Source organism: Pteronotus mesoamericanus, unplaced genomic scaffold (assembly GCF_021234165.1).
Source record: "Pteronotus mesoamericanus isolate MK-2021 breed Mesoamerican mustached bat unplaced genomic scaffold, CSHL_Meso_final contig_101, whole genome shotgun sequence".
Classification (NCBI taxonomy): Eukaryota; Metazoa; Chordata; class Mammalia; order Chiroptera; family Mormoopidae; genus Pteronotus; species Pteronotus mesoamericanus.
Genome location: NW_026555001.1, coordinates 9,254,592 through 9,326,680, shown reverse-complemented (window position 1 = coordinate 9,326,680; position 72,089 = coordinate 9,254,592).

Below are 72,089 nucleotides of genomic sequence, written 5' to 3'. Positions count from 1 at the left end.
TAATTCAATATTACTGTTATCAATTTTATTGGTCTGATGAAATATGTTTTTGGTTTTTATCGTCTAATTTTTTCCTTCCTTTTTATGATTAATATTTTCTGTATGCTTGCTAAGAAATCTTTACCTATTCTAAGGTTGTAAAGATATTCTTGGTTTTCTTCTATAAACATTGTTTTAACCTTACATTGGTGTCATTCAACTCTAAAAGATTTTTATGTATGATATGAGGTGAGGATTGAGATTTTTCACCCACCCTACACACCTGCCCCATCCAATTGGCCCAGCCACATCTTCTGAAAAGACTTCTAATCCACCATTAAATTGTTTTGGTACTTTTGTTGACAATCATTTGACCATTCTATAAGTTTATTTTTGAACTCTTAATTTTGCATTTTAATTTATTCGTCTGTGTTTTTACTAATACTACACTGTCTTGATCACATAGCTCTTTTTTCTTTTCTTTCAAGATTATCTAGTTATTTTAAGTCCTTATCCCTGCAACATAGATTTTAGAATCAGCATATATATTTTTAATCAAAAAATTTTTATTATAGTTTTCATTAAAATGTTATAACAGTTTGGGGAGAATTAATATTTTAATAGTATTGAATACTATTGAATACTATAGTATTGAATAGTAAGTTTTTATTTCTCAATTGTACTTTGAAAATTTTGTAAAGATTGATTTTGGTATACTAAATGTATTATGAAATCTTGTAAAACTTCCTTATTAGCTTATAGTGGTTTTATAAGTTCCTTTGGATATTTTATGTATAGTTGAGCTGTCTGGAAAAATAATAACTGTATTTCTTTATTCAAACTTTATTCATTTTATTTCTTTTTCTTGCGTTATTACAATTCTGGGATCTCTACTACAATATTGTGGGGGGTTGGGTGGGGATGAGAGCAGTGCTTGCTTTGTTACTGATCTAAGAGAAAAGAAATTAACTTTTCACCATTAAGTTTGATATTAGGTATAAAGTTTTCATAGGTTTTCTTATCATATTGTAGAAATGTCCTTCCCTTACTGGTTTATTCTTGGGGGTTTTTTAAAAAATCATAAACTGTCATTGAATTTTAAAAATACTTTTCATGTACTATTGAAAAAAACCATGTGATATTCAGTTACTGTTGTGAATTATACTAGTTACTTTTCATATATTAACCCATTTTTAATTCCAGGGAAAAACCTGCTTGGTCATAATGTGTTATCCCTGTTATATACTGCTGTGATTTATTTGCTATGTTTTCTTGGGAACTTTTACATTTATATGCATGAGAGATACTGGTCTATAGTTTCTTTCTCTTTGTTTTACTTATGCTGGCCTCACAAAATGAATCAGAAAATGATCCTTCTTAACTACCTTGTGAATGGTTTGTATGATACAGTTATGATTCTTTTTCCCTTATATATTTAACAGAAATCAGGAGTGAAGACATTTTGACCTGGAGTTTTCTTTCTTGGAAATTCTATTTCTTTAACAGATATAGAACAGTTCAAACAATCTATTTTTCATTGCAAAAGTTATAGCAAGTTGTGTTTTTAAAGGCATATCAATTCATATAAATTGTTGTACTATATGTTATACAATTATTTATGGTATCTTATTTCCTTTAACATCTCTAGTAATGTCCCCTTTTTTATTCTGGACTTTAATAATATGCATTTGAGGTATATTTCTCTTTTCTCCTTGGGCAGTGTTGTTAATAGGTTTATTACATGTATTAATATTTTCAGAAAAGAAGTTCTGACTTTGTTGATTTTCTCTATTAGTTGTTAATTTTCCCATTGCATTAATTTCAATTCTTATATTTCCTTTTACTTACACTGGGTTTTGCTTAGTTATTTTTAGTTTCTTCTTAAGGTAGGAGTCCAGATAATTCATTTCATGTCAGTTTTCCAAAAAATAAGCACTTCAAGCTATATATTTCCTTTTATGAATTATATTAGCAGCATCCTAATAATTTTGACTTTTTTGTGTGTGTTTCATCAGTTCAAATAATTTTAACTATATCTTTAACTGGTAGCTCCTTCTTATATCCATGAGTTACTTGGAAGCGTTGTGTTAATTTTGAAATATTTAGTGGACTTCACTAATTTTTATTGATACTGATTTCTAGTTTATTACATTTATGGTCAAAGAGTTTGCTTTGTAAATTTTGATCCTTTGAAATTTTTCATTTTTTTACATCACTCAGAAATGATCTATTTTCACAAAAATTCCATATGCATATGAAAAGAATGGGTAATCTGGTAACTTTGATAGTAGTGTTTGGAAAATGTAAGTTAGATCACTTTGTTTGATAGTGGTAATTAACCCTTCTATATACTATGTGAATTCATCCTATTGATTTCTGATAAGGAAGTTTTTTAAATCTTTAAATATGATTGCATATTTATCTAATTTTTCTTTAGTTTTGACATTTTTTGAGTCATTAACTTTGGAACTTTAATGTTAAATTTAAATTAATAAGTATTATTGACATTTGACATTTTTATTGGACACTAGCAAAATCATATCAGCTTTCTTATGCTTAGTGTTTTTAGGATATGTACAAGGGAGGATCCCAAAAAATGGAAAATTTATAAAAAATTGTGTATTTAATGTTATATATTTCAACTCCAGTCACTTTTGAAGCACTCTTTATTTGATGCAATACTTGTACTTGTTTTCCACTGCTCAAAGCAGTTTTTAAACTTGTCGATTTTCGTGCCTTTTAGTACTTCTGCCATTTTTTTTGTTTCACTTCTTCCACATCAGCAAAAAGTTTCCCTTTGAGAACTTTTTTCATCTGGGCAAACATAAAAAAGTTGCTCGGAATGAGATCAGGTGAATAGGCGGGAGTGAGGCATGTAGATCATGCCATTTTGGGTCAGAAACTGCTGAATACTCAGTGTGGTGTGGGCAGACGTGCTCATAAATCACCCCTCATGAAATGGGCAAATGCATTGAAAGAGTCTTAAGAACAAATTCACTGAAGTCAAATACAATTTCTCACAACAGTGCTAGCTGGTACAATGATACAGCTGGGTTCCTAGAACACTCACCTGGCAGGGGAAGCCTGTACTACAGTGGCTCACCATTCAGAAGATAATTCTGGTTTTACAGGTGGTTCTCTCTCATATATATTTTTATCCTTTAATTTATGGTTTGTCTATCTCTCTATGTCTGTGTCTTTAAAGTATTTCTTGCAAACATGTAGATCATTTTCTTTTTTTTTCGTTCTGTCTAACAATCTCTGCCTTTAAGTTGGATTCTTTACCCTGTTTACATTTAATGTAATTATGGAGATGTCTATATGTAAGTCTAAGATCTTGCTATTTTCTACGAATCTTATAGCTCTGTTCTTTGGTTCTCCTTCCAAGGCATTTTTTGCAGCAGGGGCTAGGATGTGACAGTAAGAAGCACTGAATTAGCATTTTTTTAATATTTTATTTATGTTCTTTATTGCTATTTTAGCTTTTATTTGTTGCTTTTCTTTTCGTGTTTACCAGAGAGTTACAATGTGCATCTTTAATCTCCAAAAAACATGCATTTGTACACGCATGTCAGCTAGTCTTTGCGCATGGTGTCTCCTTTTCCTGGAGTGCTCTTATCTCAGACATCTTTAAGATTCTCTTTCTCACTTCCTTCAGCTCACCAGCCAAATGTTACTTCACCAGAAGCCTTCCATAACTCCTCTATATAAAATTGTAACCCACCTCTCTGAGTTTACTATTTCTTGTATCTTGCTTTATATTTTCTTTATAATATTTTTACACTTAAGGAAATTTTATTAATTGAAGTAATAAATGGAACTGACAGCTATCACACATCAAAATAGTTGTTAGTATTATAACATATTTCTGAAAATTATTTCAAAATTTATAAATCAAATTTAAAGGCTTAATACTTTTCTAGTAAATTCATTACATATTAAAAAGGCCACTAATTGTAAATAATCTTTTCAATGTTCAAAAGTCCCTCTTTAAAGTTCTTTGACATCTCTCTCTCTTTCAAATTTCCACTTATTATTAATTTCTTTGAAGTGTTTTTTTTTCATTCTTCAAATCTGGGTTAGAAACTCCTCCTATATACTTCTAGAACATCTTTTTCTAAAAATATTTACCCTGCAGTACTGTAATTGCCAATTTGTTCCCCAATGTCTTGCAAAGTCCCTGGCACATGGCAGGCATTCAGTAAATATTTGTGGAAGGAAGGAAAAGGATGGAAAATAACAGAATGATGGGAAAGAGAGAGGGAAGAAGAACGAAACCCTCCTCTGCTGACTCGTGGTAAATGCACCTTCAATATCCTGCATTCTTCTTAACCTCACAAAATATCTAAAATTTTAAAGTGAAGTATATTAAAATAAAAGCACTTTTTCGATTTAGTTAGATTACATATAATTTAAGCTTTGCATTTTAGCCTCAGAAAGAGAGGAAAATCATTCTTCCTGGCTGTCAAATAATGTTTAAGCAAACTCTTATTGGTTTACTAAGGCTACATACACACAAAGTGAATTTTAAGAATATGAGGTTCTGTTACATTTCTATGTTCCATATAGTCCTAAATACAATATGCACTATTATGAAATATTAAATCAAATACCACTTTTTTCTGACTTAATGTGCTCTATCTTGTTGCTTAGTTACTTTGTTCTGCAAAATTTCAAATTCACGCTTGCCAGTTGAAGCAGAAATTTTAAAGAGAAAAAAGCTTTGAGGATAATGACTCAGTTCTGCAGCCTATCAAATCATCCAGAAGATTCTTCAAGATATATTTATATGTGCTAATGCAGAATGGCTTTCCCTGGGTATGACAGTCTACCTTTCTAGCTTTTCACATCAAGCCTCCCCTCTTTCTCTTTTCTTTTGTTTCACTGCCACTAGGTTCATCTTTCATTAAATTCATCACAATCAAAAATGGCTTCCCAACTGTCATGCCTGTGTCCTGGATTTCCCATCTCACTCTTACTTCTGTATCACAAGTTTGCATATGAGAATCAATCATTGCTTTCTTACTCTGTGTCCCCAAAGCCTAGACTATATGACCCATTTCTATCATATATTATTTCATATCAATGTAATGATAATTATACCTAACAAAAAAGAGAACTTTTCCCCCTGTTATATCTTTCCAGAAGTACATTCTGGTTTTTTGGCATAAATCAATACACAAGCTCATTTCAGATACAAAGGGAAACCTCCAGGAGCCTTAGTATGAACAAAACCATTCCACAGTCTTTTAAACAGAAAAAAAAATTTTTCTGATTTTTTCTCTGATATAAGAAAGGGCAGAACAGAAGACAAAGGAAATGGTGATGGATGATGGAAGGGCCTATCATTTAAAATGTGATCCCACCTGTCAGTGCTAAATATCTATAGTAAATTTATAAATTCATGAAATGCTTGTATGATAAAATTTTGTAAGCAACTGGTGAAAGTTGAAGTTTTGCATTCAAGTGGCAGGGATGAAATTATAGCTGAAAAAATAGATGCAGCCCTGGCCAGGTGGCTCAGTTGGTTAGAGCACCATCCTGCACACCAAAAATTTGTGGGTTCAGTTCCTGGTAAGAGCACATACCTAGGTTGTGGGTTCAATATCTGATCGGGACATGCATAGGAGGCAACCAATTGATGTTCTCTCTCACGATATTTCTCTCTTTCTTTCTCTGTCTCTTCCTCTCTCTCTAAAATCAATACACATATCTTCGGTGAGTATAAAAAAATTAGATGCAGTCAGATGTTGGCCAAGAAAAAGATATAAAAGTAAAAGTAATAAAATGTTGGTAATTTGAAGCAAGTTTATAGAAATCTCATATGCCTGTGGTCACGCAGGTTTCATTTCAGACTCTCTGTCTTAGATCCTGCAATCCAGCTTGCCTTAGCCAGCTACATCTTTTATGTAGTCATCTGCTCTCCAACACAATCGAGGTTGTAGATATCCTTGCCTTGACTCAAATCTGTTGGAAAAAAATGAATAAGGATATGTAAAGCACTTGACCAGGCACAAGTTCCGGTTGTTTTTGGAACATACCTCAAAGTCAAATCAAAGTTCTGAAAACTACTATTTATATTATTGAATGTATCAGACAACTAGACATAGAGGAAGTAGGGTGTGAGCTTACTAGACTCAGCGGTTCTAAGAAACTCCCACATGAAGCAGCTGACTGGAGGTTGTTTTTAACACAGCTTAACTGACACACCATGCTTGAAGAAACTGAATAAATGTTTCCTAGACTGGGAAAAAAGTTTGTGGTACATATATTTAAACTAAGATTCTCTCTCTTATTTTACCCACTGAGAGAAGAATCCCAGATTGGTCTGCTAGTATATTCTTGCCCATCAGATAGGTATTGGAATCTCTAAACAAGGCCACAACCTCCTGTAAACAAGGGTCATTTTAAAGGAGCATATATTTAAGGTTTGTGGAGAATAAGCTCCTGAAATGTTGAAGTATGGCCACAGATCAAGATACTGGAAAAGTGACAATTAATAGAAAGTAGAAAGGATTCAGTATATGGTCCCAGAATCACCAGTGAAATTATCTTGCAAGTATAAGAGCTTATGATACTAGAATGGATATTCAGGAAAATTTAGAAATTCCATGATTACAGTGCAAATTTCTGACAACCAACAAGGGAAAGGCAGACATATTTTAAGATATGTTGAGACATTGTAAGTAAACCGTTCAACAATATGCTTGAAAGCCATTTTGGAAAATCAGACCCAGAAAGCAATTTATAGCAATGCTTTACTGGAAAAAAATTTCAATAGCATGTACAGGTTTAGAGTCCCCAAATTCTTAGTATCAGTCGATCTAATTAAAGGGAGTGATGCAACATTAGCTGCCCTCCGAGCTCAATAATAAAAAGGCTGCCAGACTGTGATGAGTAAGGCATTCAAATTGAGAAAAGTGCAGGGGCACTTATATTTTGTAGGCGTATGGTGATCATAACACCATAGATGCACACACTGCATAGCAGAAGGCAATAGTAAACCACTGTTTTCTTTTCTTGTTTTTCTTTTTATCTTTCATTTTTTACCTTGAAAATCCTGGGATGACATAGTCCAAAATGAAATATGAGATAGTGTTAAAAGAGAGTGTATCAGCTCAAAAAGCAGTTACTGGGGGAAAGCAGAGAACAAGTACAAATAGCACAGCTGCCAATGATACAACTACACCAAATCTGGAAGGATGTTTAGTGGCTGATGTGCACAAAGCCAAAAGGAAAGAACGATGCTGCACCACTTATGTGATCTGAAATGAGACATAAAAAGCATGAACCAAAGCAAAATGGAAATTGTAAAGCAAGAAATGAAACAGCTAAATGTTGATTTCAGTGTCTGGTATTAGCAAACTAAAATGGACTGAAATGGGACATTTCCAGCCAGGTAACTACAAAGCATTCTACTTAGGAAATGACATGCTCAGAAACAGTATAGCTTTAATGCTGAGGCAGAGGAAGCACAGTCAGTTAGAGACTAAGATGCATGGTCTGACTGAATAATATCAACAAGACTTCTAGGAAAACCTATTAACATAACCATTATTCAAGTATCCTCCAACTACAGAGGCTAAAAAGGATGAAATTGAAAACTCTTACACAAGGATCCAAGAAGAAATTGATCACATACTAAAACAAGACATGCTGACAATTATAGGTAATTGGAATGCAAAAGTAGAAAGTAAAGCAGATTCAAATATCATTGGGAATTTGGACAAGGGATCAGACAATAAAGCAGGAGATGGGCTCATGGATTTATGAGAAGTCAACAAATGTGTTTTTTCCATCATAAACACATGCTTCCAACAACTGAACAGAAGACAGCATATGTGTACATCATCAGAGAGCCAATATAGAAATCAAATAAGCTATTTAATTGGAAGTAAGATATGGAGAAGCTGTATTCCCTCAGCCAAAACGAGAGCAGGATCAGATTGTGGTGCTGACCACAAACTCTTAATATCAGACATTAAAGCTGAAGAAGAGAAAAGAATCATACTGTCAAAATATAATGTAAACAACATTCCTGATCGATTTCAAGTCCACATAAAAAAAGAAAAAGATTTTCTCTGTTAAACTTAAATGACTAAGGGTGAGAAGAACTGTATATTGAAGCTAGAAATATTATTAGGGAATAATGGGAAATGACAATGTCAGAAGTAAAAAGGAAACAAAAATCAAGATGGAGGACAGATGTCTCTAAAAACTGATAAACAGGGGAGAGGCAAACGAAAGGTGACAAAAACATGATCAGAATCCTGAACACAGTTTTTCAAGGACTATCACATAGAAACAAAGAGAGCTATGATAATAGTCAATGTAAGCAGATGGAAGAGAACAAAAAAGGGAAAACTTCTACCAGAAGATATAAGAAATAAAAGGGAAATTCAAACCTAGATTAGGAATGCTGAACAACCAAGAAGGACCACATTATCAGACCAGAAGAAAATAAAGAGAAGGTGGAAACAGTAAACTGAAAATCTATTGAGGAGACAAAAAGGATGACAGATAACTTTAAGAAACATTCCTCTTAGGAAGAGACTGTAATTCTAGAAAGCAAAGTGAAAGTTGCTTTGAAAGTGTTGGAAAGAAATAAATCACCAGGAGTAGATGGGTGCTATAGAATTATTTCAAGCCATAGAGACTGAATCTGTCAAAATCCTAAGAAGAATATGTCAACAAATATGGAAAATGAAACAATGGCCTACAGACTGGAAGTGTTCAATACATCCTAATTGTCAAAAAAGAGGATGCCTGGGAGTGCAGTCACTCTAAGAACATTGCTCTATTTTCCCATGCAAGTAAAGTGATGCTCAAGGTGATGCAACATTCTACTTTATCTGGAGCAAGAAATGCTGGATGTTCAAGCTGGATTCAGAAATGCAAGAGGCACTTGAGGTCTAATTGAGAGCATCCACTCTATGCTTGTGCTTCAAAGAATTTCAGAAAAATATTCATCTGTGTCTTATAGACTACAATAAAGGCTTTGACTGTGTGGATTATGAAAAGCTAGGAGTTGCTCTGAAATAAACAGGTGTGCCTCAGCACTTGATTGTCCTGATGCATAACCTGCATTGTGGACAGGAAGCCACTGTCAGGACAGAATATGGAGAATCAGGATGGTTTCCTATAGGCAAAAGTGTCAGACAATGGTGCATTTTATCTCCCTATTTCTTTAATCTTACAATGAATAAAACAAATCAAAAACTGGACTAAATTTGAATATTTGTGGAAGAAATAGTAATAACAAGATATGCAGATGATATCATTTACTGGTAGAAAGTAGCAATGATTTGAAATTACTTTTAATGGAAGTCAAAGAAGAAAGTGTCAAGTAGAATTGCATTTGAATATCAAGAATACAAAATTATGTCTACAGAAGAAATACACAACTTTAACACAGACAATGGAGACATTGAAATTAATGATTTTGCTTGGCTGCAGTCACCAATTCAATGTAGACTGCAAACAAGAAATCAAGAGAAGGTTGAGACTCAGAAGGTCAGCAATGCGAGAACTGGGTCAGAACACCAAGAGTTAAATATGTGTCATTAGAGACCAAGGCTAAGATCATCACATCCTTGTGTTCCTAATTACTATGTACAGATGTGAAAGTTAGACAGTGAAGAAGGTTGATAAGAAAAAAAAATTGATTTATTTTAAATATGCTGTTGGAGGAAAGTTCTATGGGTAACATGAATTGCCAGAAGATGAGCAAGTAGGTCCTAGAGCAAATTAAGCCCAGAACATCACTGGAGAAAAGAATGACAAAATTGATCCTATCCTCCATCAAGAACATCATAGAAGTAGAGTGAAAAGGGGAAAACCTGATATGAGATGGATTGACTCCATAAAAGAAGCCATAGACATCAGTCTATGGGAACTGAGCAGGGATGTTTAGGACCAGACATTGTGGACATCACTCATTCATAGGGTCACCAGGAGTCAGAGCTGACTCAACAGCTGGTAACACACAAGTATAATGCAGACTCAGAAGTCAAATGCAAGCGTTAAGAAGTGCGCATTAGCTGGTCCTCTATGGTGGTCATGATTGCTGCCTAACAAGTATTTCCCTGTCTCTTTCTAGCACATGGTGCTATTGTGTTTACCCATCCCCTTTGAAGTTAGACATGGCCACCCAACTTGCCTTGGGCAGTGAAATGTGAATAGAAGTGATAAAGTCACTTTCAAATCAAAGGCATTCAGAGTTAGTCACAAGTTGTCATATCCCTTCCCACTGCTTCAATGATTAAGGAAGTATATGTCAAGATGGGGTCTCTATCAGCCTGGTTCCTGATTGTCACCAAGAAACATGTAGGCTCTTGCATATGGGCACACATGGATATATTTCCATTTTGGTTCCAGACCACAATAATACAATAAAGTCATATGAATTTTTTTGATTTCCCAGTGTATATAAAAGTTAGGTTTACTATACTGTTACCTATCAAGTGTACAATATGTTATGTCTGAAAATGTACATCCTTTAATTTTTTCTTTTTCTTTATACACTTTTTCTTTTTTTAATTAATTTATTTATTTTTCCAAATACATTTGTCTCCGCCTTTCTCCCACCACTTTCCTCTGCCCCCCTCCTCCCTCTCCCTCCTTCAATCCTTTCCCACTTTAGCTTTGCTATATGTTCCTTGACTTGCCCCTTCCCTTCCTTTTCCCCCACCCACCCCTCCCTCCTTCCCTCTTGTCTCTGTTGGTTTCTTTTTCTTTCAGTGTTGCTGGCCTTATTTTCCTTGCATCTTTGTTTTGTTGGTTAGGTTCCGCTTATAGGTGAGATCATATGGTATTTGTCTTTCACCATCTCGCTTATTTCGCTTAGCATAATGCTCTCTAGTTCCATCGATGCTGTCGCAAAGTGTAGTAGTTCTTTTTTTCTTTCTGCTGCGTAGTATTCCACTGTGTAAATGTACCATAATTTTTTGATCCAATCATCTACTATGGGACCTCATCAAAATAAGAAGCTTCTGCACGGCTAAAGAAAACATCAGCAAAATGAAAAGGGAGCCAACTGTATGGGAAAATATATTTGCTAATGATACATCAGATAGAGGTTTGATCTCCAAAATGTATAAAGAACTCACATGACTCCACTTCAAGAAGACAAATGATCCAATCAAAAAATGGGCAAAGGACCTGGGCAGATGCTTTTCCAAGGAGGAGATACAGAGGGCCCAGAGGCATTTGAAAGGACGCTCAGCACCACTAGCCATCAGAGACATGCAGATCAAAACCACAATGAGATACCACATCACACCGGTCAGAATGGCCATCATAAACAGATCAACAAACAACAGGTGCTGGCGAGGCTGTGGAGAAAAGGGAACCCTAGTACACTGTTGGTGGGAATGCCATTGTGGAAAGCAGTGTGGAATTTCCTCAAAAAGCTGAAAATGGAACTGCCTTTTGATCCAGTGATTCCCCTGCTGGGACTATACCCTAAGAATCCCAAAACGCCAATTCAAAAGAACCTATGCACCCCAATGTTCATAGCAGCACAATTTACAATAGCCAAGTGTTGGAAGCAACCCAAATGTCCGTCAGTACATATTTTAACTTAAAAAAATACTTAAATGCTAAAAAATGCTAACCATTATCCAAGCCTTCAGTGAGTAGCAATCTTTTAGCTGGTATAAGCTATAGCATCTATGTTAATGGTTGCTGACTGATCAGATTGGCAGTTGCTGAGGTTTGGAGTGGCTGTGGCAAATTCTTAAATAAGATGGCAATGAAATTTGCTCCCATCAACTGACTCTTCTTTTCATGAACAATTTCTCTGTAGCATGTGATACTATTTGATAACATTTTCCCCACAGGACTTCTTTCAAATTTGTAGTCCATCCGCTAAACTGCAGCTACTGCTTTCTCAAGTTTGCATAATATTCTAAGTCTTTTGTTGTCATTTCAACAGCCTTCAAAGCATCTTCACTAGGAGTGGGTTCCATCTACAGAAACCACATTCTTTGTTTATTCATAAGAAGCAACTAACGCATGCATTAAAGTTTTGTCATGAAACTGTAGCAATTCAGTCACATCTTCAGGCTCCACTTCTAATTCTCCATTTTTGTTTTTGTTTTGACAATTTCCACAATATCTGCAGTTACTTCTTTCACTGAAGTCTTGAAAGCCTCAAAGTCATCCATGAGGGTTGGAATCAACTTCTTCCAAAATTCAGCTAATTTTGACATTTTGATGTTTTCCAATGAAATCATGAATGTTCTCAATGGCATCTAGAATGATGAATCCTTTCCAGAAGATTTTCAATTTACTTTGCTCAGATCCACCAGAGAAATCACTATGGCAGTTATAGTCTAATAAAATATTAGGCTACATATTTCTCAAATAATAAGACTTAAAAGTCAAAATTACTCCTTGATCCATGGGCTGCAGAATGAATGTTATATTAGCAGGCTAGGGACTAAAATATAAAGTAAAACACTTTGGAAATTATAAATAGTAAGGCTGCATTTATCACCTTCACTAGAAAGTAGTTGTGTTATAGCAAGACATGCATTCTTAATCTTGGGTCCATAACTTCCTAAAAGGGCAATGGGTAGAATTCAAGAAGTCCATGACCTTAGATGGGAAGAAAAGCTCTCCTTCGCTTTAACAGCCTCTTACTGAAATTGAAGTTTTCTTCAATTATGAATGTAGGAAAATAAACAGGAATATAAAATAACTGTAACTTTGTCATCAACAGAAATCAGAAATGTCCATATCCCACTATAGTTGTCCCATAAATCTTTACAAACTGTATAAGTTAATTACAATTTCAAAATGATGGTAGTTATTAGACTCATCACCAGATAGTTTTATTTAAAGCATTAATAAAGAAATACAGAATTACTATATCACAAATTTGTTTTTAATACTTTGCTAATTACATTTCAATATAATTGGTTTTCTTTGTAATTCTATATATCTTATTACATAAATTTTAAAACATTCTGAAAAAGATACAGAGACTTCTCCAGAATTCCATATTGGTTTGGGGAATATATAAAGGCTAAGAATCTCTACTTAGGAGAATAAAAAAGGGGAGAATTAAGCAATTTGATTATCAGTGACTAAAAAAATAACTTAAATCTATGGAAACCAGGGAAGAACCAAACAGAACCAGACCCTTATGCCTCTAAGAATTACTGTATTTCTTACCGTTAGTGTGGACTTTTTACACCTAGTGTGTTAAATATTTGACTATATCTTCAAATGACCTTAGTGAAAAATACAAAAAACAAAAAATTTTGCTTCTGCTTTGGCTGAAGTCTTTATATGTTACGTCTAATGAAACATTAAGTGATATTATCATGTGGAGTCAAAACACTTAAGTTGCTACCTGTGGGGGAACATAAGTATAGCTTGTGCTGTATTTAGGAGTAATGAAAAATATAAACCCCATCATTTGCATCACAATTTTTTTCTCATAAAGAAATGTTCCAATCCTCCTTCAGCACCTTAAGATTATACATTTGTGTATATTCTGCTGGTGATTTTGAATAAGCATTCTGTCAGCCTTCAGTTATTACTTAAACTAATTTGAGAAAGAATATATGGCTAAAATTACAAATGAGTGAGTTTATAAAGTATGACACTTAGGAAATGAAGGACTATTGAGAGTAATTACTTCTTTTCCCCTTGAGGGCCCCCAGAAAGTATAGCATTTTCATCCTGAGGGAATTCAGTGTTCAACATACCATCCACAATTATAAAATTAGCCAATTGATAATTTATTAACATTAGAAGCATACAAGTTCATCAGTAGGTGTTTTTAAATATATTTTCACTCCAAGAGCTGAGGGAGGGAAGGTGGGAGGGGGCTAGGGAAAGAGGTGGGGGGAAGGCAGAGACAAATGTATTTAAAAAGTAAATAAATTAATTTAAAAAAATAAATAAATAAATAAATATATTTTCACTCCACTTTCAAATGAGACTTAGCCAGAAAGTTTATTTCATATTCATTCATTTGCATTTAAGTCTGCTATCTCTGATTCACTCTAGAATCTTCTAGAACTTTAGGTTTAAGTAGAGGAGGAAACTACTTAGTGAGAAGTCTCTGAAGTTTCCTACAATTGCAAATTAATCTGTGGCATTATTTTAAAATTCTTAAAAATCAACATTTACAACAGAACCTAGCACAGATAAAGAAAGTCCACCTTCGGCTGCTTTCTTAATATAGGAAAACGCACACACTCTTGATTCTTGATTGTGAGGTTAATAAACACTGTATAAAAGACGACTAGCTGATGGGTGCATAAAGCATTCTCAATATTCCTGGAGACCCATTTTGTAAAAAGACAGGTAGAGCCATTCTGCTTGATCTAGAAAATTGATCTGTAGTAAATTTTAGTCTCTTAAAAAATAAAAATAGAGGAAAAAATATCTTATGAAGAAAATAGCTCTCTAGTATAATGTTTAAACAAAGGTAAAACAAACAATGAAAAATCTTGATTCTAACAATCTCTTAACAGCATCATTAATATAGGTCTCTGAAAGCTGCTTAGGGGCAGAGTAAAGCTTGAACTCAAATTCCAACTCTGCTGTTTCCCATGTGCATGTCCCAGAAGAGCCTCAAATGACCCAAGTATAAAACGTGTAAAGGGAAGACTATAACAACTCTCCCCATAAAACAATAAAAGTGCCTACTAATGTGCCTGACATATAGCAAGTGCTCAATAAATTTTAGTATGCTGCCTGCCTTTGCCTGTTTTATAACCCAGCTGATCTGAACAGCACATACAAGAGCAAATTTCAAATGCATGTTGATTTTGGGTGAGATAGAATCAGAGAAAGAAGAAAACAAGAATTTGAAGTTATTGAATTTGAAGAAGAATTAGACCTGAAGAGAGATAGGATAACAAAGCAATCCATCTCAAATGGGCAATAAAATAGCTCAAGTTTAGATGTCTTCAACTCTTGTTTGAATCTTTGAGAGCCTTTCTTAGCTCCACCTGCCTTAGTAGCCTCTTCAGCATTCTCCCTGCTTTCCAGAAAGTTGTTGCCTTTTATTTTCATTATTTATTTTGATGCTATGTATTTAAATCAGGCTTATTATATTTTCAATAAATTAAAAGTGGACTTATAGTGGTAGTATATAATAGTTATTTTTATTGATAAATGTGTTACATTGAAATTTAGGTAATAAATCACTAGTGAATGGACTGTCGCATTCCACAACCCCATAGCACAAATGACAGGCTTGTTAGAGCAACGATAAGCGAGAAAGGAGAATGAGAAAGAAAGAGAGATGAAAGGAGAGAGAAAGGGCAAGAGGGAAGGAAAGAGAGAGAAAGAGAAAAAAACAGAAAGAATAAATACAACACTTTTTTAAAAATCTCATTTCAGTTAGGTGAGTCGTGGGTGGCTTCCTGAAAATACAGATCTAGGTACTTCTGTAGCTCAGAAGTCCAATCAGGCATGGATTGTTTGCAAAAATATAAGAAAGTACATTGCCTTTACCTTCTGCTTCTTCCTCTATAATTATATAAATTTCTTTGTTATGGCACTTCCAGAAATGCAAAATGGTCCTGGTAAATTTTCAGAAAAAGAACTCTAAAGCAATTACAAAGATTTAGATTCGGAGCAAAGACAGCCAAAAGTTCAAGAACACTTCAACCTCTAAAGGCAAAATTAGAGGTGCTAACCAGATTAAAATCTTAAAAACATTAAAATATGGTGATTTATGTGACTAGAACAAGCATGGACAACTTTCAAAATCTGAAAAACCAGGGCAAGTCTCTTTTAAAGGAAATCCTTTTTAAAACTGAACAAGGTAATTTAGGACTTAAAAAAAGGAACTATTTCTTTATAGAGAGAACACTAATCTTTTTTTTTTTTTTTTAACCCTTTTTTTTATTTTATTTTTTTTTTTATTAATTTATTTACTTTTTAAATACATTTGTCTCTGCCTTCCCCCCCCCCTTTCCCTTGCCCCCTCCCACCTTCCCTCCCTCAGCTCTTCCCCTTTGGTTTTGTCCATGAGTCCTTGCTATATGTTCCTTGACTTTCCTCTTCCCTTCCCTTTCCCTGCCCCCCCTTCCCTCTTGTCTCTGTTGATTTCTTTTCCTTTCAGTGTTGCTGGCCATATTTGCCTTGCTTCTTTGCATTGTTGGTTAGGTTCCGCTTATAGGTGAGATCATATGGTATTTGTCTTTCGCCCCCTGGCTTATTTCGCTTAGCATGATGCTCTCCAGTTCCATCCATGCTGTTGCGAAGTTTAGTACTTCTTTTTTTCTTTCTGCTACGTAGTATTCCATTGTGTATATGTACCATAATTTTTTGATCCAATCATCTACTGATGGGCATTTAGGTTGCTTCCAACACTTGGCTATTGTAAATTGTGCTGCTATGAACATTGGGGTGCATAGGTTCTTTTGTATTGGCGTTTTGGTGTTCTCAGGGTATAGTCCCAGCAGGGGAATCGCTGGATCAAAAGGCAGTTCCATTTTCAGCTTTCTGAGGAAATTCCACACTGCTTTCCATAGTGGCTGCACCAGTCTGCATTCCCACCAACAGTGGACTAGAGTTCCCTTTTCTCCACAGCCTCGCCAGCACCTGTTGTTTGTGGATCTGTTTATGATGGCCATTCTGACCGGTGTGAGGTGGTACCTCATGGTGGTTTTGATCTGCATTTCTCTAATGGCTAGTGATGCAGAGCATCCTTTCAAATGCCTCTGGGCCGAGAGAACACTAATCTTATGAAACAACCCTCAAGAGGTAAGTACCAACAGCAAATGTGAGTTAAAGGGGATTGGCTGGATTTACACACCACAGTGCCATCAGTGGATATTGCAAGGAGCTAATACATGCTCTACTGCTAAGGTTGATGTCAGTATGAAAAATTACAACCACTCATGTTCATTCCCTAGGAGCATTGTTTGCACAGATTTGGGGGCTGGATGAAACATTAATCTAGACAACTCATGGTTATTTTTAAGTGTCTAAATTTCCTTCTTCTAATTTAAGCTTATAAAGTCATGGAATAGGCTGAAAGAAAACTTTGAGCCTATCTAGTTTAACTTCTTCACATTAGTCATAGAAAACTTGAATCTCAGAGCCATATTGACTAAACTTCAGATCACCCAAATGGTGGATAGAGGGATTCGAAATAAAATCAGTTCTTCTTATTCCTAGTCAGGGGATTCTCCAGAGTTCACAGATAACAACATTGACTTTTCTTCTCATGGCAAACCAAGAGTAGAACTATAGAGCATAATAAAACTGCTCTAATAGAACTACATCAGGATGCACACCCAGAGCAGGGACCACTGGGGTTCTCCCTCCTCTATCACGAGATAAATTTCTTAATAATAGATTAGGACATTCTATCTGCCTCTTCCATCTACTTCCTCCATCATTTACCTCAAAATCCACATAAATTTAGTTTCTTTACTAACTTTTTCAGTTCTCAGTTTTGAAGCCCAAACTAAGCCAAAACCTTCAGAGACAGTTTTACTGCTAAATGAACTTTAAATTATGGAAATCAATATCATCATGTCTTACTGGACTTTGAAACTAGTCCCAGTAAGCAACTATACAGAAAGTAAATGACGTGAGTACCAAAGTTTTACACATGTAGATGTCTCCCAAAACCACTGAGTTTGCAGTAAAAAGAATATATATAGCTCCTGCACTAACCTGAGAAAGTGGAACCACTCAGTCATAGCTGGTGAGTATGCTCCCTCTTCACTAACGTGCACATAGTTTTAGCCATTGTACAGAGAAATATGCTATTTGACATTGCATTTGCAGACTCCATTGAAGTAGACAATCTCAAATATTTACTGAAAACAAGTAAGGACTATTATATACCATGTAAAATGTAAGATGTATGCAGCAGTACCTCATTGCAAGGACATTGTGATTCTATTTGACTGATATTGAAAGAAGTCAAACCACACCTGAAATTAACCAGTCAGAACCCAGTAAAGCTCAGGTTACCAAAAAATCACTCATGGAATCCTATGTTAATGCCAATTATCATAATTTAATAACCAAAAGGATATGCAAAATATGAGAAATATATAACTAATTAAAAACATAAAATATACATAATTATACCCAGCATATAAAAGCCCATGACTAGAAAATATGAGAAGAATATTCAAAAAGAGAAGATCCTGTTATTCTGGGTTACTGTAATTCATCTAGGGTATGAGCTTTGCTTAAGGCTTCCCTTGTGCTCAGGTACTTCTGTGTGAGCCATTAGTTGGTTGTAGCACGGAAATGTAAAGTGATTTGTCCATAGGACAACTTTTTCATTAGTAAAAACCTGAGAACTCCCACAATGTCTATCAAGAGTATAGTGGAAAAGCAGTTTACAGGATACTCTCCAGCAATAAAACAAACAAACAAAACCCCTGAGACAACAATGTGGATGAATCTAAAAACAACATCTTGAGTGAAAGAAACCAGACATAAAAATGCAAATTGTAGATTCCATTTCTATGAAATTCTAGAAGAGAAATCTTATATATAATGACAAATCATATCAGTGACTACCTGGACCCAAGTTGGGGTAATGGGTTCTGTATATTGATTTTAGTAGTGGTTACCCAGATACGTGCGTTTATCAAATTATATAAAACTTCACATTTCAAATCACATCCTTTCTGCTCCCTTTGGCTACCACAGTGAAAGACTCTTGTCCAGGGAGACTTGTGATGCTTGCTTTGACTTGCACATTTATTACACATAATAACAATGCAAATGATGTCATCATAGAAGCAGACATGCACAGAGTCTATGTAAATATTTGTTAATAAGCAATGTTTCCTTGGAAAGGTATATGTATTTTCTAAATGTTGACCTCGGGGTTCTGTACATGTCTATCATTTCAGGTTGTCTATTAGATTGTTTGTCATATCAGTGTATAAAAATGTCCTGTCAAAATTCTGTTTTGGCAATATCTCTAGGTAATTTTGTCAATGTTTATCTTATGTTTGAGGCTACATTGGTGGGTGTATTCCAGATTCAGAATTGTTGTGTCTTTATGGTGAATTGTCCCTTTTATTAATAAGTGATAATCCTCATTAGCCCTAGCAAATACATTCGTCTTTGAAATCTATCCATTTTGATAATATTGTTATATCAACTTTCTTCTGATTGGAATATTTTAATATATATTTTTGTTTTCTTACCTTTTAGCCATTTTTATATCTATACTTTATATCATAGGGACATCTCTTAAAATTAGCTTATAGCTGGATTTAGTTTTTGCTTTCGTAGCAAGTGTCTGTCTTTTTCTCTCTCTCCATCTCTCTCTCTCTCTCTCTCGCTGTCCCACACACCCCAGTTACAGCATCTCATCAATAAGTTTTTTTTAATATTTAGAATTACTGTGATTACTGATATGGTTTAACACATTTTAATTTTTCATGTCTAATTTTTATTAATATATAGCCTTTAATATCCAGTTTATAACATTTATCTCTAATTATATTTGTTACATTACTGTAATTTTTTTATTTGAACTTTCTGAGAACTTTTTCCTAAATATGATTATCAAGAGAAGGAAGAAGAGGTACCAGTCGATGTCTGTTTTTTAATTGAAATGATCTATCCTTCCCCCAATAGGATGATGATGTATTTGTGAGAATTTTGGAATTGGAAAGAGTCTTACAGAGGTTGCTTAATTCATTTTGCCATAGAAAATTGAAGCCAGGAGGGTTTGGATATGTTGTTCAAAGTCACAAAGTTAGTAATTATGGTGTGACTGAATTGAAGTCTCCTAACTCTTTGTCAAGTGTCCTTTTTTTTTTTTTTTTGCTGTCCTTTCAGATTTATTTTGTACAGACTGTTGAATACCATCATTTCTACAATACAATAGCAGCACATGTCTTCTTGAAGGGGCTTGTCAGTTGAATCAATTATGAGATATGCATATTAAGAATCATGCAAAGCAAATGCTAAAACGCAAATGGAATAAGAGCTCCAAGGTTATACAGATTTAAATCTATTTTAAAAAGTAATAGTCTGTTTTAAATCTCATCAGTGGCTTTGAAAACAATAGACTGAAACATAAATGGGAAATATGAAACATTTTCTAACCTGTAGTTGCCCTTTGTAAAAAAAAAAGTTTTCTTTCAATATCTAATTTATTATTTCTCAATTATGTATATCTGCAGCATTATTTCTCTACAGCCTTACCTTCCCATTGGGTATTTGAATTTTTTTATCATTTACTTTCCCTCAAAGGCATAACCTGTTTTTCTAAGTCATATTTCATTCCTTGTTACTTTTCCATATACCTAAATTTTAAAATATTATTTCCAACAATCCTATATGGCACACAAAATGAAGAGCCAGCATGGAGAATAATTATCCTATATTTCAAAATGCAGAAATACTGGGGTAAGTTAGAAGATGGAAAACTATGGGTTCAGAATGTATAGTATTGACAATGGAAAAGTGGCTGTCATGTTCAGAAAAAAACTTATATTTCCTCTACATGAGAAAGAAAAGGGAAACACTGAAATCCAATTTCAAGTTGTGTTTCAATTTCTAGTTCAGCATTCTCCTCTTAAAGTATATGTTGCCAACCCCCAGTGCAGCGGATCTTTCAAAACTAGTCTTTGAAATTTCAGTCTAGTACTGCATTCTGAGCATATTTTTTAGCAGATAGACCAATTAGGCTTTTTTATTTTTTCCTGACAGCAGCCAATGTCATGGGGCCTATGTTGAATTTCTGTCACATCTTGTGTTTGTGGAAATGAACTGTGTTCTTGGGAAATTCAAAAGGTAATGACACCCAAGGAGAGCACCAGGGGGAGGCAGAGCTCGGGGTGAATCCCTGTGAAATTTGGATGGGGTTACTTGGTTTCTAATGATAGTGAGGGTTATTTACATATGTAGGTCCAAAGAATCAGAATAAAAATAAAACCCCATGAATTCTAGCATTTAGAAAAAAATCTAATTTTTTTATTAAACTCATGTGTACCACAAATTAATTCTGAGAGAAGGTAGATTGGAAAATCTGTATATTTTATTTTTTCCAGATGTCTAGTTAACCCTGAGAAAGGGCAGACATGTGCTGCACACAGTCGCTTGTATGTACAGCATATTAAGTCTGCCTCACACCTGCTCTGAGGTCAGTCTTTCAACCCTTTGGTTGAAGGGCTCCCTTATAGGTAGGCTCTGCTCAAACTCTAGCTAAACCCATTCTGTTGTTATTCTTCCTCTATTCTGCTTTCCACCCCAGTCTCAGTCCTACATTTATCTGTTCATCTTCAGATTCCCTGGAACTTCAATTTGGGTGACTAAATCATCCTAATTTGCCTGTGACTGTCCCAATTTTACCCCTGAAAGTCTCACATCCCAGGGAAGCCGTCCTTCTCCTTTCTAAGGTGCTCTGGGAATTTACATTTTTCTCCAGGCTTAACCAATTGACTAACCTTGTTTCATATTCAAAAGTTCTCTCATCTAACAAAACATCACACACACACACACACACACACACACACACACACAGAGTTTAGAAAAATACTGAGAATAAACCCAGGCTTTCCTTCATTAAGGTTTGGCCTAAATACCACCTTCCTCTTTGCCCCTTCAATATTAGCTAATACCTCACTTAAAATACTTGCTTCAATCTGCTTAGTGTCTACTTCTTGGGTCTCTGCATTCCCAGGGCACCCTTGTTCTTAGTAGGAGTTGCTCTCCCTTTGGCTCACCCCCCCAAGCTTTTTACTCTCCCTGATGACTTTTACTTGCTGCTTTGGGCTTGGCCTGGATACTGAGTCAACCTAGGACAGAAAGTTCATAGTTAAACAATGCCTCCAAACCTCATTTCCATGAAATGGAATGTGGAATAAGTCATAACTTCACAATGTGGGATTTTTCTAGCCCAGTTAGAATTGCTCAGGTTTTGTATGTGACCTGCTTTTTCCTCCCTCTTTGGATGATTTTAAGATCTTCCCTTTGACCCTACATTTCTGAAATTTCACAGCTATATCCTTTGTATGGGTATTTTTCCATTCATTGTGCTGTACACTCAGTGGGCCCTTTCATTTTGAAAAAGCATGTTTGTTGATACCTTTTTACCACCTTCCTATTAATTTATACATTCTATAATTTCTCTGTTCTTTCTAACAGACATTGTTATTGCTGTACTCCTTTTATTATTTTTGACATCCCCTTCTTTTTAGTGGATGCAATGTTTTCTCATGTTTAGGTGACCATAAAGTGACACATGACATGTTTTTTTAACCTTCATTTTCAGTTTTAGAGAGATCAAATAATTTTATTAGAATATGCCTCAGAGTGCTTTTAATTGTTTTAGTTACAAATAAAATTGTTTAAGTTAAAAAGTAAAAGTTTTATTTTATAAATGTTGAGGCTATGGCAACATATAATTAAGTGAAATTTATTGAAGTTGTTCAAAAAACTGTGGAAAATCCTGTTTCTGGCCTCTCATTTCACAGCTTTTGAAGTGTTGGTGAAAACTAAGAGCAAACCTCATATATTATATGTTCTGTATCTGCCAAAAGATAGATCATCCTAAAAGAGCCATCCCTATATTTTTCTGTCTATGGAGGTCTGCTGAAGAACTGACATGCTTTAGTCCTAATCAATGTTTTGAATGAAAATTAAAACACAAGACTTAACTACCCATAGGGACAGCTATTTAAAATAAGAAAAGAAAAGAGAGAGAGTGATTTTAATCAATTAGGAATAAGCCAAAGGCCAAAATAATTTTCAATAAAATAAGACCAAAACAACTTATACCATACTACTACTGAAGGACAGTGAAGTGACTTCTATGTCAATGTTAAAGCTGAAAGGAATAATACAGAACAATTAACCCAATTCTTATTTTTATAGAGAAGCAACTGAGGTCCCTGTCCCTGAGTCCTGAAGATATGTTTAGCAGCTGAATTCTTCAGTTACTTCAACGTCACATTTCCCAATATTGCCCTGAAGGCATTTTGTGTTTCTGTTTCCTTTACCTTCCCTGGTTTTCTTCTGGTAAACTAGCATTTTCAAGCACTCTTTTTTCAATCCACTTTAAACTTCTGACTCTACTCCGAATTTTCCTGCTTCTCTTTAAACTTGAGCCAGGCTGTCAACACCACTTACTGAATGCCTGCTGTGGAAAGATACAAAAAGAATCGAGGCAACGTTTTCTTTCCTTAAAGAATGTAAAATCTCTTTAGTGAGACACAACATACATTCCCATTAAAAGCATCTAAAATACCCCCAAAATAGCCTGAAATAAGCATGTATAAATTTAGCATAACCCTTACATGAATTCTGAAAGATTGCAATGTCTTTTAGTACTAAACAAAATTAAGACATTTCTTCTAGATTAGTCTTGAGCCTGTCAGACATCATGCTTCCTTTTATAACAATTATTTATAACTCTTCTACCACACTGAAATGAAATTAATAGATGATAAATATTACAATACATGTAATTTCAGAAGAATAAATTCAAAGTGAATCAAAGACTTAAATGTTAGACTGAAAACTATAAAAATAACAGAAGAAAAGATAGGAAGCAAAATCTTGGACATTGCTTGTAGCAATTTTCTATTGGCGATACCTCCCCAGGCAAGGAAAACAAAAGAAGAAAATAAACAAATAGGACTATATCAAACTAAAAGTTTTTGCACAGCAAAGGCAGTTGTCAACAAAATAAAAAGACAATCCACAGAATGGGTGAATGTTTTTGCCAGTACATCTGATAAGGGGTTAATATCCATAATTTATGAAGTACTTAAAAACCTCAACACCAAAAAAACAAACAACCCAATTAAAAGGACACTTCTCTAAAGAGGACATACAGATGGCCAAAAGACATATGTAAAGATGCTCAACATCATTAATCATCAAAGACATGCAAATTGCAACCACAATGAGATGCCATCTTACACCTATCAGAGTGGCTGTCATCAATAAATGAACAAACAACAAGAGCTGGCAAGGATACGGAGAAAGGGAAACCCTTATGCATTGTTATTGGGAATGCAGACTGGTGCAGCTGCTATGGAAAACAGTATGGAGACAACTCAAAAAATTCAAAATGGGTTTGCCTTTTGACCCAGCAATCCCTCTTCTGGGAATATATCTGAACCAACTGAAAACACTAATTCAAAAGAACATAAGCACCCCTATATTCATTGCAGCCTTATTTATAATCACCAAGATATGGAAGCAACCCAAGTGTCCATCAACAGATGAATGGATGAAACAACTATGGGACATTTTACAGTGGTATATTACTTGACCTTAAAAAGAAAAGAAAATTTTATCCTTTGCAACAATATAGACCTGAAGAACATTATGCTAAATGAAGTTAGCCAGTCAGAGAAAGACAAATACCAAATGATTTCACTCATACATGGAATCTAATAAACACAACTGAACTAACAAGCAAAACAGAGACAGGCTCCAGATGGAGAACAGATAACAGCTAGTTGGGAGGTAGGTTGGGGTAGAAGGGCTGGACAAAAAGAAAAAGGACTCATGGACATGGACAACAGAGTGGTGATTGCTGGTGGTAGGGGATATAAGGGGACTGAATGGTAAAGGAAAAAAAATACAATAAAGATTAAATTTTAAAAAGAGGAAAAATGTAAAAAATATTACAATACACATAATTTCAAAAAATTAATATAATGCCTTATCTGCAACATAAAGGAAAATAAAACAAAAATAATTTTAATTAAATAATATGCATGTCAAAATATAACTGATCAGGCACATGTACACCAAAAGACAAAACAAGGTAGGGTCAAATGCTAGTTCTATCTGTGACAGCTACAAATGTGTTGATGACTCGAAAATCAGGAGAGTCGTGGCTGTCACAAGTGTGCCATAGAAGTTATTAACTCTTGGTCAAGTTCCAAATACAAAAGCATTCTTTCCCTCTGTGTAAAAGGGTTAAAATATGGTCTCAAATAATTAGAAACAGGCTTTCTGTTAGATAAAGGAACAGTGGCTGTTCAAACATGGTGAGGATTTGGAACACTTCTTTATGGTGAAACATTGTCCCCACACGGTAAAATATCTAGTGTCTTCCTGTCCACCACCTGTCCAATCGTGTGACAACTAAAGGTGTCTCTACATATTTGCCAAACAATCCCCTGGGGATGGCACTACCTCTGTTGAAAATAACTGGAAGCAGAGGAGAGAACAGGTCTTCAATGAGAAATGGGCCTAACATTTCAGCTCCCTTCTCTTTCCATCTCCTTGGTTCTAACCTTGTCTGTGTCAAAACCACTTGGAGAAACTTCGGATTTATCTCATTAACACAGAGTTGAAATGACTTACACAGTGCTTACTGTGCCTGAAATTATTATAAACACTCTACAAACATTGCCTCATTTAATTTACTTACCAGCCCTTCAAGGTAGACACTATTATTGCGGATTACAGTTTAAGAAATTGGGACATAAAAAGGTTAAATGATTTACCCAAGTCACATGGCTAGTAAAGATAGAAACCAAGATTCAAATATAGGAGTTTTGGTTTCAGGATAAATGGTGAGCACCATGTTATGCAGTGGACATATAGATCCCATCCTCAGTCATTTTGATTCAGCAAACCTGGGATAAGGACAGATATGTCCATATGTCTTTGAATTAGGCCTTCACATACGGAGAGAAGAGCACTGACTGGTGTTTGGGAACCACTGCACTACACCACAGCTCAATTGGGAGTAACAGGAAGGAAACAAATGTTTAGTTTAGATTCAAATCTCTGTATTAGGATATAATGAGAAAGCTCGGAAGAACAGTAGGTGGGAGACTAGTCATGCATAACCTTGAAAGCTAGGCAAATACACATGACTTTTATAAAACGGTCAATAGGGAACTATGTGTTGTTCAGTAGAATAAAATATATTGAAAGCACAGCATTCGAGGAAGAGTATAAATAGCAATAATAAACATAAAAATGTCAAAAGTATAATGCACTCAGCAAACAAATAAAGAAAGTAAATTTGAAGCTGGAGGAAGCACATTAGGTTATACAGGGGTGGCAAAAATACATTTACAGTTGTGAATACACAAAACAGAGTTTATTCTTGTATTAGTATTTATTAATTACTGTATTATTTATTGTGTTATTATTTGTGTTGTCTTATTATTGCTATTATTTTGTATTCTTACTTATGATTTATATTTTAGGTAATGATGACAGGTAATTTATACTTTTGCCTGCCCCTGTATTCATGATGTAAAAAGAAAAAAAGCAATAGTGTCATCTAACTAGCTGTTGAATAGCTTTCAATTATGAGGCTCACAAACCAATCAGATAATTATGAGATTGTGAATGCATTGGCAATGGGAGATTGAAAGTACTTTTAAGAGACTTAAATCTGGAGACCACAAACCCAAACATCTAGGGCAGGCAGATAATTAAGCAGAATACTGTCTCAATAGGGACTAGTCAGGTGGGTGACAAACTGGAATGCATGTAGGGAGCAATTGTCACCCTTTGCCAGGCCCTTGCTCATGTAATAGTGCTGGCCCACTATTCGCAAATGCTCTGACTTTTAAAGGAAGGCCAAACATTCAGATGTTTAAATAAAATAATCGACATTTTACCATGTTCGTTTCCAAGCATATTTTGGAAGTTTTCTCAAGCAATTTTTTTGAAATCAACTTTTCTAGTTTTTTTAATGTCAAAATTGACTGATAGTGACTATAAAAAATAAAGGACTTTAAAACATTACTGGATGCTCTTTTACTAACACCTCACCTATGAAAGACTGCAATAAAAAAAATGACTGTTCTACCTGCAGTGATTCTTACACTCATAATGACTTGCAGGTAAAAACTACATGTGCTAGGAGTCATGAAAGGTTAGGTCCAGATCCATATCTTTCATTTATTAGGCACACTACCTTCACCAATTCACTTAACCTTCTGTGCCTATATGTATGTAAATTGGAGGTGATAATTCCTAAGCCATATTTCTCACAGGTTGCTATAAAATCAAATGACATAATGTATATCAAATGTATAACCCCTGTGGGACAGTGGGAATATCACTGGACTGGATTTAGAGATCTAGTCAATTAGTAGCTGGTTTTCTAACATACAAACAAGAAGTTTGATCTCGAGCAATAATTCACTAAGAGAAATATAATGTGAACCACGTTATATTACATTATCTAGAGTCCACATTGAGAAAGGAAAAAGAAACAGGTAAAATTAATTTTAATAATATAATTTACTTAATCCAATGTATCCAAAATATTACTGTTGACATACAATCAGTATAAAATTATTATTGAGACACTTTATATATTTTATGCTAAATAATTGATATATGATATGTTACTTCACACAGTACATTTCAATTTGGATTAGTCACATGTCAGGTGCTTGATAGTCACAGGTGGCAGTGGCTATTATTCTGGACAGTACATATCTAGATAATGACTAAGGTCCCATTCAACTATAAGCTTTGATACCTGTCTCATTATCACATATTTCATCATGCCTCAATCTTTTTAAGTGATGAAAGCATAATCTACATCATAATGATTTAAAAAAGGTCTTTAACATTTTTTAAGATTAGGAGTTGAAAAAGTCTAGCAAAATCATTTTTTTAGTCCCAAAGTAAGAGAATATCCCAAGAATTACAATATATAAACAGTATCTTTTGAAATCTATTTAAAACTAACACAGTCAAAATTAAAATTTTATTTAACAGAAAACTAACTCAGCCCTTTCATTGTTTAGAAGGGGTATATATAATTTCACTCATATAAGTTGCTTATTGTATTTGTTGTCAAGTCAACTGAATGTCAGATATATCATTGAATTTTGGAATCATCAGTCTTCTCTAGGGGATATCCACCACCACACAAGCATAAGAATTTGTTTAGGGCAAATAAATCTATCAATATGGTGATAAAGAAAAAAGATGCACAGAAAAACTTGCCAAAATTTTTTTCAGGTACACTGAAATATTGTCTTCCTTTTTGAAGACATTATGGGAATTTCTTAAAGGACACAGTAGGGTCTCATCATATTTCTTAGCTAATTTAACCTTAACCCAAAGTGCATGCAATGAGTTAGTCATTAATTCTACACTTCAGTTTTCAGCTGGGAAAATAAGATGAAACTTTCTCATATCTGAAAGGAATGATTCCAAAGATTTCCCCTTGGCTCTCTTTAGGGGAATTTCTTGAATTTATAAGCATTATATTTGTGTTATTAGCAATACTCTGAATTCAACTTATGCTTAGAATGCTGCAGGACCACAGCCTTGTGCCCATCCAGAGGGCACTTTTTACATTTTAGTCAAAGGGGCCCACTGCCAAGAAGGGTATAGCTGAGTGTTTGCAACTTGGCAGACAATGGGCTGTGTTTCTCTCAAGAGCATTTAACCAGGTCTCAACTTATGATTTTTCAATGCAAGTTTTTCAGTTTAGCCATGACCTACACACATTTTCTTCCTGCAAATCTCTAAGTACATATAAAACCACTTGTTTCACATTTCATAATTCTCCATCTGACAGTCCTAACTTTTATTATTTAGCAAAGAAAATCCCACTGATCATTTTCTACAGCTGATTAAAATGACAATGAGGCATCCTCTTTCTTTTTTTTGCAGATGCTATTTGAAATACAAATATTAGTAAAAAATATCTGGTGGTAAATTATCCATAACATGTCACTTACTTGCTAATCACATATTTGCAAATTTTCTTATATTGTTTCTATAACAAGTAAATAAAGCAATCTTGAAGAAATTTATTATGTGTGTTCTACCAAAGAAAATATTAACTTACTTTAATTATCACCATTATTAGCATTAGTGAAATAAAAATATTATTTGACAATATAAATTACGTATGTTTTCCTTGCGAATCTACCATAGAACATGATTCAAAGCAAGTATGTGTGTGTTTGGGACATAGTTGATCATTAGTCTAAAAAATATATAATTTAAAGTTGAAAATCTCATCCAAAATTATACAAGGAAACAATAGCGAAGTCAAATATCTAGATTAGAACTAAAATATCCATTAAGAAAGCCTCACTTCTTAGAATGTGAAAATTCTTTAATAAAGGCTATGCATGTATATAAGAATACAAGGAAAGAAAACAAAATAAAAAAGAAAAGAGATAGATGACATTTAAGCAAGAAATTTCAGGGTAGTATATATTAAGCATTGTATTTCTGCCAAGCTTCATTCTTAAATATTATTGCTCCCGAAGAGCAAAAACTGGGCAGCATATGCACATCCAGGTTCTTGACTCCTTCTTTGCATAGTATTGGCATTGCACTAATAAAGTTAAAAGAAATATACCCACTGCATAATAACAATTAAGAGACAACACTTAAAAAGTGAAACATGTCTGACACTTGCTTAAAAATAAATGATGCTCCCAGTAATCAGAATAGAGGGGAACTTAACTTGAAAGAACCTCTACAAATACCTATAGCTAATATCATATTTAATGGTGAGAAACTTGAAGCTCTCCTGCTAAGATCAGGGGAAAAAACAAGTATGTACCCTCCAATGACTATTTTTCAACATCATACTGGAAATCCTAGCTAATGAAATAAAACAAGAAAAGGAAATATGAGGTATACAGATTGGGATGGGTAGAAAAACTATTTTATTTGTAAATGTCATGACCATCTAAATAGAAAATCTAAAACATTAACAAAAAGTTTACTGGAACTAATAAGTGATGATAAAAGTCTGCAGGACACAAGGTTAATATACAGAATACAAGGCCAATCACCTCTTAAATACCAGCAATAAACAAGTGAAACTTGAAATTAAAAACACATTATCATTCACATTATTGCCCAAAACAAATAAAATACTTAAGTATAAATATGTATTGCAAATGAGGAAACTCACAACACTGTAATGAAAGAAAACAAAGAATAAACAAATAAATGGATAGATATTCCATATTCATGGATAGAAAGAATCATAACTGTTGAGATGTCAGCTCTTCCTAACTTGATATAGACTCAATGCAATGCCAATCAAAATACTAGCAAGTTATTTTGTGGATATCAACAAACTGATACTAAGTTTATATGAAGAAGCAAACACAATGTTGAAGAGAAAGAACAAATCCAGAGGACTGACACTACCAACTTTAAGACTCAGTATAAATCTATGGTAACCAGGATTATGTGGAATTGGTGGAAGAATTTTCTATAATAGCCATTCTAAAAGGTATAAAGTACTATCTCATGGTAGTAACATCTCTATCAAGCATATTTAAATACTTATGGTCGATACTCTCTTACCATCTAAGAGAATAAGACCAAATCCTTTTATTCAAATATTCCCTTCAGCCACTATGTTAACTTTTTCTCTTTTTAGGGGTACCTAATTTCACTCTGTCCGTTTCCTTAGCTCCCATTCACACCACTCTACTTTGTTCACAATATCAACACCACTTTCATCACATTAACTGTCAAATTGCTCAATTCAGTGAAATTTTTTATTCAAATAACTCTTGATCTCTACCCAGCATTTGATATTTTAAAACATTTCTTTCTTATTCTCTCAATGATTTTTTCATTTGGCTTTTAAGATATCTCATTCTTTAGGTTTGCCTCTTATCCCTCTAGATATTATGGTTCACACTTCTTTGTCAATTTATCATTCTCTAACTCTAGATATGGGAGCTCCTAGTTTAGGTCAATGGCTTCCAAATTTATATCTGAGCCAAGATCCTTCCATTGAGACTGACCACTCAAGCAATTTACTCATCTTTTGCTCTTGGGTGTCTTAGTAATACCTTAAACTCAACATCTTTGAGAACAAATTTTAAATCTTCCATATAAAATAAAATTTGCTTGTCTTTTAGTGTTCCATAATTCACTATATCAAACTATAGTTCATTTGATTGAGCAAGTCTGAAGTGTAGGAGTTATCTTTTTATCTTCCCTAAAGGTATCTTGAATTCAACTATTCACTCATCTCCACACTCACTCTACATGTTCTAATCCCACCTAAATTACCACATTAGCTCCCTTACTGAAGTCCCTCCCTTTACTGAACCCAAGCCACCATGTCTCAGAGATCATTTTACCATGAAACTAAAGCAAACCTAGTAACTTCAGTGTAACCTGATTATACTCATGTTTAAAATCCTTTAGTCATTCCCCATTGGACCTAAATTAATGAACAGGATCTTCACTGCAGACTGTAGTTCCTGGTCATGCTGGGAGGGCAATGCTCTCTGCCCTTCACATCCTATTCTTCAATAATCATGGCCTCTTGATTCATATAATTCACCATGCAACCACCAGCCATAGAGCCTTTACACATACTGTTTCCAATGTCTGGAGTTACATGCCTTCATCACTCCCACCCTACATATTGGTTACTTAACTCCAATTAAGTAACCAATTAACTCTAAGGTGTCATCCTTGACACCTTAGCTTGAGACTCTCTCCCTTAGAAAAATTTTTCTGACCGTCAAGTCTATGTGAGGTTCCTTGGTTATACATGCTCATAGGGCTGTTTCTTTAAAAATATATCAAAGTTTCTTATTAGGTAGTATTTGTTTTATGGCCATGTTTTTAATGGCTGACTTCCTCAATGTACTATAAGTACCAGAAGAGAACTTCTATTTTTACTCACCATCATATGTCCAATACTTAGCTCTTGCTAAGAATCTTATTTGCTTTTAGATGGTAAAACATTAATTTGTAGAACATCAGTAAATTTTTTTAAGAACACAAGTTGATACCATACAAAATTATATACCAACACACCATTTTATGCAACTCTTTTATGTAATGTTTTATTGTTTAGAACCTATTACTAAGGAAAAACAAATATAGAAAGGCAAATGTAAACCTATAATTCATAAGGCTGAAACTAATAACAGCTTTGGAGCCAATCCTTTTCCTTTACTACTATGAGCTCTAGTTATTTCTATTACACCTATAACCCAAATTATAAAAATTTTAAAATCACATGAAGATTGAATTAAAGCCCAGGCAACAAAAATTTTGCCTAATTTAAATCTAGTAGGGAGCTTAACTCTCAGAGTTTTCCTTCACCACTCTGAATTTATGAGTCATTCCACCAAAATTTACTTTTTCCAGAAAACTTTTAAAAGGAGCTCTCATGTATAAAATACCTATTCTGATTAAGTTTTTCTCTCACGCTCTGTTAATAGAAAAGAACTTTCCAGAATAGAAGGGGCAGGTAAGCTCTAAGCTTAGTGCTCAGTGGTAAAAATAGTTCCCACAGTTTCATAGCAATGGATGCAGAATAAAAATTAATGCTGCTGGTTAACTTGATTGTTAAACAATGACCTGATACATATTTATTGAACATTGTCTGGAGTTTGCACAATGGTGGCCGGCCAATAAAGTGGTTAGTGTACAGGCGAGAGTTACTCCAGACACGGGGAATTTTACCTGTGGTCATATAGCAGAAATAGAGTCAGAAAGAGAGGCGGAATATAAATTTTTAAATAGAGACAAATGTCAACAGCTAATAAAAATAGTCAATAAGAACATTGAGTTAGATGAGAAATGAGGATCAACACTAAGGGAATCCTGAGACAGCCAGAGAATGAACAGCACCGTAAATCCTAAGTGAGGTAGACTCTCCAGCGGCCCTGCTCCCCAGTAAGTGCCTTTTACATCCCCACAGATTGCTGTGAGCTTTCGGTTTCTCTCTGTGAGCAGCACCCGCTTCCTCACCTCACTATCCGGCACTGCTTGGTTCGCCCTGGCCAATGAAATATAAGCAGTGGAGACAGCTGTTAGTTTTAAGCACAGCTTTACAAATTACAAACTGTTGCATGTTTCTGCTGGCCCCCTCACTCTTTTAACTCTGCCCTGAGATGGGTAGGTCAACATTAGAGGCTGCTTCCTCACCTTGGATTTTGGAAGGAAGACACAAAGCTTACACCGATCCATAACACTGCAGCCACCGCACTGGAATGAAAATTGTAGGGCTACAAACACACCTCAGCAACATCTGGAGATGGTCCCTGCAGGCTTACCTAGTGAGGGCAAGCTGGGGCGTTAAGCGTCCACCAAGATTGCTTTTTGTGCGTAGTCCAGAGGACTTCACCAAGTCACAACTGGAATATTAAAGAACTCAGGTCAAGATGGAAAGGTATTTGCTATGAGCAAGGGCTTGTGTGGAAGGCCAAATTTTGCTTTTAAGGACTTTACATCCCATCTGGGAGAACATTTACAACATCTCTAGGCCACAAGTGAAGGCTGTTAAGTAAAGGCAGGAAATGACAGTGGACTTTAAGATTCGCTCTTTCCAGAGATAAATTATCAGAAGATATTTCATAAGGAAATCACAATGGAATTTGAGCTGTGAGGAGAGGAGATCACCTCCTATGGATGAACAGGAGGGAGGGTCATATTCCTCTAAGTGGAAACACATTAGCAAATGTACAATGTTTAGAAGGGAAACATGCATGAGTGAAGGCTTCAAATAACAGAGGACATGAACACTGGAAACAAAGGTCAAGGCAAATTGCATGCAGCCTTGAATGCCAACTGATAGAACACCAACATTGGATTTTACAAAATAATGCTTACGAGCACCTGGAAATGACATCTAAATGGGATGAGTGTAGCTGCTACAATACTTCTGGACAGATGTCTAAACAGTGGGAGTCAGATTTCACTTTCCTTACTTTGAACCACAACCCAGAATGAAGAAACGTAGCTCAGAAAAATCATACATGGCGTATTACATGAAACCTATTGTGTATTATGTTTCTTCAGGCAATCAGCTAGCACCCCTCAAGAATCACAAACCGCTCTCTGGTATAGTTCACTTTGGAAACCTGCTGTTTTAAATGCTGAAGTAGGAAAGGTAGCAATATGAAGCCATTACATGCAGCACCTAGACTAGATGTTACTATATATATTTTTAATGGAGAATTTTAAGCAATACTAGGCAAAAAATATACTCTTTTTATAGGTTACTTTATATTGCCCATAATTCTATAAAACAATTATTTAATTTAACAAGCCTTCCTTTTCCTTCCATTGTTACAATTATCTTACCTTCTTTCTGGAAAGTATATTAGAAGGGGAAAAAACATATTGTAATGTTGCAACTTTACAGATGAGCTTTCAAACACAAAAACTACGCTTATTAAATATTATGGCTACAATTTCTTATGCTAAGTGTATTTTGCTACATGTAATATTCAATGAGTATTAGGACAATTTTGCAATGCTATTTCAGTTTAGTACTTCTTGTGTTATTTTCATTCCAGGTCACAGCTGTAATATTTCATTAATATTCTAGTCATATTTAATGTATTTGTACATTATAAACATTACTGTAAGAGCTTCAATTACTATGCATTTTTGTTCATCTCTGATTTAGAAAATCATAAGACTGGTGCTAAAATGTCAGCTTGAAAACAACTGATTTGAAGCCATTTCCCAGATGAGAGTACTTGGAGGACTAAGAACCACTTTAAAATCAATCAAACCTGCATCTACATATGCAGAATTAAATGAAAAATAAAAGCAATTTTCTAGATAATTCTAGGAAAAGTTCATTTAAGGTACTTTATTTTGTTTGTTTTGTTTTTCTTGTTGGTTGATTGGTTGTTTATTTTTTGTGCTAAAATAACATTTAGTGTAAATTCCAGCAAAGGTACAAATCTGTAGTCATTGCTTTGCATTAGATATGTAGATGCAATATCTATGCTAATCATATACGTGTGTAGAACAGGAAATCTTACAAATATTATGCAAGTAATTTTCAGAATCCTCCTATTATTATGCCTACATTACAATGTCAAAGAAAAATGTTTTTTTCAAATTAATTCAATATTTACAGAAGGCCAATTTCTTAGTAAATCCAATTCACAAACAGCTATTGAAGCTGCACCACAGGTGAAGCCTACACTGGGGGCTGTAACCAGAATCTGGAAGCATTTAATATCCAGTTAAAGGGCAAAGCCTTAGCACCTCAAGCCAAGTTAAAATTAGGGCTACAAGTGAAATCCATGTCTGATCAAGTCACGCATATATCTAAATTCTTTCTAATGAAATTCCACTGATCTTGACATGGCCAGAATCTGGAACCCCTGAGTGCTCCTTCTGGATCATAATGTCATTTTACTATCTAACTGTCCAACTTGAAACAATGAGGCTTAATCCATTGCCTGTTTTTGAGATCTATATAAATGAAATCATACCAACAGATATTATTTTAGATCTGATTTCTTTCACTCAGCACTATGAAGATTTATTCATTTTTTGCATGTATCTGTAAATATTGAGGTCTAATTTTTTTAATAAAGATATAATAACATATTTACCCACTCTGATGTTGATGATCAGAATTCTAGTCCTATCCTCATTCTTGAGTGTAGCCTTTTGGGGATCCTACCCAGAATAGGAACCATCTAACACAAGCTTTCAGCCTTTGGAGAGGACTAAAATCTGACTTTGTTCCTTCAGTTCTAGGAGTTTACCTCCAAGTTTTAATTGCCTCTTAACAACTTTCCTAGAATTGGCAGAAGAGATGGAAAACAGGTGATTATTCAGGGGATTTGCTCCTAATGGACAGGTGGCTTTGACTTCTGTAATTCTCACAAAGCCCTAGTTCTCACCTACTTTGGAAAAAAATATCCCTGGATTGAAGCAGTTCTGGTTTAATTCATTGGCAATTATCTTCCCCTTTTTCTTGGTCTGATAATATTTTACTATGCTATAGATTTTGGCTGGGTTTATTTTATTTCATGTATTTATTTATTTAGTTAGTTATCATTACTCAAAGGTCAGTCTAAATCATCTTCTTAGCCATTTCTGGAAGTAGAAGCCTTTCAGGCCACTTTTCTTTTACTGCCTTTTAAGTAGTCATCTTTCCCTAGGGTCTTTGAAAATATTTCCTCAGCATATAAATTTTGCACCCATATTTGTATATTTTTGAATCTCAAATTGGGACCTCAGATATATACACAGACTCCTTAAATTTTCTCTTAAATATTAAACACAAGATTGTTATAATAAAAACTAGTTGTATAATTATTTAAGGTCATTCACACTTACTAGAATGTAATATCAATAACCATAATAGTAATGTACTGATAATTAACATTTATTTATTGTTCAAAGACTTTAGGTAACTTGCCCCAGGTAATGTAGTTACTAAGCAATGGAAACTGTTTACAAACATAAACAACCCTGGCTCCAGATTTCTGTCAATAAACAATTATACAAAAATAACTTGGAAGCTGTGATGGTTGTATCTCATTTACCACCTATCTCTACCATCTAAGGCAATGATTTAAACACAGCAAGTGCTCAATACATATTTGTTAGATGACTGCATGAATTAATTCAAAATTTTTCATATGTATTATAAACATGATACATTCCATAAAATTTAAAAGAGAAAGATTACATCAGGTTAGACTGTCAGAGTCTACTTTACAAAGTAGTTAGATTTGGAATTAATTTTAGAAGCTTCACCTGGAATGCTACTTATGATTTAAATAGGAGAAAAGAAATAATGAAAGCAAAAGCAGACACAGAAAAATACACACATATATAAGATCTGTTTCAAAAATATTTGAACAGAGTAAAATATTTTAGAGTCACATAAGTCTCAATATTAATAGTAATTAAGATTTTGGGCAAAGGTTCTGGACTAGATAGTTTATACAATTATGCCATTAATAATATAAAGTATATGTCATTTATTCTCATTTTACAGATAAGAAAACTGAGGTTCCAAGAGAAATAATTACCTCAAAATCATAGGTCTAGCAAATAGTGATGTTTTTAAGTACAGAATGACTAGTAGAAGCAAATGGGGCAGGAAAATTAGGGGCTCAACTTCAGATTTTTCTATGCCTACATTAGGCATTTGTTTGTTATCCAGTAGACGAAGACCAGAGAAATTCTGGTTTTGAGGGAAAAAGTAACCAAAGTTCACGTGTATTAACATGAGGTCACAGGTATTAACATGAGGTGTATTAATGTGAGGAAGAGAGGTCTCATGGTAGTAGGCACAATAGAATTTTTATTTACACCTAAGTTGAAATGAGTTTTCAATTCTTGCATAGTTTCTGATTAGACTAACCTTTATCTACTTGTGGCTGTGGTTCCATCTGTGTGTTGTTTTGTTCCTGATGCTGCAGCAAATGCATATCTAAAAGTCCTCTGTGTCATTTAATGGGCTGGCTTCCAGAAACACAAAAGAGAAACAGAAACAAAATGTCCAAACAAAGAACTCACAAACAATAAGGTACATGCTATTCATTTAAGAAGTAAACACCAAATGTCTGGGTAAGCTGTCTTGGAAGGCCCTACCTTAGCTTATTTGGTGGTTGTAAACAGTTTAGCCTGGAAAATATGAGCAGATACATCCATACCCAGGTAAAGAGAGCGGGAAATATGAAACAACCTGGGAAGTAGTTCTCAAAGATGGTGACAAAAGATATCTATAGCTGACCATAGCAGCTCTTGCACATCGTGACAGGAAGATTTGCCTTTATTCTATAAGATGTCTGCATCCACTAAAAGATTGTACCCAAAGCCTTTGCATGGATAGCTTTCAATGTTTTATTACATGACTTGAAATTTGTCCCCAATGGGTTCTTATTAAGAACTTTCCACCTGCTCTGTGTGTGGCCTCATCACTTTCATTAACCACCTAGGGTTTTAATTTTGGAGTCCAGATATTTTTAAATTTAGAGTTGCTTCTCCCTCCACCAGATGCTGCTCAGAGATGACTTAATTTACAGTAATCCAAAGAAGAATCCAAAGTAGAGAAAGCCCCATGGATTTTAAAGTTCAGAAATCCCAGTTCTTAATTAACCTTATAGAATAAATTCAAAAGGAACCAAACCCTTTTGAAAAATAGTAGCAAATTTAAAAAATATTTTCCTTATTTGGCCATAGAACTTCAAGGCCAATTCAATGCACATATGATTAGGAAAAAAAAAGTTCTATTCCATATGCTACCACATTAAGTGAACTGAGGGCTTCTCACACTAAGGACATGATCTTGGTTGATAGTCTTAGACTCACTAGCTTCTGTCTTTTGAAGTTCTCTGTCTTTGCTTCAAGAATTGCATGAGGCTTTTGTCAAAAATAAACAGCCACATCTCTCTTTACTGCTATGGACAATAGCTGTCTGCATCAATATTGCATGACTAAAATTGTCCTTAGTGCCTATTACTCAAGCATTTCTGCTTCCTATCTTTGTACGCAACCAATTCCCATTAACCACGAAGGTGCTATTTGATGTCTTTCCATCAGAAATGCTTTCAACATCACCAGTGCAATGGAGTGGAGTTGGCACAGAATTAAAGATAGATGTAGCAACTTATTGGAAGTACAAGTCATTATAAAGTAAAACCAAACAAAACAGGGAGATGATCAAATCAAAACAGAAATACTGGAAGTGTTTGACACTACCATGCTATAATGTATTCCTCCTGGTCAATTTAAGAAAACAATGCAAGGTAACAGAATCTAAAAAGAAGCCTTACTCCCTGTAAGTGTTTTGGCTGATTCACAGATGTTAAAAAAAAAAAAAAAGAAGGGTTATTTCAAGGTGCAATTTCAAAAGATGAAATAGGTTGTAACTGCAAAATCTAACACGAAACAGACTGGATTTAGTCCCTAGAGAGATTGAATTTGAAGAGAGTCACAGTGTAAACCGCAAATGAAGAATGTAGAAAATTGTCACCATCAATTTCAGTGGCTTTGGAAGGCATTTGGCAGCCTGTGCGGGAAGACCAAGAAAAACCGAATGATGGATTTAGCCCTGTTGTCATTGCTGAGCTGATGGATACAAATCACTTGCCTTTTAAACTCCAAGTTGAAGAAATAGGATGCACTGAGCTGTAAGAGGATCAAATAGATGAAAGTGAGACACCAACAGATCGGAAGGTGTACACCCCAAAGAAGTCTGGATCAATTTTCTTAAACTGGTTACAGGAAAACGAATTAATATTCACACCGAATTCTAAGAACTGGGTTCTCTGATCCAATAGTTTCATAATAATGGTAGAAGAGAAGGTGATATGACTGATGCTTTAGGTAAGGGGCATTTTTAATCACACCAGGTGAGTGGACCTGTTCCATTTTGCAAAAATCTGAATGGAGGACAGAGTGTGAGACATGTAAACCAAGACCGTAGCCAGTCATGTGACCCTAAGACAGACCCTTTATCTCTCTGAAGCTTGTTTTCTTTATAAACAATGTAAAGATTAAAAAAGGCTTTTTATTTCACAAGGTTGTCTGAGAGTTAAAAGAATTAACTCTGTGTAAATGCACTGAGGTACGTATGTTTAAAGATAGCTACTTAAGGAAACTTAACTACTAATTCTCTTCCCGAAATTCTTCAAAAAGTCCAAAATGAAACTTATATGTAAAAACTTTACCAGTGCTAAAAAACAGGGAAGATATTTGTCGTTAAAACAAAAAGTTTAAAGGATTTCTTTAAGGTACAATAAAGGTAAGATCAAGTTATGGAAAGCAATAACCAGCTGGCAGACAAAGCAGCAGAAATGAAGGATGTGAAGAAGAGACCCACATGGGTAATAAGTGAGCAGGACTTTCCACCAGGGCCCCAGGAACTACTAACCTAAAACTGGCAGGAGCCAAGACAGAGGGAGAGCCACTGGGACACTTGGAAAGCTAACAAATTGAAGAATTTCAGAAACTATATCAATACCCAGATATATACAACAGGCTCTGGTGTTCATCACCATTCTTCCAACTAATGTGGCCAGCCCGCAAGGTGAACCATGGGATTTGTTACTGTCGTCTCATAAAAATACAGCCAGGTCAGGTAGAGAATGTTTGAACTGACACCTCCCCCACCTTGGTAGGGGAGTAAGGGAAAATAGCCTCTTTGATAGCTCTTCCCATTCCTAGCCTTGAACAGAAATTTTTGATGGACCCCAGACATCACAATTTTCCATGTGCAGTTAGTGGGTGAGGCTGAGCCCATAGGTCAGCTGGCAGAAAAGAAAATGACTTGAACATCTTTAGGAAGTGCAAGCATAAATATGGACATATATTGCAAACTTTGCAACAAAGTAAATTTTCCTGCCAAAAAAAGTACCTTTCTTGTAGCTAACCTCTTAATTCCCACTTTCTAGCACTAGGGATAATACAAGGAAAAAAATAGACGTAAATCCTCACCCTCATATGCTCATATTCTAAAACAAGTTTTCTTTTCTACTTGAAATCTGTTCCCCATTTATATTACTAGGGAAATAAGGGATGCGTTTAGAAAAATAAAATTGTTGAATTCATAAGAAGATAAAACAGAGACCAGGAAAGAAATTTTTTCAGATGAAAAAAAGAAAAGAACAACTAAGTTTAAAAACTGAATTGAGGTGGTAAAGAATGGATTGTATACTATAGTAAAATGAGTATTTGATTTAGAAATAGGAATCATCAAACATTGTCTATGAAGAATGAAATAGTAAATAGTTTAGCCTATGGATTCCACATTCAATCTCTGTTGCTTCTTCTTGTCAGCTTCATCATCATCATCACCACCATCACCATCACCATCTCTTAGCAGCACTTTAAAAATGTAAAAGCCATATTTAGCTCATGGGTCATACAAAAACAGGTCATAGGCCATAGTTTGTCACCCCCTGATTTAGAAGATCAGTTTATTTCTTTAACGACGTGTTAGAAAATATAAGATTAAGACAACATTACTGGAGAAGAGACCCAGGAAATCTACCAAAAGTGAGAGGGCAAATAGAAGAAAAGCAAAACCATAATTAGATAAATAACAAGGAGCAGTTTTCTAAGCTAAAGGCTTAACTCTTCAGATAAAATTAGTCCAAATGATGGACCCCCCCAAAAAAAAGAATGAAAAGAGAACTATCCAGAAATGTATTTTAGTGCAGATATTGAATTCCAAGAAAGAAAGTATTTAATCCTTCAAGAATTCGGGCAAAGGAAAATTGTTTACATACAAAATAGAAATTATGTTCATGTTAGACTTCTTTTCTGTTTTATTAATCACCCTGAGGAGAGTGAAGAAATGTCTACAGTTTGACAAGTTGGGAGTCTAGCCAAGTCATGCATTCAGGTGCCACAGCAACAGAAAATTTCCATTGTCCAGTGACACAATAGTACACTAGCCATTAATACATTGGATAATAGTATGCTAGCTATTACTCCACCTAGTAAAAAACATCTGAAAATGGACTGTAGGTGATTTAGAAGTAACATCACCAAAAGCAGTTCAAGAGGAAAAGTAAGGTATAAAATCCAGTGACAAAAACTTCTAAGACACCAAGAAATGTAAGTTTTAGGAGAAAATGAGACTCTGAAGTACAAAAGCCATCAGAAATAAAGAGAAAATAAAATAGAAAATAGAAATAAATAGAAAATGTTTAAAAATGGGAGACATAAAGGTAAAAAATTAGGAGACTTCAGATTCACAGTTCACACTCAGATAATGTGGCTCAAAGACAAAACAATTTCTATAAATGTAAAGAGAATTTTGGACTTCCAACTTCTCAGTATAGTGAAGGATTGGCTCAAGTTATTTCCTCTGTACCTCTAGACACACCAGTCTGACACTTCTGCAGTTATACTTTCACCTGTAGTTGCAATGTTTAAGAGGGAAATATCTCAGAAATAGTCCCCAGTTTATAGGGATCTGCTTCAGCAGGGACACACAATACCCACCTTCATTCATTTACTCACATAAGAAACAGTGTGCCAGGCACTTTCTAATGGAATAAACAGGGAACAACATAGAGAAAAATTCTTGTCCTTATGGGTACCAATATTCTAAAATGAGCTTATTTTCCCTTGCATTTGAAATCTCTTCCCCATTTTATATTGTCAGGGAAAGAAAGACTGCATGAAAAGTTGTTATACAAGCAAGCTGTAATACATTTTACCTTTTTTTCTTTTATTTTATTATTCCTAACTTTGTTTTTTAAAATGTGAAGTCTGTGAGCAACCCTGCTTCGCAGCTGGGCATCAGAAGTGACTGTGGAAGGGGGCAGCCCGTCAACGCTGAGTGAGGTGTGGAGTCGGGGCACGGGCATTGAACCCTGGGCTTCCTCACTTAGAGGCTCTAGTTGTGAGACTCAGGCAAATTCCTAAAGTTCTTTGCACTTCAGTTTTTCCATCTATATAATAAAGCTAACCGTAGGATTTGCCTTAGGAAGTTGTGGTGAGGATTAAATAATGTGATTAAAGGGTTGAGAATACTGCCAGGAGGGTAAAAAGTGCCCAATAATCCCACGCTCACATTTAACCATTAGCGCTTACCCCAAATAAATGATGTGCCCTTTAAAGTATTACTGTAATAATACTACTAATAGTGATGATGACTGCTCATTGACACTTTACTTCCTCATCTTTTAAATGGACATCACAGTAAAAGCACACATACACACAAAGTTGTAAACGATATACGGATGAAAAGAAAAATCACATATAAAGTATCACAAGCCAATCCATAATTTGAACTCAGGTAACTCTGACCCCAACACTTCTGCTTGTGCCACCTCCTTAGAAAAAGCATCTGAATCTCCATTCATCCAAATAACCCAATCCAGCTTAATTCCCTTAGGACAATGCAATGGCTTTGAGCACATTGAGCTCAGTGTCACTTACCCTGGCACTTTTCTTAGGACAAAAGGCTTTTATAAAAAGGAAAGAGCAGTTTATGACACTATCGAACATAAAAATAAGACAGTCTGAGACCCTTGGAGAGAACCCAGTGCCCTCAGAGAAGCACTTAATATGTCACCCTCGGAGAAAAGCAACACTTATAAAAATGGCAAGAATAATCGTCCGAGAGAAACCTCACACTTGCTAGGATGTTCATTAACCAATGCAATGGCAGAGAGAGAGCAAGAGATGCATGGATGGGTCATGAAGATGAGGGATGCTATCTGAAAGGTCACTGGCCTGAAACCACCCCTTGCTCCTGTTTTAACACAACTGCAGCAATAGTAACCACTGTAAAATGCTTTCTCTGCAAAGGGCACTGTGCTGATTGCTTCACATGCTTTATTACATTGAGTTCTCACTTAAATAAGGTAGGTTCTGTTATGTTCTTCTGATTCTCTAGATGAGGATAGTGAAACTCAGGTAGATTAGGCAATTTGCTCAAGATTATAAAACTAGTAAGTAGAGCTGCTAAGACCTGGATAATAAATTCCTGAGAAACAAGTGACTGAATTGAATTAAACTAAATTAATTATATTCTTATTCAATTAACATAATCATTTTTTGAAGAAGAAAATATATTTTGCCACTGATTTTAACACAAATAATTTTTTGATTTGATTATTCCCTTATAATCATGCATCAATGCGTTTAGCCAATGTTATAAAGGAGCCTATTAAGTACAAAGCACTTTGCTTGACATTGTAGGAGACTGGGTTTTATAATCCCCCAAAAATACATATTCATAGTAGAAGATACTCCTAACAATCCCAGAAGCTTCATTGTCTATTCCAGGAGTGAGCATCAGCCATCATGATAAAATGTAGAAGCTCTTGGTATAACCTGAAGCTAGATTCATCCCCATTCTGATCCTACATTATTGCACAGCCTAACATTGATGGCCTCAACCAGCCCTCTTGCAAGAGAAAATACCCCCATGTTCTCTCTCAGATTTTACTGAGTGATACTAACATATCAGTTTTCTGACTTTCATGCCATGATATTTGAGAACATGCTGAGAATTTTGAGAAAATACTGAGAAGTTTAAGAAAATGTTGCTATCTACTAACTAATGAATGATTTTGCAGAAGGTAAAGATTAAGGGAGGGAAAGAGAACTGGACTGGGATTGGGTAAAGGGAAAGTGGATCTGCAATGCAATCACAACAGAATCTGAGCCATCCCCTTGCAAATTCTAGTGCTGGGATGGTCCATTAGAGTTATCTTGAGTTGGGGCAAGTAAGTCAAGCTATTCTATCTCCCCAGATGCAGATTGTCCTTGGAAAGACCTTGGGTGAAAGTTTTCTTTCTCCTTCAGTCTTCCAAAGGAAGTGCTCGAAGAGGGATGCTAGTTAATGTCCATCTTTCTGTAGTTCTAGGGGCTGGTGGGATAAATTCTTAATTCCTAAAGAGGGACAAAGACAATGCACCCTGCCTACCACAACAGTTCATATCTTGTGCCCTCTGGACATCTCTCTTTGTATATGTTCTAGGAGGACATACACAATGTTTAAAATGTCAATGGGCTTCTCTTTCTGGGAGAAATGTAGAAGGGAAAAGAGGTGGGATAAACTTCAGCATCTGTCACTGTAGATGGACTTGGGGCCACAACTAACATTGTCTCCCTTTGTCCGACATTTTATTATCAACATCAATAATATATTATCATCATTTTTTTCTAAAAATAAAAGTCTTTTATTTTTGTGCAAACATGTCCTAAGAATAATCACTTGAGTAGCTTAAATTCTGCTCTACTTTTCTTCCAAATGTTACTACGCTCACCAAGAAAGAATAATTTCAGTTTACCCATTAGAGATCAAGATATATGCTCATCTTCTTTGTAAGCAAATACCAATGTCCCATATGGTTTTACTTTCCCATTTTCACTAATTGTGATTTATTTGAAGAATAAAAAGCCATTGTTTCTTCTTAGGTTTGCTTACTTATCATCAACAAAATAGTTCATTTCTTATTTAATTATTCTGATGTATGAAGTAAGAAAAAAACAGAGATTTCAATGGATGCCCTTTAAAGACTTGCTTTTAAAATGAATATATACAATTTCAATCTAAAGAAATCAACAGGATAGGGATTGATTGTGGAAGGGGGTTGGGTGGGACAGGAGAGAGCAAGAGGGGGAAATTGGGACAACTGTAATAGAATAACAAGAAAACAAAAAAAGAGAAATCTTCTATGGATTAATGCATGACTACAACTTATGATATAGTGAAAGGTAAACATTAATATATACATGCTGCAGATTTGTAGATTTCTACTAACCACTGTTCGCAATAAGAAAGGGTAGTTCTTATTCCATTTTGAATAATGATATCAAATTCTTATTAAAATCCTTGACCCTATAGGCCATGGATATCCTTTTTTGAAATTGAAGTAAATGCATATACAATTTATTTTCAAACACAAAGCTTTATTTTTCTTTTTTTAGGTTTTATTCTCAAGATTTTTAAAAATCAAACTAAGATAAGTGGTTAGCTACTATTTGTTTTCAGCATCCATCTAGTCCCCCTTGGGAAAAGTGATTAGTTCAAGAATGAGTAGATAAGCCAATCAGAGCCAATGAGCTGCATGGGCATGTTTTCTGGAACTTCCAGCAATCTTGCCCTGTCTCTCCCTCTCTCTCTCTCTCTTTCTTTGCCTTTGCAGCTGGGATTTATTGAGGTAAGGCTTGACCTGACCACATTCATCTTTGCGATATCAAATGGATCCAACTTAATACCAACAACTCACTGAGAGAAGCAGAGAAAATAGATTCAAAATCTGACCCTATTAGCTTTACACATTTGAATTAAACCACATCAGAAAGTTGTCTTAATTTTAGACTGTCAGTTGTGTAAGCCAACAAGTCACCTTTTCTGTTTAGGCCAGCTCAGATTTTCTGGCAAACAGCCTAATGAATATAAACTGAAACGTAAGGGAAATCTGCCCTCAATCCAATCAGCAGTTGTAAAATTGGCTCTTCATTACAAAATAGGCAAATAGGAAATTCCAAACACTATGTTATTCTTTTTATTTCTTTGGGATTGTTTGTGTATCACCAGTATCTCTTCACAAGGAATGAAGTAAATAAAAATATGTATAAGGTAACTTAAATGAGGAGTCATTAAAGAAAATATAATGTCTTCAAAAGCAATATTACCTTGTTAAATTCACCAAACTCCAGATTGTGGCTCTCTCTTGAATATCTAGAAAATGAAATAGGATGTATCAGTATATCCCATAATAATCAGTCTTTCAGTGGGCACCAATTTCAAACAAATTCACATAAGGTTAACTCTAATACCAATTTTTTAATGGATAAATCTATTCATTTAATTTCCAGATGATCAAATTCTCTGTTCAGGATATTTCTTCCCCAATATTAATACAATTGCAACACCAAAACAGTACTCATACTATACATATATACATTTTTTTGGTAAGCATGGAAATGAAACCAAGAGAGGGCATATTCTTTGGTGGTTCTCAACCAAAGATGGTAACTCCTGAAAGTATTTAAACTAAACAGTGACTGGTAATGTTTGTGGGGTATTACTGGGGCTTAGTAACCAAAACTAGGATGCTGTTTACTAGAAACAGACTTGACCAAAATGCCAGTAAGTGTTGAGTCTGCAGTGAGGACTGCCAGAATGCACAAATCCCAAAATCAGTATCTTTTTTTCCTTCATAATGTTCTGGCCCCAGCAGCAATGGCAATCTACAGCATTGAGGACCCCTAGCATACACCTCGTGGTCTCTGAATACCATTTCATATTCAGAGAAACTAGAGGCCCTAAGAGACATGGCTGACTCCCTGTCGGGTGCAGGAAATGTACAAGATGAACTCTGGCCATGTGTGCCAGAATGTAAGCAAGTTACGATAACTAGTGAACTTGAGCCACAGGGAAAGAGGAGCTAAACTAAAGGGCCTCTGACTGGCTTAGATAGGAGAAGAAAAGAGAAAGAGAGAAAGAAAGGAAGTGAGGAGGGAAGAAAAGAAGGAAGGAAGGAAGGAGGGAAGGAAGGGAGGAAGAGAGAGAAAAAGAATATGAATTATAATACATCAAATATTAAGAACCTAGGAGTTCATGACAATTTTTAAAAAGTAAAAGTCTACAATGTGCAACTGTATATTCTGAAAATTAACAAATAAATAAAAAAATTAAATATTTATCCTGCTTTTCCTCTAAAACTTTATTTCAAGGAAATCGAATATTTGGTAAGGAAAAGTTCCTTTTTATAGGATGTCTAATAAAAGGACAAGAGGAATGATAACATTAGAAAATCACCATTTTACAATCCCAATTTTATTAATCCGATTATTATAATTTTAATATTATTACATTATATCATTATATTGTTTATAACTATATTGATTATATAATTTATAATAGTAATATATAAAATATTAATACATTTGATTAATTACACTAATATACCATAATATTCATATTATTATATTAATAGAAATATTCATCATGGAATGAAAAAGCTAATGGCACATTAGGAATAATCAGCACCACCTATGTGTATTCTTATAAAAAATACTGAACTTAAATCAAATTAAATCTTACAGAAAAAATTATCACTTTAAAAATAATAGGAAAATAGAGAGCCATTATAAAAAGTCCTCTCAGGAAGGAATTATCATCCAAGTTTTAATACAGGGCATTCTACAGGGCAAATGACTCAGTTCCTGCAGAAAATATAAATAATCAAAAACATGGAAAAGAAATGGACTATAATTTAATAAAAGACACTTCAAAAGCATGACAATTAAATGTGCTATGAGGTTCCTGTTTGAATCTTGATTTGAACAAACCAACTGTTAGTAGAAAATTTGGAGAATTAGGGCTATTTGGGGAAATTTAAATACGGCTTGGGATCAGATGTATTAAGAGTTGCTGAATTTTCAGGTATAATAATGTCATGATGGGCACATAAAAAACTCATTGACCATTAGTGAAGCATAGTGAACAATTTAAGAGGGAGAGAACTGTGGGGCCTCAAGCTGGGGAACTTCCCAGGTGAAATATGGAAATGGCCTTTACACACGAAGGGCAAGGAGAGTCTGGGCAAAGCGGCCGACTGCCCTGGCTGGGTTGGTAGGTGTTAGGTTTAAAAAGATAAAGGACCTTACGAGCCTTGTCTCAAGCAGCCACAAGCCTAGTAACTCTTCGCTCCTCCTGTCAGAAGTTTAAATGTTTATATAGAAGCTTTAACTGAAATCAGTCATGTATACCATTCAGATGGTCTCAAAAGCACCTCATTCTCTCCAGTCTGCTTCCTTCCAAATGGTTCCCACTGTGGGAAGAGCAACGGGAAGGTACATTCCACGCTGAGGGAAGGAGAAGGGACTACCAAAGGTCAGCAGGCAGCCACACCCTCTCGTTGACCTCCTCGGACATTAACACAGTTAGTACACTTTAACATGTCCCAGAAAAATGTTTTTTAAATATGTGGACAGGAAAGAGAAGATACAAAACTGACAAAAGGATCATCATTTTTGAAGTTGGTCTATTATATTAATTTCTATACTTTTTTGTATGTCATCCTTTGTAAAATACTTTTTTAAAAGAAAGCACTAGAGACACATAGCCAAAGTTATTTCTCTGAGTTCCATTTTGATAAATAATTTCATTATATAGGTTTATACTGATTAAGCTAAAGGCAGTCTTCATGGCAGCTTAATTTTTTCAGTTGATCAGGACAAGAACTTGGATACTATCCTTGACTCTTTTTTTCGTTTTTTCTATCATGTCTCACATTGACTCCGTCAGAAAATCTTGGCTCTGCCCTTGGACATACATCCTGACTCTGACTCCTCCTCGTCACCTGCATAGCATCTATCTTTTTCCAAGTTACCACTATCTTTATCTGAATCATTGCAAGTGCCTCTTATCTGGTATGCCTGCTTCAGGCTTTTTGCTGTTTGGTTCATTCTTAACAGGGTAGCCTATTATTCTTAACAGATAGGAGCTGTTAAAGGCTAGGTGATATTGCGCCTTTGCTCATCACCTCTTTCTGCAACAGCATCTATCTCATTCAGGTGGAAAGGATAAGCTCTTAATGCAGCCTGTGGGGTTCTCTGAGATCTAGACCACAACTCTCCTGTTATTCTCCTCTTCACTCACTTCCAGACAGCCCTCCAGAGCACCTCCTGAACATAACAGCATACTCCACTCTCAGGTCCTTGCACATGCTGCTTTCTCTATCAGGCATAACCTTTCCCCCGTATCTGTAGGACTTGCTCCCTCACTTCTTTTAGGTCTTTATTCAAACATCACCTTCCCAGAGTTCCTTTTTTAAAATTAAGTTCTCTAGCCCACTCCATTGCTCTTTGATGCCTTATATTTTCTTTTATACCTCTCACAAACATCGTACCCATATGTCAAACTTATTTATATTGGTTATTTCTATATCCTCTATATTTTATTGCTCTTGTGTTTACTACTAGATCCCTAGTATGAAGAAGAGTGCCTAGTACACAATAAAAATTTACTAATTACTTGTTGAATAAATAAATTAAGCTACAATTTCAGTAGTGTTGTCCATAGCCCTGGAGGCTCATTATCCTCCCAAGTGTATTATCTTGACTCGTATTAACCATCAGGGAGCAAACTCACTTCTTGCATTATTCATTCATTCTTTCAAATGTATTTGTTGAGCTCCTTCTGTGCATTAAGAACTGACGACGCCATCATTAATTAGATGAATATGTTATGGAGTCTCAAACAATCACCCCCCCGTTTTTAGAGAAGGAGGGGTACTTCACTATCATGCTATGATTAGTCTACATAGATATTCAATCAGTTATTCCAGACCTTCATAAAAAAGTTATGACTGCTGTAAAAGCAGTACAGAGGCATTGCACGATGTGGATCCTTTCTGGACTTGGGCAGCCTTTGCAGGGTGCAAGATTGGATCGAGTTCCAAAGCCAATTGCCTCTAGTTATCAGATTCCTCATATGGAGCTCCTCCAAAAGCAGCCCAAGAGGACTGGGGAATGAGAATATTGCCCATGGTCTCCTCAGGTGGTAAGCTCTCCTAGCTAAAACAAGCTCTCCCTGCTACAACAAGCTCTCCCTGCTGTGCCCTGATACTCATGCGTGAAGCAAAAGAGTATCTCTGCCACCTGGAAACAGGGCAGTGTTCCTGCTGGAGGCACCCGAGGAGAGCCATGGCAGCACAACCCACTGCCAACTGGAGGAGAGAAGTAGCTCTCTGTGGGTGCAGTTCCACGCAGTGGCTAAAAATTGAAGTCTTTATATAATCCAGATACTCTGGCATTTTTGTCTTTTTAGTGATGTCCAGGCTAACATAGGGTGTCCGCACTAACAACGCATGCATGTTTTGTCAGTCAGAACTTCATCGCTATTATTAAATACCTAGATTCAAGATCTTTTTTCATCATCATCAGAAATTTCAGCATTGCACTTGTCAACAAAAGAAAATACTGGTTATATGTTTTTAATCAAATTTCAACTGTTTTAAATTGTTTAACTGCTGTAACAATGTTTTTTAATTTTTTATCACCTATTTGTGGAAACAAAGTTTCTTGTTGATAACGACTCTCAAAAATTTTAAGACATCATTATTTTAAAAGTCTTCATCAGAAATTGCTTGTGTTATTTTCACATTTAAAAGCCTAATAAAAGTTATAGTTATGTTCACTGAAACAAGCTTAAATTTCTCATTTGAAATTTCAAGATTTTACTTGGATATATACTCTTCCAATTAAAGATCAAGTAATTTTTCTAACATTTTGTTTTATAAAGAGATGTGATTAATTTCATTATCATGGCTTATGTAGCTATTCACAAATTTTCTGATTTACAGCAGGAAATACTCTCATTTTCCACATGTGCTTTGATACATAAGAAAGTGGATGAGCACTCTACTTAGGAAACTTGTATGCCATGGGCAAACCTCCCAGCCTCTTACGTGCAGACATTTTCAGACAGCCAAGATTTCCCAATGGCATTTCAAATCCCTTTCTCTTATGGTTTGATTTCTCTGCAGATAGAGACAAGCACCAATGACATGAATAGCATCCCTGTGCTATCATTCAATTCCTTCAGTTGCCGAGAATGAGATTAATACAGTTTCACTCTGAAGGAAAAATTATACCACTGTCTTGAAAAGTCCCTAAAGACAGTTTGTGAGTTCAATAAGAGGTTATGTTGAAGGTGCAGATTTCTAATCCAAGTTAGAATGACTGCTTCAAGTTCAAAGAAGTGAGCCAAAATTGATCCAAAATATACCAGAATGCCATTTATTATAGTACATAAGCTTAATCCATAGAAATAGTGTTATGGTGACAATTATTGCTGTCTTTGATATCTTGAATATTTGTTAGGCTCATTTACATTTAAAAAAAGAATTTAGAACTTTAGCAACTAAGAGCTTCCCTTATTAATAATAGGTTTGACTGCCTGATTATCAAACCATGTATAATCAAAGCTAAGTTGCCTCAGCATGATGAGGCTGCTTTGTAATTTAGTGACTCCGTGGTAGCAGATGTTTTCTTAGCCATGTGTTTCTTTTCTGTTCAGAAATGGAAGGACTTTGTGTAATCATTGATGAGGCTTTAACTTCTGCATATCCATCATCCCTGTGGCTTACTCTCAAGACGAATCCATGAATGGCACTAAAGGACATTTCTCTAACCATTAAGACAAATGTCAACACTTGGAAAATAATAATTATATTTGGAACAAGAAGAATCATGCAAATGCTGACGGTGAGGGGTGTGGCAAGTAGGGGCCAGGACTCTGTTCCCATTTCCTTTGTAGCTCCACTAATGCGAGGCAGCTGCTTTATCCGTAAGAAAAATCAAATAACTATCTATTGATTTGAATACATAAAATAAAAAATGTAAAGATATCTTTAATTTTCATAGCATTCATCACTGGCACATTAAGAATACAAGTTTTCATGATATTTAATCTTTGGTCAGGCATGAAGAATAGCTGTGAATGGTGGTTCTACTGTAGTTCTGTGATACAGTAGAGCCTTAGCTAAAAGCCAGTTCTCCCAAGGCTATATTTCCCTTGAAAAGCTACATGTGCTGTGGTGTCATGTTTGAACAAGACATTCTTTCTTGCTGCAGAAATTCATTGAGAAGTTGAGTTTATAAGGAGAATGTGTAGCTAACTGTTGAGTGTTCAGTGAGGAGGCAGAACTGTAGATGGGAAACAAGTACATTTACAATGATTCTGTTGTGTCTGGATAGAGTTAAACTCTCTGTTAAATGCCTCACACACATTCTCCTTTAATCCCCTGCTTTCACACAAGAGGGCCTATTGGTAGTCCCATCTTCGTGATGAGGAAAATAAGGCTTAGCATCGGAATCCAAGTGTGTCTGACTTAAAATTCCATGTTCCAACCCTTGGCTCATCACTTCTTAAAAAATGCATGTTAAAGTCCCTACATTTTACACATCAGGCATAACAAAGCTGTTCTATTCTATGACAGCCATTTATATTCTTTCAACATTTTTAGAAAAAAAAAATGTAATAATATTCACTGCTTTACATGCCTGTATTAATTGCTCGTTAAACTTGCAAAATCAATTTTTACTTTTTGGAAGCCCTTATATTAATATTTAGAGTCAATCTGAAGTAAATGAGGATTTGGGTATTTTAACATATACATTCAACGCTGACCGCTGTGATTGTAACCACTAGGCAACATGAGGATACCCACAGCCAGGAAGGTCAAGAGTGAGTTTTCAGGTCATTGGGTCTGCCCAAAACTGCTTTGGTAAACCACATTGCATACAGCCTCTCAGTGCCAAGCTAGCATCTATGTAGATAAAAGCTTGGCCAGAATGGCTAATTTATGCACTAAACATCAAGAATTGTTAAACACATATTTCTTTAGAAAAACTACCTAACTGAACCCACTAAAAGAAAAGTGGTAGAACAAATTATTTGTCTAGATTTAGATTTAGGTGTTTTAATTTACTGCTGTGAGGAGCAGCCAAACAATGAAATCAATGGCACAGGAATAGCCTACCTGGGTAAAGAGTGAGGGGATATATTGCTGAAAGTCTTCAGGGAGGAGCATGTAAAGAAATTAGTAAGATGGATGAAGTGTGTATTGCATATGATACAGATATGATGGAGAGCCCCCCAGTCCAGTCTTCCCTGACCACATGGAACATGAATGCATTATTGAATGAATGAATCAGCAGCCAATCATATAAAGGCTTTCAATGCATCATCCCAGCTTTTCATTCTTAATCTCTCCCTCTCTGCGCCTTTTCCCTACCCTTCTCTCCTTCTCTTCACTTATTGAGGAATGCCTTTTGACCACCAAAGTGTAACCCCCACTACTACCACCACGACATATACACCTTCTTCCTTCTTAGGGCAGAAACATTAGCTAAGGAGCTTAATGGATCCGAAGGCAAAAATCTGCCTCTCTCCCTCTTTGTCTCTTTTCTCACCTTCAATTCCACCTAACCAAGTTCCAGAGAGCGGAGAGTACACACTGACCGCTCACAGTTACTTACATTTATTTTAGCAACATCATTCTGTGTTTGGACATTGATAGCAGGACATTAATTATACTATCTCTCCAAGCTTTTACTCCATAAAGAAATGAGAGGAAAAAGTGAAAAACATTAACTAAAACATGTTTATAATATGATAGACATAGTACCAATTATATATACCATGACATATCACCAAGGTTAACATAAGACTCTCAGATAAAATAGGTGGTGTTTTGATTCCTTGCCTTCCACATTCTTTCCACAATCATCTGGCTCGTATGCACTCTGAACTGATAAAACCAACAGAATTATATGTGAAGTGTTCATAAACACAAAACAATTCCTGATTTTCTGAGGACATAGTAGCTCAAAGAGGAACACTTGAATCCTACACCCTTCAATGAAGCTAAAGCCTTATACAGACATGTCTGAATGAATGGGATCGGTGTGCAAGCTCCTGACAGAAAAGAACACAACGTCCAAGATAAAATCATCACAAATGGTAAATGAGTTTAGGAAGACGGGATCCACAGGGGTCCCTAGGCAGTGAAAGAGCTGGTTAATGTTACATGTAAGGCTGCATGTAAACCTCTCCCCCATCTTTGCTATTACCTATGCCAGCTGTGAGGTAAAATTAAAGGGATTAAGAAAGTAGGGGCTTTAACTCCTCTGCTATGGGATCCCTTAATGAACAGAGTGGTGAACAACTCAGCTCTAAAAAAGGATGTGATGACGATCTTCTAAGGAAGCCGTAGCATTGTGCAAGCTAGTATTATGTCAGATCCAGCCCTGCAGGACCAAATCTATTGTATCCAGTCCTTACCGTACATCCCTTACAAACCAAGGCTCTACAAGGACTAGCAAATATCTGAGGCCAACCATGCCCTCTGGGCCCACACATTTCTGATTTTCAACTTTCTTTGTAATTTTGGCCCCTGTCCATTTCCCTTATGCTTTTATGAGCACAGATATGTATTAGGGATGTTTGTTATATTTTATACAGCACTTCTGGCTGTTTCATTACGGAAGAATTTTCAGATCCCAATTTTAATGTTCTTGAAAATGTAAGTATATTCATCTTTTTATAGAATTATTTCTAAAATAGATTTGTATAAAAGTGCTCTTTGAAACAATAAATTCACTGATGTTTGGCTGAGATTCAGGTGCTCTGATGTATTTTGCCTGATGCTTTTGTCCTCTGAGAACCTAGCAGGCCTCTTCTGAACTTTAGTGCTCGTAATTCTTCCCTTTACTTAGTGCCAATACATGACCATGCATTGATTAATCAATTGATTGATTTCTAATTTCCATAGGTGTTGGAGGAGTTACTTAACTAATCAGTCTCTTATTCTGTTTATCCACTGACTCAGCCTATCTTTAAGAGGATAAAATGAAATGACCTATGTGGTTATTTTTGAAACTCCTTCCTGTGGATACAATCTGAAGACACATTGTACAAAACAAGTAGTGCATTGAGAACATTGTAAACACATGAAAGCAGGGTACAAAAGTGCTGGTTGGATTATTATTAATATTAGTCTAGCACTGAGTCAATTTTCTAAATTCCTGTTAGATCTTGACAGAGTTTCTCCTGGCCTGTAAACTATTCCCTGGGTGCGAATTAAACATTTTCAAAGCTACATTCACTTTCTTAGATTCTGTGAAAGTAAATTCATTAAATTGAACTTTCCCAGTAGACTCAAAGACTGAGCGCAGTTTCTTTAAGCACTCTGTAAGTAGAGGAAAGATGACTTTTTAAAAGTATATTGATTTGGCAACCATTCTGACTCCATTTACAGAAAGAATAAGCAGAGGATCCTTTGTCTGAAGACTATCCCTCTCTGGCTCCAGATTTCTAACTGCCAGTCCTATAGCTCTACAGAAGGCAAGCCTGGGCAAAGAGTTTTAAGAATCTGATGGCGTGGACTGTGATGATGTTGGCCTCTCTCAATTTCTCTTTTCCTATGTAAAACATCAACAGCAGAATGATGCCTGAACAGAGCAGAGAGGAGTTGGAAAACAGGAACCCAGAGAAGTTACATAGAAGTTAGTAAAATACATAGAAACAAGACTTTTGTGGGCATCCAGGTTGGTTGCAAATCGACCAATGAATAGGTAGGTCTGGTGAAAATATTAAACCCAATTTAGGAGAGTGAAGACAAAGTCTTGCCCTAATGACAAATACATCTCTTTCGCAAGCAGATTTAAAGAAGAGAAAGGAAATGGGCACACAAGACCTTGAAAAGAAGGCAAAGACAATAATAAAGAGGGCGGCGAGCAGAGCTTCAGTGTACCTGAGGAAGGTGCCCGGAGGCCACTGGGTGTTGAAGTAAGACCGTGAACCTTTCAACATGAACATGGATATAAAACGATGGGGGAGAAAAGGGGAAATGTGAACGTCATTGAAGGGAGGCTAGACAAAAACATCTGAGGACTTTAAACCTGATAGTAATTACACATAAAAGCTACTAAGTCCTGTCCTTGCACCCAGCTTTTTCCCATAGTGCCCTTTGCAGACCAGCAATGGGAATGATGCAGGCAGCACCAGAAATTAGAATAAGATTGAGTTTAGGACAAAATTTGGGAAGATTTGCTTTAAACTTTAGTAGAGATACAGACTGATTACAAAAAAAAAAAAAAAAAGCACTGAAGATTGACATGGGACTGCCTCCTGAGCTACAGCGCAATGCCTCCTAAACAAGTGGGTGTTGGGAGCCAAGACACTGTTCAGAATCTGACCGATAAATATCTTACAATATAATCATCTGCATTGACCCGGGAAGTCTACTTACAAGACCCTCTACCAAGGACACATTTAAAACTGTGCAAAATGGTTTATACACACATATATTTACCAGAGGGTTATCTATAATTGTGAAACATAAACCTCTAAGCATAAACGGATGGTTAAATGAATAAGGTTTCTTTAAGATCTGAAAATCAGATTTACTGATCCACGCAATAACATGGAAAGTTGTTACATTTAAAATGAATGTTCTGATATATAGACATTTTTCATTAATAGTTTGAAAAAAATGTCTAAGTATTGAACAACCAATACTTTAATGAAAAGTCATGAAAAAGTCAAAATTCTAGCATTTGAGTTGGGGAGATGATATCCATATCCTCCTCCTCTTCCCCTTCTTCTTCCCCTTCCTTCTCTGCTACGTTGTCTTTTATTTTATAATGTTCAAGTTTTATTTTTAAAAATTTGTATTATTTTTAAATGATTAAAAAACAGTAGAGTAAAGCCCATCTGAGGCTATTCATACAGGGAATAAACAATCTAAAAGGGTGGTTTTCGACATGAGCATACATAAGAAACACCTAAAGACCATAAGTTCATTATTCTGTAGGTCTAGGAAGGGACAAGAAATTTTGTTTTTATCACACGTTCCCAGATGATACTGATTTTGCTGATATACAGACCATGCTCTGAGAACCACTGCTCTAGAAGAAATAGTAACTTTTATTCCTCATGAATCTCAAGATTTTACCATCTCTCCAATTATTTCACCAGAAGGTTCTACTCACATACAATAGTCTAGGGAAATTGACTCTACAACAGTATGACTTAATATTTTGCCCTTGGCTTTAATCCAAAGTCAAAGCAAACACGACACTTTTCTTCTTCTTGGTAAGAACTACTGAATACTGTTTTATGTGTTTTAGGCTGCCTTTTAAAAGACTCATGTTGAAAGCTTTCACAGAACAAATAGGAAAGAATTTAATCTTACTGTGTTAATTACTTTTCTTTATTAGACAATAGGAACTGATTTTTAACTATTCATTTACACCTCTTATTTTTCTTGGATTTAAGATGGTTTTCTAAAATACAAGATGTGATACCGAAAAAAAAAAAGTTGCAAATAAGTAGGTGAGGAAATCAGGACACACAATTTACATAACCCAGACACATGGCTCCACCCTGTCCTCCTTACTTCTCGAAGGTATGTGTTTACCATTGCGCTACCTTCCTTCAGCTGGGTTTTTGGTATTCTTTTCTGTATTTAATCTCCCCTTACTCCTTCCAAAGCAGCTTTGTAGACTTTCTTACAGATATATCTTTCTTTCTACTTCATCTCCCCAAATAGCTATGCCAAATTGTCGGAAGATGGCTTATATTCCTATTACTCATATAATTCATCTTTCACTAAATATCAACAAATAAAGGTTATGTTCAACTAGCTACATAGCTGAAATTAGTATTTAAGACAAGAACATTTAACTCTACTGTCTCAAATACAGTTTTAAATATTTGTTTGAATATCTCAAAAAAGTCTTGAGAAACGAAAGCTTTGAGAATATGAAAGCCTCTTCAATTCAAGATCAAATAAAATTGCTACAGGCACTGTAATGAACTTCACTCAACATCTCAAATTTAACCAGCTGAAAATGTTTGGTTTTCATTTGAAAGCAACATTCTATTCAACTTTTTGAGATGAAGATCCTGCCTTAACATGGAAAAGCAGGGTCTTGTCCTGTAAGTGGAACCAAATGTCCTTGACTCAGTCATCCTCCAGGGGAACACTGCCTTTGGTACCAGCTACTCAGCATATATTAAAGGAGCAGATTCCAGTGATTTCACGTCAGGACTTCAAAATCCAGGGAGTTCCTTTTGTTCAACATGAATAAAAACATCACTATCACTTCCAACGTACTGGCTTTTTTGCTTAAATAAACCCTGGCAATACTTAGTCTCCTGATGCATCAAGACACCCTAAGAGCACAAAAGAAAATAGCAACTTTAGAATAAGTGATTGAAGTAATTAAACATTAGAAAAGGACACTATTGTGATCCAAGAGCAAGTAGGCCGGCGGCAAGTGACACTCAGTGTATCGCAAATACCTGCCTTCTTCTTGCTGATTTGGGGAATATATGATTATAACCCAAATAACACACTGACCTGCAATTGGCAAAAGCAGTGAGATAATAGAAGCCTCTTTAAGGGAGAAGTTTTTATACTTTGCTTTTTAAATAGCAAACCACGTGATTGGCATTCATTCACTTAGGAAGGCTGCTAGGGATAATATTTGCAGGGTTGACACATTATCAATTCAAATCAGTAATTCGGGGTCCAATTGAAACTTGTCAGTGATATTGATATGTTTCAGATTTGTTTGGAATCAAAGTACGCTCAGAATGTAGTGTTGATGGAAATTATTTTTAAAGAAGTACTTATTAGGTTCCTCCTGGGTACAGAGTCTTGAATAAGATCGCAGAGAGACAGAGAAATTATAAACATCCCTGAGAAATATTGTACACAAGGATAAACTGACAGGACTGCAACATGGAAAGAATTCAGTGTGTTTGTATTCCATTTTTTAAGGGAAACGTCATGACCTAGCCGATTCCAAGTTTGCGCACCAGGGGGTACTGAGCACTCACTGGGGGCCAGATGCTCCGTATAAACATTACTTCATTTAATCCTCACCATGCTCTGGAGAGGCAGGAGCAATTGTGCCATTTTACAAAGTAGGAAAAAATGAACCTCAAAGTGTTTAAGCACTGCGACAAAATAGCATTGTTTGTGGGAATCAGCACCAAGACTGGAAGTGAGGACTGATTTTTTTCAAAAAAACAAACAAAAAAAAACCCCTGTTTTCTGCAACAGATCAGGTGGCCATCCAGTAGCCTCCATATTCTGGAGATGCCCTCAGCCTATTCCTCAGCAATTTCTCATTTCTAAATCAAAAACCACTCTGTTCTCTGGAAACACCTCAAATCTGTTTTCTGAAATGCAAAATATACTCAGGCACCATTCAGAAAAAGAAGCACCGTCACCTTGTCCAGGACACCTTTAGGAAGCCATCAAATGGAAATGAAAACCTACTCACACATTCCCTACAAACAAATCCAAGGAATTATGAGACAATACTGGACAGATACACAAAACCAGCTGAATCTCAAACGTCTTAGTAAATTATTTCAAGAGACCACACAGTAGATAGAAAAACTATGATGGACTATCATTACTTATATCTAAACAAGCCGAATCTTGGCGTCATGGTATGATCCTAGTATACATTTGTGTATTTATTCAGCAAACATTAATTGCATACTCACGTTGCATGTGTACTCGCCCACTTATACCTTACACAACCGTATATTTTCTGAATCATTCCACTGGCCATCAGGCACTGTGCATTCTTGCATTCTATCTTCATGGGCAATGTTCCCACCTCACTTTAGCATCCTTCCCTGTTTTAGACCTACTGATTTTTCAAGACTCTATTCAAGCGGTGTTTCTTCCATTGAAGCCCTTTCTTTTGTCCACAGCCAGGTATAATTTTCCTGTCCTCTGTTTGTAGTCTCGAGAGAACTTTGATTATGGCTCTACATATTAATGCAGTATATTTATTTATGCATATTTATTGACTTGACAAACATTTATTTATTGAATGACTCCTAAGTGTTACCCTGTCAAAGCTAGTTGCTGGGTCTACAGAAATTAAAATTATGCAAAGACACTCCAGCTGGAGTTCACAGCCTGGTGGAAGATGCTTGCTTCATGCTTTGTATAAGGCTGAAAACTCTTTGATGTTTGAACTTTTGTTCATTTCTAAAAACGTAAACCAACATAAAACATAAATCATGTGCTGCATAAACCAACACATGTTTTTTTTCCCATAGCAGCTTTCAAAAGTAGTTGTTTAATTAGATTAAAATTAAACTAACATGCAACACTTGCAGTGGAAAATAATTAATGTAGAGTTACGCATAAAGAGAACACAGCATTTGTATCACTATCTTATTATTTTAGGGTATGTAAAAGCAAGTTTTTCTTTTCTGGAGGATCAAACTAGGAATTGACTAAGTACAAGGAGTTCCATGTTTATAACCATATGCCAGGACTCACTAGAGTCCTAAAGGAACACAATCTGACATTAAATGGATTTTGAATGTATTACTGGTCAATATAAATCCAAAAAAAATTACATAAACTACATAATAAAAATGTCTTAGCCCTTGCTGGTGTGGCTCAGTGGATTGAGCGCTGGCCTGCAAACCAAAGGGTTGCTGGTTTGATTCCCAGTGTAGGACACATGCCTGGGTTGCAGGCCACATCCCCAGCAGGGGGCACATGAGATGCAACCACACACTGATGTTTCTCTCCCTCTCTTTCTCCCTCCTTTCCCTTCGCTAAAAGTAAATAAATAAAATCTTTTTAAAAAATGTCTTAGCATGCTCACACAGGAAATACCCACATGCAACTAACAATAGAAAGCACACAAAAATGATGTCTATTATTCTTTTCAGTATTACAAATGTATTCTCCTGTATTTTTGACTCCTAAGTCAAATTGTTTTAAAGTACCAAAGTGGGTAATTTCATTTTTTTCCACTTTTTTAATCCTTTTAAGTCCTTACTTCTTATAACTGATTTTAAGATCCAAATGACCTGCTGTCTTTGGAATCTTCTTTCATTAGTTGCTTAAGAGAGGACAGTATGTGTATATTACACTTGGAAAGAGTTTTGCTCCATCAACATAACTTAGGGCAATGTAGAGGGTTTAAAACAATGGATATGTGTAATACTTTTTAAAAATTTCAATTACTACATTGAGGGTTACCAATGGTGACTTTCTAATTTCATTTTTCCATCTACATTCATTAACTGACATTTTTCTAAAAAGAAGTGCTTTAATTTATACCTCTCTCCATACACACACACTACCTCACAGTTTCACTACCAATCCATAGACATTTGTATCAATATGTTATAATCCGTTACTGTAAACCTTTGAAGCTCAAATTGTCCAACACATAGCTTGTGAGAGCCCCTTCAAGCTGTCTTCCATACCATTTTGAAATGAACTTATTGTTTCTGAGCACCTCTGTGCTTTCTGCAAAAGATATTCCAGGCTTACCTGGCATGTTTCCTGGCTCAGACCAGAAGTCAGCCATGTTTCAAATGAACGGCAATTTATTTTCAATGGGAAATGGAATTTAGAAACCAACTCAGAGCTGGATGTGCTCCTTAATCATGGAGTATCATTGCTTTGAGATCCTTTCAGCAGGCGGAGTCTCTCTCTCTCTCTCTCTCTCTCTCTTTCTCTCTCTCTCTCTTGCTTTGTTGGGCAATTTTCTTATATATTGATATGACTCCACTGGGGTATTAACTTTTGCTATTGTTTTAGCATAGACATAAGTTTACAAAAATAATTTTTTTCTTTCTTTATATTCTGGAGTGAGTGAAAGGAACAAATAAAATAATATATACCATGCCCTTTTAAAGCTATAAACCGCTATGAAAACTTAGGCATTACAAATGTTATTACTCACATATGTATTTTAGTAAGTGACCTGACATTTTGGCTTTCGAAACATGTCCCAGAAGTTTCTTAATATTTTCTATTGTTACATGTTTAAGCCCTTTGCTCTCAGTTAAAAATATCATTTAAGAATTTAACAGTATAATATGTTCAATTTTGCATGCTTCTTATAAACTTAGAAACTCAAAAATCAGAGGGCCCCCATCAGCCTAAGGATAAACTGGCATTGGCAGATTAAGAGTACAGAGGTTTTCCCCTTAATGTTGGCCCTCGCTCTCGTCAGCGAACTAAATTTCTTATCACATTTCTTACTCTCAGTGAATTCCAATGTGGCAGGGTGCTCTCTAAAAGCATTTAATCATAGTGCAAGTCATAAGACAGGTTATTAATAAGTGATTAATTCTCATCACAAAGAAGCATGTTATAATCAAAGCTAGTGTTTATACTTACAAAAAATGTTCTTCTGCTTAAAATGAAGTCTGTTCTCATTTTTAACAAAGTTTAAGTAAGTGTGGGTAGTCAGGATGTAATAGCGGATGAAGAGACAAAGGCAGAGCACCGGGTAAGTTTCAAATATCGACCCATGCCCTGCCTGGTGCAGCTCAGTTGGTTGGGGGTCACCCTGCAAAGCAAAAGATCGCTGTTTCCATACCCAGTCAGGGTGCATGCTTTGGTTGCAGGTTCAGTCTCTGGGGCACATGCGAGAAGCAACTTAATGTTTCTCTCTCGCATCAATGTTTCTCTCCCTCTCTCTCTCCTCCTTCCCCCTCTCTAAAAATAAATAAATAAAACCTTCAAATATCAACCCGCACCTTTTAAACTTTCTCAGTCTCAGATGCTGCTATAGACACACACACACACACACACACACACACACACACACACACACACACACCTGCTATGAAAAATCACATTCAAAGGGACTTGAAAGGAAAATAGAGACTCGTGGAACTATTTAGAAGAGATCTTAGAGACATATATAAGTAATTTGATTTACAAAAGGTAAAATCCACACAGCAAGAACTTGTTTGCCCGAAATTCACAGTGGAAGTCAATGGGAGAACAGAGGTAGCATCCAGGTTTCCAGACCTTGGGTCAAATGCTGTTCTACTAATGTGAATCTGTCTGCAGAGCCAGGTGTACCTACTGTATTGGTTACCCGTTTGGGGATCACATTAAACAATGAGAGTGGTGAACAGAAAATAACCTGGTTGGGTGTGGGTAAAAGCAAAAAGGCAAATGAAAACAACATGAAAACAAGACAATAGGGATTTATTCTGGATTCTTATTCACCAGAAATTATGCCCCTAACATTTGGCTCTATAAAGGGTAGTGAGTCTGTGATTCCAGCCAATGTTGCAGACATAGAAAGAAATGTTCTCTAGATACTTCCATGTAAATAACCTTATATTCATGGGTGTCAGCGAGACTACCAGAGTCCTTATCCTATTGTGCTTATGTGCTTGGACAAGGGTGGGGCCATGACCAGACCCTAGAATCTAAGCCCAAGTGACGTTGTCCCTTGAATGGCTTTCTCAGCAAACACTGTTGTTCCTGAGAAAATGTGGCCATCTAAAACTTCTAGGAAAAGTCAGTAAGAATTGTCTCTCTTCCTTTTAGGATTATTAAGGGTCATAGTGCAGGAAAAGAAGAGTATTCTTGTAGAATAAGAACACAAAAAAAATCTATAGATAAAATTAAAAATTATATTGAATGTACATATGCCCCAAATAAAGAAGGTTTGTGCAAGGACACATATAAACAAAACAATACATATTGAATGAATTCAAAATGTTCTTATAGTCAGAAAGGGGACTAGAATTAAAGGAAACAAATAGGTTTTAAAAAGTGTTTGGTGGAGTGGTAATGACAGGTAGTATTTCACTGAAAGAAATATCAATTCATCATACACTTCATCCCTTGACCTGACTTCACAAAGAACTCAGATGTCAAAGACCACATTCAACCAGAAGAGAGCTGGGAGTAAAAGAAAAAAATGCTAACTGACAGAAAATATTGGGCCCCTTGCATTTAGTTTCATTCAAAAGGTAGCCCAGGTGGTTATAAATTACCACTTTGATTTTCTTTTCATAATCCGCTACTGAGAATACTGGCATAATGATAATTTGTATGTTCTGGGTGAGTGGGGAATGTGGCAGAGAAGAGATGAAAGAAATCCAGGGAAAAGGAGGAAGTACTACAAATTAAGCCTAAAAACTATGTGAAAAGAACAAAGATTGAGCAAGAAGAACCAGGAAGCCAGCCAACAGAGACCAGGGACTTTCTGGCAACAAGGAGTTTTTCTTTGCACAGTGAACTTATACAATTAAGAAATTCAGCAACAAGTTTAATTTTTTAGGTGACTGGTAAAAAATAAAACCTAAGAAATAGTTATAGCCTTCAAAATACATGGCCCTTGGAATCTAAAGGAGGTTGTTGTCATAACATTTAAAGCTTAAGGCAACTTTCAACAGAAGTTTTTACTTTATACTCTTCCACCTTCTCCCACACTCCACCAACAGCCTGTCTTCAGCAGCTTTCATTTCTGTCCATGCATACGGTATTAGCTCACTCACCTTCCCCCCTTGGCTTTGAGGGGGAGTCTAAGTAATAACGCAGGAGGAGAGCAATGCAGGAAAACCCTTCAGTCTTTCCATTTCCCTTTAGATGTCACACCAGCTCACTCAGCAACGCTTCCTTCAAGGGCCCTGGTGCAGAAACCAGAGGGTCATGGGCCAAGAGGTGAGCCAGAAGATTGGCTAACTTCAACCATTCCTAGAAGATAATGGCAGCCACCTTCTCAGAGTGATGCTAGAGAAAATCAAGCTCACTCCAAGAGGCTTTTTGACAGTGTGGAATAGTCCAGAATTGTCCCTCTGTCCATGGCTGGCCAATACAATCACCTGAGGGAGCTCTAAAAAATGCCCATGCCCTGGGTCACACGAAGCTAATTAAGTCTAAAGAGCCAGGCAATGTTTAAAGTGAATATCACTTTAAGGGGCACCAAATTATTAGCCAGCACCACACGCCCACATGTCTATCCAGCCTCTTTTGGAGGTGCTTACTGAAGGGAAGTGGCTTTTCAGGAGGAAAACCCTCTATAGTATCTAGATCCATTGGATAAACCCAGGCAAAAATAAAGTTTATTCTGACAATTCAGTCACATGTAGTATTTACAGTGAACCCACTCTGTGCAGACATTTGCTTTGTTAGGTGATGGAATTCAAAGAAAAACAAAACACAATCCCTGCTCTTAGAAACTGGGGTACTTGCATTTTGCCAGCTTTGACCTACCTTCCCGAACACCTTACTCTGTTTCAGTTTTTTCATCATGTACAATCTGTCACTTTATAAATTAGTACCCAGCTATGATCTCAAAAGATGCAGTAAGACAAAACTTGGGGATAATTCTCCATAATAGCTGCCTAGATTGCCCATGAATTAAATGGTTTGTTAGAAAACCACCCTTAATAAGCAACTAGATTATATTAATTATCTGTTCACTGGATCTTCTAGAACACTAGTTCTCACCCTCAACTGCCTAATACAATTACCTGAGGGATTTTAATAATATTCAGATCAGCCCCCATCCTCAGAGATTGTAACTTAATTAGCTTGGGGTGACCCAGGGCATGGGCATTTTTTAGAGCTCCCTCAGGTGATTGTATTGGCCAGCCATGGACAGAGGGACAATTCTGGACTATTCCATACTGTCAAAAAGCCTCTTGGAGTGAGCTTGATTTTCTCTAGCATCACTCTGAGAAGGTGGCTGCCATTATCTTCTAGGAATGGTTGAAGTTAGCCAATCTTCTGGCTCACCTCTTGGCCCATGACCCTCTGGTTTCTGCACCAGGGCCCTTGAAGGAAGCGTTGCTGAGTGAGCTGGTGTGACATCTAAAGGGAAATGGAAAGACTGAAGGGTTTTCCTGCATTGCTCTCCTCCTGCGTTATTACTTAGACTCCCCCTCAAAGCCAAGGGGGAAGGTGAGTGAGCTAATACCGTATGCATGGACAGAAATGAAAGCTGCTGAAGACAGGCTGTTGGTGGAGTGTGGGAGAAGGTGGAAGAGTATAAAGTAAAAACTTCTGTTGAAAGTTGCCTTAAGCTTTAAATGTTATGACAACAACCTCCTTTAGATTCTAAGGGCCATGTATTTTGAAGGCTAAGGGGAAATCTGTGACATCTAAGGGGAAATGGAAAGACTGAAGGGTTTTCCTGCATTGCTCTCCTCCTGCGTTATTACTTAGACTCCCTCTCAAGGCCAAGGGAGAAGAAGAGTGAGCCAAAGGCTCTGCTGGAAAAGGTGGGAAAGGACACAAAAGCATTAGTGGTAGTAATCTGGATCTTCCAATACCTGAACAAATCAGCTCTAGGCCCAAATTTTCATGTAGCATTTTACAAAACAAAAGCCTTCCAATTAACTAATCAATCCTAATCAATATAATTTTAGTGATAATCCATTTTCCCTTAAACTTGTTGCTGGAGATTTCACCTGAACCACCCCAAGTGTTTTATTAATATTCCTACTAATTGCATTTCTGTTTTCCCTCAAAGAGACTATGGGAGATAAAATATGATGCCTATTTTACCTTTCCTTGCATCCACAGGGATTTCCATGTGTGCTCTATAGGTTGTTACACTGTGGCTGGTACATCTCTCAATCTAACTTATTTTCCCAACTGTCAATATTACTACTGCATGGCAGTACCGCAGACATTGCCTGGTTCCTATTGGAAATCACAATTCCAGCACCAGGACTTCTATTTACCTCCAAGTTTTTCATCCTGAGGTGTTACTCAGATTCCTCACACTCAGTCCTGAACAACCCCTCACGGTTCTGCCTTGAAAACTCTATGCTTCTATCTTACTATAATATTTGACTATACAGAAATTCAGCCAATGATCTGCTCCCTGAGAACACTTTATCATGTTGGTCTTATCATCCATCTCTGCTACAAAAATATAATCTAAAAGTTCTGACTCAAACGCTATCATTTAATAATTTCCAGAACCAATTTGATTTCTCTCATACCTGAGCAGTTTCTTTGTAGCACTCATCCTATTTTACCCCATGCACATGTGGGTCTGTATCAGTTGGAATAAAACTCACTCAAGTGGCTGAAACAACAAAATATGGAACTGAGAAGACCAGAAGTAGGACAGACTTCCCCATGGTAAAAGAAGAACTTGATTGTGTTTCAAATATCTGTGACTCTTCAATTCTTTCACTCTGCTCTTCTTAGCATGTTGATTTCATCCTCAGAGCTAGTTACTCCATGGTGGTAAGTTGGCTGCTGGCAGCAGTCATAACTTCCCTCTTTACGTGTGGCAGAAACAGGATACAGCATCCCACAGTAACTGGGAAAAGAAATCTTGAGTTTCCTGCTGACTGACCCGATTTCCCAAGAATCCCTTTAACTAAGGAAACTGTGTGTTGATTGGTTGAAGCCTGACTCAACCGCCATAGCCCTGGAGTTTGCTTTGGACCAGGGGTGGGCACTGCCACAGACTGTGGCACAGGGGGCAGTTCTGACCTCACAGTCTGTGTTTGTAATTAAAGTTTCACAGAAACACAGATATACCCATTTGTTTACTTTTCTCCTATTGCTACTACACGAAAAGAAGTGAGTAGTTGTGATAGTGACTATGGTTCCACAAAGCCTCAAGTGTTTATACTCTGGCCCTGTTCATGAAAAGTTTGCCAATCCTTGGTTTAGGCCAACTGAGGCCAATCCTTGAAATAGGGCTTAGGGTCATTCCCAAAGTGTATGGCTGCAGCATGATGAAGGAGGGGAAGGTCTCAAAAAAAAATATCTGTCTTATTAGGAGAAGAGATTCCTTGAGGGCACTGACAAAACTTACCCATTTTCACATTTTGCACAATGCTTTGACTAAATTCAACTCAAAAGTTATCTGTAGAATCACTGAGTTGAATTGTTGCATTCTCTCCTGTTAACTTCCTCTTCTATTTCCTCTGAGAATATAGGTATTGAATGTTCTAGAAATTCTCTAAGGTATAAAGTAAACTTTTCCCAGCTTGCTTCCTCTAATTTGCTGGGAAATTATGGGATGTGACATTGGATTTATAATCACCAAGTCAACCATAAACCCTAAATGTACTGCAGAAACTCCAAGAAAAATAAGAGTGAAAATTCTTTAATTATATTCAGTAAGCTTTCCTGATTTTGTTTTCACAGAAGCTTTACAACTATGAGTCAAGTTTGAAAGTATATTGTCCCCTTTTTATAGTCCTATAGTCAATCCATATTTTTATGAAATAACCAAACAGTGGCTGTAAATTTCAGTTTGGAAGATTTCTTGAGTTGCTTAACAATTGCCATTATTTAAAATGAGAATAGAGCAAAAAGTACATGTAATAGTTTAATATTTATAGTTTTGCCATGAAGATATCATATATCTGATGAATATTTTTAATATGTTATGCACATTAATCCCAAGTTATCTCACTCATTAAAATGCCAGTTGTATCCTGAAGACAGTTTGTCCAATATCATTCCTGTGTGTTTATTAGGAGGTATATTTTAGCCTACTGATTCACTTTGTTCATAAAATAGTGATTTTTAAAAGGAAAGGGGAGGAGATTAGGACAGAGGATATAGAGCTATAAAAAAAATTACCTATCAATTGCAATAAAAATGATAACACTTTAAAAATACTGATGTTACCCTAAGATCCAAAATACTTAATATCATATGAGATTATTAAGTTGAAAAATGTGAAGGCAAAATCTTCCAATTTTCTGAACAAACTGTGTAATTCCATGCTGAAAGCAGAAATTGAGTAGAGGAGAATTTCATGCCGTTATTTTCTCTGAGTTCAGAATCCTGCAATTTTTAAGAATTAAAATACTAGAGAATTCAAAGCTAAGCAATTATGTTTGACATTTGGGTTATCATTTACTGTTCAGTTCCCTGTTTTATCACTCTAAGGAAATAAGTACTCCCCAACTACAAGTTGGAGAAGGCTGCTCCCCAATCTTGACTGCACGCCGTGAAAGAAAATATCTTGCCTTGTAACGCCTAATTTCTTGTCTTCCTGTTTGGATTATGCACTGCTCACAGTAGATTTCAAAACAACCTTAAAATGTTGTGATGTTAGAATCTCATTACCTGATATTCACCACTGATTTCCTTTCACCCAAAATATAACTTTGTGTCCTTAATTTATTTAGCATAAACCAACCACTTCTGATCCCTACACCTACGGGCACACTGTGGAGCTGGTTGTACCTCCTATTGAATTGTTCTGATTCACCAGGGCTCTTCAGGGCTGCCTCCAGCGGGGCACGTGTTCTGTTTCTTCCTTGTAAATCGTAGTCCACTGTTACTTAAAGGCTCGGTCTAATTTGTCTCGTTTTATAAAGTTGTATGGCTTGTAGCACTGTAGCTTTCACTGAAATATAGAAACTTTTACTTTGGTTTACACATTCCGTTTCCTCAAAAACCACCTTTAACCTTTTACAACCTTTTGCCACCCAGTAATTTTCACGGTTCTCACCCCATTTGCCAATAGTTTCTGACTTTCCACAGATCTCCCACTCTATTTCCCACTCCTTATCACTGAGAATAAGAGTTTCAGACAAGAGAATTGGGCTGTTTCACCTATTTTATAAAACAACAAAGGTTAGGATGAAAATGATGTCACTTTTCTCTCCCTGAGCTGCCTTTTGTAACCATCCTACCTTACCTGATCTGGTCCTTAAGAAGTCATTCATCAACTATGTTAAAAGGTCCTTTTACATTCAGCTAGTATTTGCTTATCAAGACTTGCTATCCCTCACTTGCTTCCTCTGCTTACATAGGTTCGCACATTTGCTTTGTCCTCAAAATGAATAATCAGAACATATGTATGTGAATACTACTTTTCAATATGTTGGTATGTTGTAGCATTCTGTTCTATCACAGATACAAAAGATTATATGTAGTTTTTATTTTTTTAAGTTTTTTTTTAAGATTTTATTTATTTTTAGACAGAGAGGAAGGGAGGGAAAAAGAGAGGGAGAGAAACATCAATGTGTGGTTGCTTCTCACTCACTTGCTACTGGGGGCCTGGCTTGCAACGAGGCATGTGCCCTAACTGGGAATTGAACCAGCAACCCTTTGGTTCACAGGTCAGTGCTCAATCTACTGAGCTATACCAGCCATGGCCAATTTTATGTAGTTTTTAATAATCCTTCTCTCAGAAGGATTACTGTCAAGTAAATGCTATGTGTGGTCCACTGATGTTCAAGACTTAACCCACATAAATCAGTGAGAGGAGGGTGCAATATGACATGAGACCTTTGTGTTTGAAATCATGCTGAGACACAGATGATGGTTTTCATTCTGTATATGTATCTGTCTGTGTGTGTCAGTGTGGACACATCTATGTGGATCCAAGTGATGAAGAAGGTGGAGTCAGAGCAAAGAAAAGGTATCAATTAAGTATGGGAAGGAGAGGACTTACACAATTTAGTCCCACAGATATGTTAAATAAGTGTAGGAAGGAATCAACAACATAAGGTAAAGTGGACTTTCAAGCTTACTGCAGTAAGAAACCTCTAACTCTGCTAATAGTCTTGAACGGAGAAGAACGAGATCCTGATTTATTGGGGTTTTTAAGTCTGGTTTAAGGCAGGTCTTTCAATGGGAAGTCTTGAACAAGATTGAGTCAAGACCTTGGTATAATAGTTTAGGACTGGTAGAAACAATGGGTGAGAATTTTGAGGTTAGAGGTTCAAAGAGTGTTAGGGAGTAAATAGTCCATTGGCACTTCGTGTTGAAGAGTTAGTGAGTCTTTCAGGAAATACCTAGAATGAATAATAACGTTGTTTGAAACTTTTATATTCCTGGACAAGAATCTTCTGAAATGGTAACATCGTATTGATGTTAGTCAGTAATGATTTTAGATTCTATACTTACGATTTCTGTATCCTGGCAAATAATTTACCCTCTCTGTCTCATTTTCCCCATCTGTAAAATAGAAGTACTATTTACCTTGCAGTTTCTTTTTGGGAAAACTAAATGAGATATATTTATTAAGTTCTGCCACAGTACATGACATAAAACAAATATTCAACAAATACTAATTTTTTTCTTCTTTTTCTAATTTCTGGAGTCTTGCTCCAAACATTCAACAGGATTTTATTTTTTGTTCTATTTTTTATTACTGAAAATGTGTACCTTTAGATCAGTTTCATCTATTTCCTCCACCCCGTCCCGGGCAACTACCATTCTGCTTTCTTTTTTTGAGTTTTTATAGATTTCATATATAAGTGAGGTCACACAGTATTTGTCTGCCTTTGTCTGACTGATTTAATTTATCATAATGCCCTCAAGATTTAACCCTGTTTTTACAAATAGCAGGATTTCCTCCTTTTTATGGCTGAATAAAATATATATATTTTTTCTTTATCCATTCATCCATTGATGGACACTTAGGTTGTTTCCATGCCTTGGCTATTATGAATAATGCTGCAATGAATGTGAGGGTGTAGCTATGTCTTTAAAATAGTGATTTCATTTCCTTTGAATACCAAGAAGTAGAATTGCTTTATCATATAATAAATCTATTTTTAATTTTTTGAGAAACCTTCATACTGTTTCCCATAGTGTCTGCACCAATTTATATTCCCACCAACAGTGTGCAAAGGTTCTTTTTTATACGCTTTTGGTTTAGCCAACTTTTAAACCTAACCCAAGTGTTCCCTCTCTCTACTTCCTCCGTCCCAAGGCTGCTGTAAATAATGACACAACTCTTCTAATTGCTCTTTTATCAAATGCCGTGGGAAAGAAGTACATGAGGTCTTTTCATTTTTTAATTTGTAGTTCTAATCCCACTTTGGAGGAAATAGATGTGAGAAAGTTGTATAAGTTCCAGATAATTCCAAAAATGTGTATCATAGTTATTCCCAGATTTATTGAAACACTGAAGCCAGGTTTTTCTCTTATTTAGCCTGGCCAGCTCATTTCTTAAAAGTGTCCCAGCAGGGAGGGGTTTATTTACATTTTTAAAATGACTGATAACAGTTTATTACATTACCTATAGCAGGGGAATGTGCATAGCAACTTAGAGGTTGAACATACAAATGAACAATGATTAAACCATATGTGACACTAGAAATCTGGCCCATAATCTGGGCAGCAACCAGTCCAGAAAGCCAAACCACAACTTCTGCAATAATTGTTGGTCTAAAAAGGTCAGAACTTGGTCAATGACTACCAATTTACCAAATATTTTTCATCCACTCTTGTGCCCCCCATATCAGATCCAATCAAAGAAACCCAAATATGATCTCTAAACCAATCACACACATGCTGTGTTTGAATTAACACACCTCTTATGCCAACAATCTCCAATCAGAGCATGCATAGAGTCTTTAACCCCACTTTTTTTTTTTACTACAATTCTTTCCATTTCTACAGCCTGTCTTTGAGTTTTTGCCAAACACAAGTGACTCTCTCGCTAATAGCAAACTCTGAATAGCCTCTGTCTGCTCCCTGTTGGAGGGGATGATCATTTTAATTTATTTCTATACAATAATCCTGCAAAATCAAGAGTCCCCAGTCGATTCCAGACAGCCACTTACTTAACAGATCACTCAGATGTGAGCCCCTGGTTTCCTCTTGTTCTCCCAGCTTTCACTAACTTGAGCACACTCAGCAGGGACAAGCCACATTCTTCCCCCCACC